Source organism: Zea mays, chromosome 4 (assembly GCF_902167145.1).
Source record: "Zea mays cultivar B73 chromosome 4, Zm-B73-REFERENCE-NAM-5.0, whole genome shotgun sequence".
Lineage (NCBI taxonomy): Eukaryota > Viridiplantae > Streptophyta > Magnoliopsida > Poales > Poaceae > Zea > Zea mays.
This window is the reverse complement of record NC_050099.1, coordinates 27,619,702-27,691,115: the sequence shown is the minus strand read 5'-3', so window position 1 is coordinate 27,691,115 and position 71,414 is coordinate 27,619,702. Positions and strand designations below refer to the sequence as shown.

Genomic DNA, 71,414 nt, shown 5'->3' with positions numbered 1-71,414 from the left:
GGACCCGCGAGGACCCTCAACCGACTAGTGAATTTGTCGCTGCGTGTCCCTGCACAGATGGGTTGATGCAAGATGGAACACAAGAGGGAGGATGAAGCTTATATTATCTTGCACCGGGGTACTCGTAGTAGGGGTTACAAGCGTCGCGGGAGAGAGAGAGAGGGTTTGGCCCTGAGGTGAGCTATATGAGTTAGCCTCCTCTGCGTTTTTTCCCACTCTGCCTGCCTCTGCTCCCCTTCTCCGCCCTCCTTTAGGAAGGCCCTGGACATCCCCTTTTATAGATACAAGGAGATGGCCCAACTGTACAATGAGGGTGTAGCTACATGCTAACGTGGCCAACGGAGAAGTGCCTGAGCCCTGTATATGTGATAGCGTGGCCGTCGGAGAAGTGCTTGAGCCCTGTAGAAGCGTAGCTGACAGTGCGGCTCGGGGTCCTGCTGACGTTTCTTTGCTTTCGTAGAGGGTTGAGAACAACCGACGTCATAGGCGCACGCGGGGAACCATCATTACCTGTTACCGGAGTAATCTAGATGGGACACCGGTCTTGTTCCTTCGTAGCCTGCGGCAGCTAGCTAGGGGGTAGGGTAATGATGTATCCCCTATGGCGTGGTCGGTCCGAGCCCGAGGTCGGGCGAGGCGGAGACTTCTCCTGAGGCCGAGGCCGAGGTCGGGCGAGGATGTGACTCCTCCCGAGGCCGAGGCTGAGGCCGAGGCCTGGGGTCGGGCGAGGCGGAGACCTTCTCCTGAGGCCGAGGCCTGAGGTCGGGCGAGGCGAAGCTCCCTGTTGCGCCCGAGGCTGAACTCAGGGCAGGTCGTGACTCAGTTTTATCCTGGTGGTTGGCACAGTAGTCGGAACGGGGTGAATAGTGTTGTTTTCCTGTCAGAACGATCAGAAAAGGGGCAAAGTGACTCCGGTCACTTCGACCTTGCCGACTGAGGCGCGTGTGTTAGGATAAGGTGTCAGGCGATCCCCGCATTAAATGCGCATGCGATACGGTCGGTTGGTAAGGCGATTTGGCCGAGGTTGCTGCACAACAAAGCTTGCCCGAGCTGGGCTTTGGGCGAGCCGAGGGTGCGCCCTCTGCCTGAAGATGCCCTCGGGCGAGGCATGAATTCGTCCGGGACTACTGTTCTTGCCCGAGGCTGGGCTCGGATGAGATCGCGTCCCTTGGTAGACGAGGCCTTGACTTGAACCGTGCTTATCAGTCTTTACGGTTTGTTCTGAAGATGTTTTCCAGCCAGGTTAAGGAGTATTGGGGGTACCCCTAATTACGGTCCCCGATAGTAGCCCCCGAGCCTCGAAGGGAGTGTAGGTACTCTCTTGGAGGTTCTACCGGATTTTTTGCAAGGGGACTAGCCCTTCTTGGTCATATTTTGTTCCGAGGGGTGCGCACGAGCGCACCCGTTGGGTGTAGCCCCCGAGGCCTCGGAGGAGTGGTTTGATTCCTCTAAGGTCTTAATCCTTTTTGTGATGCCTCAGTCGGCCTTGTTGTTCCCTCATGCGGCCTGGCCGTAGCCGAGGTGCATGGTCAGGCTCCATGTTTTTAAGCTGGTTTGTTGATGTGGTCAACAGTTTGGCCGTAGCCTGGTACGAGAGCAGCCCCCGAGCCTCTGCACGGAGCGAGAGGACGATCAAGGACCGTCTCAACTTTTATTGTACGCCCCTTCGTCGCCTTTCCGCAAGGAGGAAGGGGGGAAAGCACCATGTTACCCTCGGAGGGCACCAAACACGGTGTTTCTAGTGAGTTGCTAACGGGTGATCCGAGTGGACGCCCGAGCCCCGTTCGATAAGGGTCGGCTAGTGGCTCAGAGGCGCGCTCCAAAAGTACCTGCAGGTGATTTGCTGGACCCGGACCCATTTGATAGGGTCCGAGGGCTCGGTGCCCGGTGGGATTCCATTACAAATCGTTCCCGCTGGTCTCGAAAATGTCTTAGGGTACCTCGGGAGCATAGCCTGAGCCTCGGCCATGTAACGGATGTACCCAGGGTCATCCCTGACTCTGCGTGCTCTGGGCAGCTGTCGAACCCTTCCGAGGGGCCAGCCTTCGAACCCCTGATCAGTAAAGGGCTCGGAGTCCGAGTGCTCTAGGGCGGTTGCCGAACCCTGCAAGGCGCAACCTTCGAACCCCTGATCAGTAAGAGGGCTCGGGGCCCGTTTCCTTTGCTGAGAAGGATCCTTTTTCAAAATATCCCCTTTCCCGATCCCTGTGGCAAGAGAGAGAGAGGAAAAGAAAAAAGGATATGAATTTAAATAATGTGGCGCACCTTTTTTTGACGCGGTCATCATGACGGAGGTGAAACGACGCCCGCTTCGCCTGCCAGAGGTGTCGCTTGCCCTGCCAGGGAGTTAATACGACGGGACGGGCGATTCGCGGGGCGTCTGTTGCGCGTGCGCGAATCATTCGGTGAACAGAAAAACCATTTCACCTTCGAGTTTGAATTTCGCGACGGGTTCAGGCGAAGTTTTGGGTGGATCTCGCCCGGGCCTTTATATACCCGGAAGAGGGGTCGGTGGTGGTTCTTTACCCTGCCATTTGCGCTTGCCTTCTGCTTTTGCTTCCGCAACCTAAGAGAGTAGACAGAGAAAACCGCGCACCTCATCCCCTCCGCCTCCACCACCTTTGTTCGGTGATGGCTGACAAGGTGACCATCGTTCCGTCGCGCGACCCGTGGCCTTTCTCCACCGTTACTGTGGAGGATCTGGAGGCCCTTGTTACCGATGGTTTGCTCCGTCCTCTCTCCGGCGGGCCACAGCCGGAGTGGATGGCCCCCGGGAACGAGGCCGACCCGACTCCGCCGCCGGGGTACGTGGTCAGTTTCATCCCCTTCCATGAGCGGGGGTTTGGAGTGCCAGCGAGCCGCTTCATGCGGGCGCTCCTACACTACTACGGGGTGGAGCTGCATAACTTCAACCCCAACTCTATTGCGCAAGCGGCCATCTTCGCGGCAGTTTGCGAGGGTTTTTTGGGGATTGACCCTCACTGGGACCTATGAACCCATCTCTTATTCGTGGAGTTCTTCGCCGCGTCGACGGACGTGAAGAAGGTCCGTATGGCGGTGTGGCCCGGTGGCTGCACCCTCCAGCTGAAGTCGGGGCGCGCGTAGCAGTACATCCCTGCCTCTCTTGTGTCTTCGAACAAGGGGTGGCAGAACCGGTGGTTTTATCTCCGGAACGACGACGGGATGCTTCCGTCGTTTTCTCAACGAGTGGTGACTGCCGCCGGCAATAACTGGCGCTGGGGGGCCACGCGCGAGAACCAGGAGAAGCTCCAGCCTATTCTACATGCCTTGCAGAAGTTACGAGATGAGGGCCTTACCGCTGTGGGGGTCGTCGCCGCTATCCATCGCCGGAGGGTGCTCCCTTTGGTAGAGCGGTGGTTGCGGCTCTTGGAGATGAAGCCGGGGGTCGATTTAGAGGGCTCGCGGATGTCCTCGACCTCCCTTTCCGCCGACGACCTCCTCAAGCGGGTAGCGGGTACGGTAGGGAGGCTAGATGCTGGCGCCCTTAGCCAGCCCGCGATGCGTCCCGACCGTGGGTATGTGTCCCTGGTAAGTGTCCGATCCTCCTTCTATTTTGCACCGAGTTTTTTACGTCTTTGATTCCTATCGTTGGGATTTTTGTTCGTCCCTAGGGGTTGAGAGGTTTTAAACTCTCCCGGCCACTGGTCCTAGATGACGCGGTGGACCGAGCCACGCGGAGGCTCGCCGCGGAGAAGGAAAAAGAGAAGAAGGACGCGGAAAAGGGCCGAGCTCGCGAGAGGATGCGAGCTCGGGAATCCTTGGAGAAGCGTCGTCGGAGGCAGGCAAGGGATGGGCTCCCGTTGGAGCTGTCGCCGGTGACGCCTGACGACGACGACGACGACGACGATGATGATGATGATGATGATGATGATGATGATGATGATGATGATGATGATGATGATGATGACGAAGATGACGACATGGCGGCCCGACTTGGCCTCATTCTGGACCCGAGGCTAGGCCAGGGGTCGCCAAGCCTGCCTCCAGGTGGGCTGGTAGCATCAGAGCCTGGGGCCGGGACACCAAGGTCCTGGTCCGAGGAGCGGAGGCAGGCCGAGGGGGTACTTGACCCCTTGGCCGAGGTAATTGGGGTGACTCCGGGGAGTTAGGCCGATCCGCCTGTCCCCCAAGAGCAAGCGCCCGTGCCGGCTGTACAGGGGGTTGGTCCCCCGGCCGTCGTGACGACGCTTGGGTGGGCCGCCCCTTCGGCGCCTCGGGCGCCCGAGGCGGAAGCGGCACCGAAGCCGGCAGCGGGGCAACCCCCGGCAGCGCCTGCGGAGATCGGGGCCCGAGGGGCCTCCCCGCAGGCACGATTGGCCTTGCCCCGGAGCGGGTAAGTATCTGAGGATACCTTTGTTTTGGTTTTTTCACTGTGTGTCTTGAACTTGCTCTCTCTCTTTCTTTCAGCAAGCGGAGGTAGGGCTTGGCTGGTCTGGCCCCCACGAAGGCCCTTAAGACGGGGCCGGCCTCTGCCGCCGGTGCTACGACGCACCATGCCGGTTGGTTGGCCTCCGCACAAGGCGCCCTCCGGCAGGGGGCCCAGGCAGCGCGAGTTGCCATGGGGCAAGCTTCCTAGGCTGACCCCCTATCGGAGCGGCCATCATGCAGGGGGAGGCCGCTAACGCGGCAGCGGCCCCGAGCCCGCCTGACTTATTGCCGGCGCCGGCATTGACTCCTGCCGGGGCCGTCGCTGATTCGCCCGTGGAGCCGCCCGTGGTCATCCCTGACCTCCCCGTTCTCGGCCATGAGGAGAGGGCGGCCGTCGTTGCCGAGGTCGGTGATTGGAGGCCTGCCACCTTAGCCGAGGGGAGGCCCAGTACGTCAACTGCGGCGGTACCCGATGCATCGGCTGCAGGGGGACCCAACGCCTTGGTCGAGGGGCGCGTAGAACCGTGGCCCGTCTTGGGGAGCAGCGGCCTTATCCCCGTGCAGCTCAACCCCAATGAGTGGTGTGGGCAGCCGCTCTCGTTCTGGAGCCGCGATACCTTGGAGCCCCTCCTCTCTCTCAACGATGAGTTGGAGGAACAGTCTCGGAATAATTTTCGTGAATATTTCGAGGCGGCGATGAGGTCGCTACGGTCGACCATGGAAATCCTTTCCAGGGACGTCCCCAAAGTTTTCCAGGTAAGGATTTAGACGTACACCTCGCGTGACCAGGGCATTCTTTGTAATATCCTGTTTTCCTTCCTCAGGAACTTGCGGACGTGAGCACTGCCAAGTCGCTGTTCATCCGCCGCGAGAGCGACGTCTGGGATTCGCTACGGTCCCAGTGGGCCGCGCTCACCGAGGCCAATGAGCGCCTCGCCCAACGGAGCGCCGAGGTGGCGGGCCTTCGGCTGCTCTGTGATGAGCTGAAGTCGGAGGCAGCGGCGGCGCGGGCGGAGGCGGCGTCGACACGGATGGAGGCTTCGTTGGCCCGGGAGTAGGTGGCTTCCCAGGTCGAGGAGATGCAACAGCGGCAGCTGGAGCTTGGCCAGGTCATCGGCGAGCGGGACCAATCTCGGAGCCAAGCTGCCGAGGCCGTGAGCCGGGCTGAGGCCCTTAGGGGTCAGCTGGCTGAGGCTACGGAGCGGCTAGCCGAGGCGTCCGCTCGGGCCGGGACCCTTGCGGAGGGCCTGGCCGTGGTCGTCGGGTCTGCCCAGTCCGCCCAAGCCATGGTCTCACAGCAGCGTGCCCAGGCCGAAGGTATGTTTTGCCCGCTTTGTGACTTTGTTTTTGCCTCCATTCTTCTCCTTGTGTCTGAAGAATTTTGTTTGGCTGTCTGCAGGGTTCGAGACGGCTCTTAACGAGTCCGTCAAGAACTGCAAGGTGCTTGCCCAGGCGGCTGAGCAGAAGGAGGCCGACCGCATGGCCATGTCTGAGGCTATCTCGGCCTTTTGTCGAGCCTTTGGCCTCGACGACGTCCCCTCGGGTAGCTCCCCCCAGAGTCACCTGCGGGCCTTGGGCGGTCATGTGCGCAGCAGACTCCGTGGGGCGCTGCACCTCGGCGTTAGGCGGGCCTTCGCCGTTCTCGCTTCCCACTACGACGTGGATCTGGAGCGGATCAGTGAGGGGTACTGCTTACCCGACGAAGAGGAGGCCGCCTTAGCCGAGGTCCAGAGGCTTGACGCGGCTGTCGAGGGCCCAAGCGCGGTGCTGGCTTCCTCCTTTGAGGTGGAGATCCTTCCGCCCGTATCGTCGTCTGAGGCCGGGCCAGATTCTACCGAGGGTGGAAACGATGCCGAGGGTGCTGCTCCTCCCCCTGCCTGATGTCTGAGCCTGCAGGAACAGTTCGTTCTAAGTATGCGTATGTTTTTTGCGGCCGCTGAGGCTTAAACATTTTTATTGTCGGATTATAAAGCTGTATTTTCTTTCCTCTTGTTTCGTGTGTTAGGACTTGTTCAGTAGCAGAATCGCTTATCCGAGCGCGAGTTACTTTTCACGGAAGGTGATGAGTGAGGTATCCGTATCCCAGAGGCGTAGGAGTTCCTCGGCTCGGTCGGCCTTGCCGTTTAAGTGTTCCTCTCGTCGTTTTTAGGATTCCATTATCGATATAGTCAAAAAGCACGAAAGTCGTTTTGGCGGAAAACTTTTCTGAGGAAAATTTTGACGCAGAGGGGGTTCTCCCCTTCTAGCCCCCGAGGGAGGGTCGGGCTTTGCCGAGGCAAGGCTGATCCTTCCTTGATGGTTAGACTTTATTTATGCATGTAAAGAAAGCGAGATACATGAACGACTTGAAACATTTTAAGGGTAGAAGCGACGTAGCTGTTGGATGTTCCAAGCGTTGTTGTAGACCTCGCCTCGATTGTTGGCCAGCTTGTATGTCCCGGGCTTCAAAATCTTGGCGATGATGAACGGCCCTTCCCATGGACGAGTGAGCTTGTGGCGCCCTCGGGCGTCTTGTCGCAGTCGAAGTACCAAGTCTCCCACTTGGAAGCCTCGGGGCCGAACCCTTCGGGTGTGGTAGCGTCGCAGAGACTGCTGATACCGCGCCGAGTGTAGTAAGGCTACGTCTCGAGCCTCTTCCAGCTGGTCTAATGAATCTTCTCAGCTGGCCTGGTTGCTTCGGTCGTCGTATGCCTTTGTCCTCGGGGAACCGTATTCCAAGTCTGTGGGTAAGATGGCCTCGGCCCCATAGACTAGGAAAAACGGCGAGAAGCCCGTGGCCCGGCTCGGCGTCGTCCTCAGACTCCAAACCATCGAGGGTAGTTCTTTTATCCACCGCTTGCCAAACTTGTTGAGGTCGTTGTAGATCCTCGGTTTTAGTCCCTGCAAAATCATACCGTTGGCGCGCTCCACCTGCCCATTTGTCATGGGGTGAGCTACGACGGCCCAGTCCACACGGATGTGGTGGTCTTCGCAGAAGTCCAGGAACTTTTTCCCAGTGAACTGCGTGCCATTGTCGGTGATGATGGAGTTTGGGACCCCAAAGCGATGGATGATATTTGTGAAGAACGCCACCGCCTGCTCGGACCCGATGCTGGTTAAGGGTCGGACCTCGATCCACTTGGAGAATTTGTCGATGGCGACCAGCAGGTGCGTGAAGCCCCCGGGTGCCTTCTGCAAGGGACCGACGAGGTCTAGACCCCATACGGCAAACGACCAAGTGATAGGTATTGTTTGTAGGGTTTGAGCGGGCAGGTGCGTCTGTCTCGCGTAGAATTGACACCCTCGGTAGGAGCGTACAATCCTAGTGGCGTCGGCCACCGCGATCGGCCAGTAGAAACCTTGTCGGAAAGCGTTTCCCACGAGGGCCCGAGGTGCTGCATGGTGACCGCAAGCCCCCGAGTGTATTTCTTGTAACAGCTCTTGTCCTTGGGCGACGAATATGCATCGTTGGAGAATGCATTAGGGGCTGCGGTGGTACAACTCTTTTTCATCACCCAGTAAAACGAACGACTTGGCGCGCTGAGCCAGTCGCCGAGCTTCGGCCTTGTCGAGGGGCAGCTCTCCTCGGAGGAGATATTCCAGGTACGGGGTCTGCCAGTTCAGGTTTGGCGCAACCCCGTTCTGCTCTCCCTCGACGCGCAGGGCCTCACCCTCGGCGGCCGAGGGTACCTTGGGCTGGGCCGAGGTCTCCTCGATTCGGGCGTGTCGTCGATTTTGACGGATGGTTGATATATGTCCCTAGAGAAGACGTCCGGGGGAACCGTCGTTCGTCCCGAGGCTATTTTAGCCAGCTCATCCGCAGTCTCGTTGTATCGTCGAGCAACATGGTTGAGTTCCAGCCCGTAGAACTTATCTTCCAAGCGCCGAACTTCGTCGCAATAGGCCTCCATTTTTCGATCGCGGCAGTGGGAGTTCTTCATGACTTGGTCAATAACAAGCTGCGAGTCGCCACGAGCGTTGAGACGCCGAACCCCTAGCTCAGCGGCGATGCGCAACCCATTAACCAAAGCCTCGTACTCGGCCACGTCGTTTGACGCCGGAAAATGGAGGCGTATAACGTAGCGCACATGTTTTCCGAGGGGTGAAATGAAGAGCAAGCCAGCACCTGCTCAGGTTTTCATAAGCGACCCATTGAAGTACATGGTCCAAAGTTCGGCCTGGATTGGAGCTGTCGGCAATTGGGTGTCGACCCATTCAGCCAGGAAGTCTGCCAAGACTTGAGATTTTATGGCCTTCCGAGGGGCGAATGAAAGTGTTTCGCCCATGAGCTCCACTGCCCATTTTGCTATCCTACCCGAGGCCTCTCGGCACTGGATGATCTCTCCCAGGGGGAAGGATGACACCACAGTCACCGGATGAGACTCGAAGTAGTGTCGCAACTTCCGTCGTGTCAGAATCACTGCGTACAGTAGCTTCTGGATTTGTGGGTAGCGGATCTTGGTCTCGGATAGCACCTCGCTGATGAAGTAGACCGGCCTCTGGATGAGCAGTGCATGCCCCTCTTCTTAGGACTGGGCAAAAAAACCCGTTACCCGTTACCCGAACCCGAACCCGAAAAACATGAACCCGAACCCGTAATACCGGTACCCGAAATTTGTTCGGGAATTTCGGGTACTAATTTGTGAAACCCGAAATTATTCTGGGTAATTCGGGTAGCGCAAACCAGTACCCGAATAACCCATACCCGAAATTCCTACAGGCTACAGTCCAAGTCCACACCACGAGTCCGTGACACCGGCCGCCCGGTCGGCCCAGGCCCACCAGCGCACACCGCCACAAACCCTACGTCAGGCCGTCACACACAGACGCACACACGCAGACCCACACGCAGTCGCAGACGCCGCCTTCTTCCATCCAGCGGTACAGCCGGTCAGCCGTACAGGCGAGAGGCGATCCAGCCTTCCAGACTCCAGAGTCCAGACGCCGCCAGCGCCGCCGCCCACCAGCAGCAGGATCCAGCTCCACGTCCAGGTCTAGCCGCACTGCACTGCACCAGCACCAGCAGGCTCCACCGACCACCGCTCCATGTCCAGCCGCACCAGCAGCCAGCAGCCAGGGCTCCACGTCCAGCCGCAGCAGCCAGCACCAACAAGCTCCACGTCCAGCCACAGCCAGGGCTCGCCGGGGATCCTGGACGCCGAGTCGCCTACCACGCCGGTCAGCCACGCCATCCAGGACCAGGTTAGGGCCACTGCCTCATGACCTCACCCACCCTAATTGAATCCAGCAGGATCTCAACTGCTCGCTCCGTTAAAATTTTATTCCTAATCCGACCTCGCAGGCTCGTAGCAGGCAGCAGAGCAGAGCACGCAGACCTCATCGGTCGACACGACGACACCGATCGAGGAATCGAGCAACGTATGAATTTTTTAGCATCAGTAACTTAGTATAAGGTTTATTCGTTGTCTAATCATCACTAACTTAGTAAGTTAGTATAACTGTATAAGGTTTGAGGGTTTTGCAGATGCCTAATACCAATGATATAGTAGAAATGGAATTGGAAAGAGAATCTATGGGTACTGCTACTCAATTTGAGCAAGCAACTATGGAAACAACAGGTGATCAGTCACAAAATATAAGAGGTAAATCTAGTGGTACTGAAGGCCTTGAGAACGAAACAGAGAAAAAGGAGGCAAGGAAGGAGATTGTGCCAAGGTCAAGTATGTGGGATCATTTCATTAAGATCAAAGATGAGAAGGGTAGGCTAAAGTCTGCTAAGTGCAAATATTGTCAGCGTATCCTCAAGTATGTGGGATCCTTTGCGAGTTTCAATGGGCTTGAGAATGAAAGAGAAATATGACAAATATTGGGGAGTTTGGAATGAGCCAGAGAAGGATAGAGGGAAAGCAAAGGGTAAGGAAAAGGAGAACATTAATCTATTGATTTTTGTGGCTGCATTTCTTGATCCAAGATACAAGTTATCTTTGTACCATAAGATTACCATTGAAGAGATCTTTGGTGAGGACAGAGGACAACTAGTATGGTCTGCTATTAAGACATGTATCCGAGAACTGTTTAAAGAACATAGAAATATTTATGCACCAATTGAGGAATCAACAGATGAAACAGATTCAAATCAAGCAAAAGGTGGTCCAGGAGGGAAGCTTAAACAAGTTATTGCCAAGAAAATGAAGCTGACTAATAGTAGTAACAACACTACCAAATCAGAACTTGACAAATATCTATCTGAAGATTGTGAAGATACAGAAAAAAGATCGATATTCTCATTTGGTGGAAGGACAATGCACATAGATTGCCGGTTTTGGCTCACATGGCCCAAGATATCCTTGCTATACCAATATCAACAGTAGCTTCAGAGTCCGTTTTCAGCACAAGTGGGCGTATCTTGGATGATTTTCGTACTTCCCTTACTCCTTTCATGTTGGAGGCCCTTGTATGTACTCAAGATTGGCTAAGAAGGTCTACTCCCATTAACATACAAGAGAATATCGAGGAATTGACTATTATTGAAAAAAGGTATATTCCATCATTTTTTGTATGTATTTGATGTTTAACCATTTCTAATTGATAGCTACATGCTTCCACTCCTTTAATTGTAGAGGTAATTGAAGAATTTGGTAATGGTGGCAAAGGAAAAAGAACCGAGGTTACTTCCACCTCCAAGTCTCAAGCAACACAATAGTGAGCTGCTAATCTGCTATGAATTGTTTAGTGTTTAAATAACTTTATACTCTTTTTTCTAATGCTATGAAATGTTAATTTATATATATATTGAAGCTGAATGGTGAGCTGCTGCCCTCCTGGAGTGCAGTGGATACGTGGAGTGCAGTGCAGTGGAGAATGGAGATACTTGTGTTTGTGCTGCCGTGCTGTGCTCCCTGGCTGGTGCTGCCTGCTGTGCTGTGCTGCCTGGGCGGTGGCTACTTGTGCTTGTGCAGTGCAGTGGAGATTGGAGACATGGAGTGGTGGCTGGTGGAGTGGTGGGCGCTTGGGAGGGGGCACTAATAATCTATTGTGCTTGTGTGTTGTGTACTTGCGTCATTATGTATTTGTGTGTGCATTTATGCTTCCGTGTGAATCTGTGACTATGTCACTGTGTGAGACTGAGTTGTGATTTGTTTGTGACCGTATGTGACATGTCACTGTCTGGTGTAGTCTTTTTTTATTTTATTCATATCTTGACTCTTGAGTATTCTAAATACCAATTATTATTGTGGCTGTGTGCCTGTGTTTGCCGAGTGCTCTGGTGAGTAATCTGCTCTGAATACCAACTATTTTTAAAATTGGGTTACTTCGGGAGTACCCGAAACCCGAACCCGAAGTGTCGGGTACCCGAAGTGTCGGGTACTGTAATACCCGAAGCAATTTTGGGTAATACTTTCTGAAACCCAAAATTTTAATTACCCGGATTACCCGACCCGAAATATTCGGGTAACCCGAACGCCCAGGCCTACCTCTTCTCGTCTCTTGACTATGATCGCGGCGCTGACCACCTGAGTGGTTGCGGCTACGTAAATCAAGAGGGATTCTCCCTCAGCGGGCGGCACCAAGATGGGCGCATTAGTAAGGAGTGCTTTAAGGTTTCCGAGGGCTTCTTCGGCCTCGGGAGTCCAAGTGAAGCGCTCGGCCTTCCTTAAGAGGCGGTACAAGGGCAATCCTTTCTCACTGAGGCGTGAGATGAAGCGGCTCAGAGCCGCAAGGCATCCCATGACCCTTTGTACTCCTTTTAAATCTTTGATGGGTCCCATGTTGGTGATGGCCGCGATTTTCTCTGGGTTGGCCTCGATGCCTCGCTCGGAGACGATGAACCCTAGGAGCATGCCTCGGGGGACTCCGAAGACACACTTCTTGGGATTGAGTTTTACGCCCTTCGCTCTTAGACACCTGAATGTTATCTCAAGGTCAGAGAGGAGGTCGGAGGCTTTCCTTGTCTTGACAACGATGTCATCGACGTAAGCCTCGACTGTTATGCCGATGTGCTCTCCGAACACATGGTTCATGCACCTTTGGTAGGTTGCACCTGCATTCCTCAAGCCAAATGGCATAGTAGTATAATAATACATGCCAAAAGGTGTGATAAAAGAAGTCGCGAGCTGGTTGGACTCTTTCATCTTGATTTGGTGATAGCCTGAATAGGCGTCGAGGAATGACAGAGTTTCGCACCCAGCGGTGGAGTCCACAATTTGATCGATGCGAGGCAGAGGGTAGGGAACCTTTGGACATGCTTTATTCAACCCAGTGTAGTCTACGCACATCCTCCATTTCCCACCTTTCTTCTTTACAAGCACAGGGTTAGCTAACCATTCTGGATGGAATACCTCTTTGATGAACCCTACAGCCATTAGCTTGTGGACCTCCTCGCCTATGGCTCTACGCTTTTCTTCATCAAAACGACGCAGATGCTGCTTCACGGGTCGGGCACCGGCTCGGATGTCCAGTGAGTGCTCGGCGACATCCCTCGGTATGTCGGGCATGTCCGAGGGACTCCACGCAAAAATTTCGGCATTTGCGCGGAGAAAGTCGACGAGCACTGCTTCCTATTTGGGGTCAAGCTCGGAGCCGATCCTGACTTTCTTGCCGACGTCGTTGCTGGGGTCGATAAGGACGGACTTAACCGCCTTGGCCGGTTCGAAGTTGCCGGTGTGGCGCTTCGCATCTGGCGCCTCCTTGGAGAGGCAATCCAGGTCGGCGATGAGGGCCTTGGACTCGGCGATGGCCTCGGCGTACTCCATGCATTCCACGTTGCACTCGTAAGCGTGGCGGTACGTGGATCTGATGGTGATGGTTCCCTTGGGGCCTGGCATCTTGAGCTTGAGGTACGTGTAGTTTGGGACGACCATGAACTTGGCGTAGCACGGTCTTCCCAGCACCGCGTGATAGGTCCCTCGGAACCCAACCACCTCGAAAGTGAGGGTTTCCTTTAGGAAGTTGGAGGGAGTTCCGAAGCAGACGGGCAAATCAAGTTGCCCAAGGGGCAGGACGCGCTTACCGGGGACGATCCCATGAAAAGGTGCTGCACCGGCCCGGATCGTGGACAGATCGACCCCCAAGAGCCCTAGGGTCTCGGCGTAGATGATGTTGAGGCTGCTGCCTCCGTCCATGAGGACCTTGGTGAGCCTAGCGTTGCCGATGACAGGGTCGACGATGAGCGGGTACCTTCTCGGTACGCAGTCGGGGTGGTCGCCTTGGTCGAAGGTGATGGGCTTGGCGGACCAGTCTAGGTAGACCGGCGCCGCTACATTCACCGAGCAGACCTCCCGGCGCTCCTGCTTGAGGTGCCGAGCCGAGGCGTTCACCACTTGCCCATCGTAGATCATGAAGCAGTTGTGGACCTCCGGGAACTCCTCTTCCTTGTTGCCCCCTTCTTGTTGTTGCCTTGGTCTTTGCCACCTTCTACCGAGGGTCCGACCTTGTTAAAGTAACGCCCGAGCATGTCGCATTCTTCAAGGGTGTGCTTGACGGGACCCCTGTGATAGGGGCACGACTCCTTGAGCATCTTGTCGAACATGTTGGCCCCTCCGGGAGGCTTCCGAGGATTCCTATGCTCGGCAGCAGCGATGAGATCCACGTCAACTGCGTCGCATTTTGCTTGCGCCTTCTTCCTGGCCTTCTTCTTCGTGCCACGCTGGACGGACGCCTCGGGGGCGTCTTCCTTCTGTCTTCCCAGAGGCTGCTTGTCCTTCCGGAAGATGGCTTCGACCGCCTCCTGACTAGAGGCGAACTTGGTGGCTATGTCCATCAATTCGCTCGCCTTGGTGGGAGTCTTGCGTCCCAGTTTGCTTACCAGGTCCCAGCAAGTGGTGCCGGCGAGGAATGCCCCGATGACGTTCGAGTCGGTGATGTTGGGCAGCTCGGTGCGCTGCTTTGAAAACCGCCGGATGTACTCTCGCAGGGATTTCCGTGGCTGCTGGCGGCAGCTTCGGAGATCCCATGAGTTCCCGGGGTGTACGTATGTACCTTGGAAATTTCCAGCGAAGGCCTTGACTAGGTCGTCCCAGTCGGAGATCTGCGCAGGATGCAGATGCTCTAGCCAGGCCCGGGCAGCGTCGGAGAGGAAAAGGGGGAGGTTGCGGATGATGAGGTTGTCGTCGTCCGTCCCTCCCAACTGGCACGCCAGCCGGTAATCCGCAAGCCACAACTCTGGCCTTGTCTCCCCTGAGTACTTGGTGATGGTAGTCGGGGCTCGGAACTAGGCAGGGAACGACGCCCGTCGTATGGCCCGGCTGAAGACTCGCAGCCCTAGTGGTTCGGGCGAGGGGCTCCGATCCTCCTCACTATCGTAGCGTCCCCCGCGCCTGGGGTGGTAGCCTCGGTGCACCCTTTCCTCGAGGCAGGCTCGACGGTCGCGACGGTGTTGTTCGCTGCCGAGGCGGTCCGGGGCTGCAGGCGTCCCGTCCCGTGTGCGCTCGGTGCGGACCGAGGCCTCCCGCATGCGTCGGGAAGACGTTGCGCGATGCTCCGAGGGGCACCCTCGCTTTCGGGAGGCAGAGCTTTCGGCTCATCGGACTGCGACATCTTCCAGGAGATCCTTGAGTTCGCCCTGGATACGTCGCCCCTCGGTGGTGGATGGCTCCGGCACTGTTCGAAGTAGCATCGTCGTTGCAGCTAGGTTCTGGCTGGCCCCGCTGAAGGTCGGGGGCAGCCCTGCCCTGGCATCACCAATGATACGGCGTCGGACGTCCCGGGCCCGATGACGCGCTTTTCCGGCGAGTGCTCGGCCTGCCCACTCCTGCTCGATGTTTTGTCGGAGCTGCACAGGCCGCCCTGCTTCTTCATCGAGCTTGGCCTGCATCTCGCGGAGTTGCTCGAGCTGTGTGTCCTGACCCTCCGTAGGGACTCAGACCACAGCTAGCTCCCGCGGGATCTCAACATGAGACGCAGGCACAGGGGCGTCGTCATCTTCTGGCATGCCAAGGTGGTTGTCTTCATCGTGATCCCCCTGATTGATGTGGAAACACTCGCGACTTGGGCCATAACCCTCGTCGTCGAGGCTGTGGTCATCGGTGGAACAGCCAGAGAGGCAGTAGTCACATGCGGACATGAAGTCTCGCATGGCATTGGGATCACTGAGTCTGGAGAAATCCCAACCGAAGTCGGGGTCGTCCTCTTCCTTGGAACCCGCGGGTCCGTAGGTTGAGACAGCCGTTAGTCGGTCCCAGGTTGACCACATATGATACCCTGGAAGGTCAGGATATGCCCTTGCGAAAGCGCTCACCGAAGCAGGGTCGCTTGGTGGATCGAAGCTGAATCTAAAGGGAACAGGGTGGAAAACGGATGGTACCTCTTGGTTGATGGACGGTGGTGAAGTCGCATCGGGGACGGAATGCACCGTTATCTCAGGTACGAGGCTAACGCCCAACAAGTCCTTCGCGAGGATGCTGGCGTCATCGGTCCGCTTGGGGTTGGCACGTTGCTGGGAAGCGACACCCGTCGTTGTCTCAGGTGCGAGGACAACACCTGACATGTCCCCCGCAGGGGTGCCGGCGTCGTCGACTCGCTCTGGTCCAACAGCCGATGAGGTGCCGCCTCCTGCCTAGCCACGATTGCCCCGTCTCCTCCTCCTCCGGCAAGGAGGGTGGCGGGGCAGACCCGGATGTTCCTCTTCTGCCGCGGGGAGATGTTGTCGTCGAGTTTGCCGCCGCCGGGCGAGCCGACGACCGTCGTTGTTGTCATGCTGCAAGGGGAGGAGTACCATGTCGTAGCTGCCATCGCGGGACATGAACTCGAGACTCCTGAAGCGGAGCACCGTCCCAGGCTGAAGAGGCTGCCGAAGATTGTCCATCTGGAACTCAATGGGAAAGTATTTGTCAACACGCAGCAGTCCCCTACCTGGCGCGCCAACTGTCGGTGTTTTGGACCCGCGAGGACCATCGTTTTGAACTAAACGGGAAGATGTTTTCCAGCCAGGTTAAGGAGTATTGGGGGTACCCCTAATTACGGTCCCCGACAAAAATTAGACAATCTTTTAGGAGGGGCATTAAGCTTGACATTGTCTCTCTGTTGGAAGCCAATGCCATCCTTAATGCCAGGGCGTCTCCCACTATAAAGCATGCTTCTAGCAAATTTAAAAATTTCATTTTCTAAGTCATGCTCATTAATTTTGGCACTAAGTTGAGCTATGTGATCATTTTGTTTCTTAATTAAAGCTAAGTGATCATGAATAGCATCAACATTAATGTCTCTACATCTAGTGCAAATAGTGACATGCTCAACGGTAGATGTAGAGGGTTTGCAAGTATTTAATTCAACAATCTTAGCATGTAAAATAGCATTCTCATCTCTAAGATTGGAAATGGAAACATTGCAAACATTTAAGTCTTTAGCCTTAGCAATTAATTTTTCATTCTCAATTTTAAGGCTAGAGAGCGATGCATTCAAATTGTCAATCTTAGTAATCAAACTAGCATTATCATTTCTAAGACTAACAATTGAATCATCACAAATATCTAACTTCTCAACCTTAGCAATTAGTTTGGCATTTTCATTTCTAAGGTTGGAAATAACATCATGGCAAGTGCTTAGCTCACTAGACAAATTTTCACATTTTTCTACTTCCTGAGCATAAGCATTTTTAGTCTTAACATGCTTTTTGTTTTCCTTAATAAGGAAATCATCTTGGCTATCCAAGAGTTCATCCTTCTCATGAATAGCACTAATCAATTCATTTAATTTCTCCTTTTGTTGCATGTTAAGATTGGCAAAAAGAGTAAGCAAGTTATCCTCATCATCACTAGAATTATCCTCATCACTAGAAGTTGCATACTTAGTGGAGGATCTTGATTTTACCTTCTTCTTCTTGTCGTCCTTTGCCATGAGGCACTTGTGGCCGACGTTGGGGAAGAGAAGGCCTTTGGTGACGGCGATGTTTGCGGCGTCCTCGTCGGAGGAGGAGTCGGTGGAGCTTTCGTCGGAGTCCCACTCCCGGCAAACATGGGCATCGTCGCCCTTCTTCTTGTAGTACCTCTTCTTCTCTCTTCTCTTTCCCTTCTTGTCGTCGCCCCTGTCACTATCACTAGACAAAGGACATTTAGCAATAAAATGATCAGGCTTACCACATTTGTAGCAAACCTTCTTGGAGCGGGGTTTGTAATCCTTCCCCCTCCTTTGCTTGAGGATTTGGCGGAAGCTCTTGATGATGAGCGCCATTTCCTCGTTGTCGAGCTTGGAGGCGTCGATGGGAATCCTACTTGGTGTAGAATCCTTCTTTTCTTCTTCCGTCGCCTTGAATGCTACGGGTTGCACCTTGGGTGTTGAGGTGGCGCCTTGCTCGATGATTTTCTTGGAGCCTTTGATCATCAATTCAAAGCTCACAAATTTTTCTATCACTTCCTCGAGAGACATTAGTTTATACCTTGGATCACCACGAATTAATTGAACTTGTGTAGGGTTAAGAAAAATGAGTGATCTAAGAATAACCTTGACCATTTCATGGTCATCCCACTTGGAGCTCCCGAGGTTGCGCACTTGGTTCACCAAGGTTTTTAGCCGGTTGTACATGGCTTGCGGGTCTTCTTCTTGGTTGAGCATAAAGCGACCGAGCTCCCCCTCGATCGTTTCCCGCTTGGTGATTTTGGTCACCTCATCTCCTTCGTGCGCGGTCTTGAGTACGTCCCAAATCTCTTTGGCGCTCTTCAACCCTTGCATCTTATTATACTCCTCTCGACTTAGAGAGGTGAGGAGTATAGTAGTTGCTTGAGAGTTGAAGTGCTCGATTTGGGCCACCTCGTCCTCATCATAATCTTCATCCCCTACGGATGGTACCTGTACTCCAAACTCAACAACATCCCATATGCTTTTGTGGAGTGAGGTTAGGTGATATCTCATCATATCACTCCACCTAGAATAATCTTCACCGTCAAATGTCGGTGGTTTGCCTAATGGGACCGAAAGTAATGGAGTATGTCTAGGAATGCGGGGGTAGCGTAGGGGGATCTTACTATACTTCTTACGCTCTTGGTGCTTAGAAGTGACGGACACGGCGTCGGATCCCGATGTAGATGGCGATGAAGAGTCGGTCTCGTAGTAGACAACTTTCTTCATTTTCTTCTTCTTTTCGCCATCCTTGTGCGTCCTAATGCGCGAGGGGGATCTTTCCTTCTTTTTGTTGTCGAACTCCTTTGATGGAGCCTTCCCGTGGCTTGTAGCCTTGGCGGGGCTTGTAGGCTTGTTCCCGCCGATCACCATCTCCTTCTTGGCGTGATCTCCCGACATCACTTCGAGCGGTTAGGCTCTAATGAAGCACCGGTCTCTGATACCAATTGAAAGTCGCATAGAGGGGGATGAATAGGCAAATCTAAAATTTACAAACTTAAGCACACACTGCAAGCCAGGGTTAGCATTAGAAATATAAACGAGTCCGAAAGAGAGGGCGAAAAACAAATCACAAGTGAATAAGAGCGGATGACACAGTGATTTGTTTTACCGAGGTTCGGTTCTTGCAAACCTACTCCCCGTTGAGGTGGTCACAAAGATCGGGTCTCTTTCAACCCTTTCCCTCTCTCAAACGGTCACTTAGACCGAGTGAGCTTTTCTCTTCAATAAAATGGGACACTAAGTCCACTACAAGGACCACCACAACTTGGTGTCTCTTGTTTTGATTACAAGTGAGTTGAACACAAGAAAGAAGGAAGAAGAAAAGCAATCCAAGCGCAAGAGCTCAAATGAACACAAATGTCTCTCTCTCTAGTCACTAATTTGGTTGGAGTGATTCCGGACTTGGGAGAGGATTTGATCTCTTTGATTGTGTCTTTGAATGAAGTCTAGAGCTCTTGTATGTGGTTTGATGGCTGAAAACTTGGATGCAATGAATGGTGGGTGGTTGGGGGTATTTATAGCCCCAACCACCAAAGTGACCGTTGGTGAGGGCTTCTGTCGCATGGCGCACCGGATAGTCCGGTGCGCCAGCCACATCACCCGGCCGTTGGGTTCTGACCGTTGGAGCTTCTGACAGGTGGGCCACCGGACAGTCCGGTGGTGCACCGGACAGTCACTATTCACTATCCGGTGCGCCTTCTGGCGCTGCTCTGACTTCTGCGCGCGCAGGCGCGCACTGTTCACTTTTACTGTTCCGTTGCAGACGAGCGTTCGCGCTGTGTAGCCGTTACTCCGCTGGCACACCAGACAGTCCGGTGAATTATAGCGGAGCGGCTCCCAGAATTCCCGAAGGTGGCAAGTTTGGAGTTGGGTTCCCTGGTGCACCAGACAGTCCGGTGCGCCAGACCAGGGCTGCCTTTGGGTTGTCTTTTGCTCTCTTTATTTGAACCCTTTCTTGGTCTTTTTATTGGTTTGTTGTGAACCTTTGGTACCTGTAAAACTTATAATCTAGAGCAAACTAGTTAGTCCAATTATTTGTGTTGGACAATTCAACCACCAAAATCAATTAGGAAAAGGTGTAAGCCTATTTCCCTTTCACACATGATCTCGGACCGTTCGACCCTTCATCAAACCGTCCAACACCCTATGTCGGACAGTCTAGAGTCACATAGAGCCTATCACAAGGGTCACATAGTACCAGACGGTCCGGTCCACTCGCAGACTGTACAACTGCACAGGTCGAACCGTCTGGAGCACCAGAAGTCACCTATGATCCGCCTAGTGCGGTAGGCCGACGTAAAGATAATCGGCCACCCAAGCCTCAAGAGCCGAAAATGTCACCCGTCACTGAGTTTGTTTGGCCCGCTAAGGCTAAATCTTTTGTTCGCTCTCACCCGCACTCGACACAAAAGGAGAAAGTTAAGTTCACATTTAATGTTGCTAAATGTGATAAAATATTTGATGAGTTACTTAAGCATGGTAATATTAAATTGTCATATATAATTCCTCCAGTTGAATAATTAAGAGGACGTGTATATTGTAAATGGCATGGCTCCTTTCTTCATAACACCAATGATTGTGTTGTATTCCGTCGACAAATACAATCAACTATAAACTAAGGTCGGTTGAGATTTCAAAAAGAGGTGAAGATTGATAGGCCACTTATCCCTGTCACCACATTAGATCCAACGAGCAAAAAAGTCTTAGTTCAACCATGTGCGATCGATAAAAGCAAAGATAAAAGTATCGTCGTTGGTGATCCTCACACGCCAAAATATGTCACGTAGAGTGGTTACTCGGAAGTCTCCAGACAAAAGGAAGACCGGAGGCACTGGGGCAAGCACGATCGAACACCCGATCACGGTCACCTGTCCTACGTATGCCAAACGATCCGGGTACTAAGGTCGGACAGTCCGAGACAGGCGCGGACAGTCTGGCTATGAAGGCCGAACAGTCCTCAGACGACCAGAAGAAGCAACCTCAGACCGTCGGACCACAACATTTCAAAACAAGTATTGGGAAGCAAAACACTTCCAAGACGTCTGGCCGACTTAGCAGAGTCGGTCCTACTTTTGATCAGCTGCTTGCTAAATAAATGAAGAAGGTCATTCCACGCAACCGACCAATAAAACAAATGAAGTCAAAAAGACGATCCGTGCGAAATCAAAAGCCAACTAAACCGGCCCAAAAGGTAGCACAACCAAAATCACCTAGTCATCCTCCTCCAGGGATGGCATGGTGCTTCCCAGTCTATCCATCGCCGATGTGTTGTCCTACTCAAGTGTGGGGTGGTATGACGACGAATCCGTATTGCTGGCTCAATCCGTTTGCTTATTCAGGCTAGGGGCACCACAAGTTTTTGCCTATTGACATGTTGATCAAGCAGACATGGCCGAAGACAATGCAATATGAAACGACCTTTGTACATCAAAGTTCAATCAAATATTTATATTATCTGATCACAAGAGCTGATGGCTTGCATCGAGTTGAGTCCTTACTTCGGGAACAAAATAAATCATGAAGTCAATTGTTTCTGAAGTTTTCGCTGGTGCTTTTGGTTCGCCAAGCTCCACCAAAAGGTAGGGGGCATGTGTAGACCACCAAAAGTGACGAATGGTCCAGCCCTAGGGTCCGGACGATTCGTGGCCCCGTGATCAGATTAACTCGGACGATTATCCTTATCTCATGCGTGTTTGTCCATCTAATCATGTGGGGTTTGTTAGCTATCGCCTAGGAATGGGTCCAGACCTCCCCTATATATATATGAAGGGGTACAACCGATTGAGAACCCCCGATCACATTCCAATCGAACCAATTACTTTATTTATCATTCCTTTATCATTTCTGCCCTAGGAGTAGATGTAGCCTAGCCTTAGTTGTAGCTTTCCGCATATCCACCTACACCTCTATTTGACTCTACGTCGTCTAGATCCGTCTTGTGTGGCATGCCAACCCCAAGACGAACCTAGGATCTTACCCTCCCCGGGGGCAAGATCTAGTTGTCCATTAAAAATACTATGTCTCGGCTGCCTATTAATTTCTAGGCGACTCCACATTATCTGGGGACGCCCTGGGTGATCTATCGACCTGGAGCGCCCTAAGATCTCTCTTATTCTATCCCCTATTTATAGACCTTACTTCGGGTACCCGTTCCTAGGTATCCGATAATGTCCTTCAATATCGACATTCGAACGGAGCATTAGACTATCCCTAACAACTCCTTTATTCTATCCCCTATTTTAAATTTCACTTTACAAATAATATGTATAGTGCAAATTCATATTTTCCAGGATCCACCGGAGATAACTTTATAATATGTGTAGAAAGTGCATGAAAATGAGTAGTATAATGCACAGTCACTTCTATAAAAGAGATATTACTCGGAAAATAAAATTAAGGGCTAATTTGGAAACTACATGTTTTCAATTTTTTTATTTTTTCGAGAAATTAGTTTAATTTTTCTTAAAAATATAAATCTCTCGGAAAAAACGGAGTTAAAAAAATAGCCTAAAAAAATTTAACGGGAGAACATGCAGCAGGTGGCCAGGTGCGGCGCCAGCTTGGCTGGCCTACCACCGTACCGTGCCCCCCCGTCTCACTCACAATCCAGATCCCGAGATCCATCGTCTCATCATCTCCATCCCCAAATCCGCAATTCGTCGTTCTCTCTATCTCCTCCTTCCGAACCCTCGCCCTCCCAGCCCCCAAACCCCAATCTGTCTCTTCCGCTAGGTTTAGCGTAATTCCATGGCCGGCGCCGGTATCCACCCGTTCCAGCAGTGGCCACCCACGGCGGCCGCGCCGCCCCCGCCGGGGGCCGCGGCCTCGGTCGCCGTCCCTCCTCCACCCCCCGTCCCCGGCGCGCCTGGCACCGTTGGCCCGGACGAGGTCCGCACTATCTTCATCACGGGGCTCCCTGCAGACGTCAAGGAAAGGGAGCTGCACAACCTGCTGCGCTGGCTCCCGGGATTCGAGGCGTCCCAGATCAACTTCAAGGGCGACCAGCCCATGGGCTTCGCGCTCTTCTCCACCGCGCACCAGGCCATCGCCGCAAAGACTGCGCTCCAGGTTTGTTTCGGTTCTTGATGGTGGGCGAGGGTTTGGACTTCGCAGGGATGAGATGTGACCCCGGGCACCCGTCATCTGCAGGATATGGTGTTCGATGCTGAGACCAAGGTGGCGCTGCACACCGAGATGGCCAAGAAGAACCTCTTCGTTAAGAGATGTGAGATTTTGTCCACTTAACATTCACATGTTCTCTCTGCTGTCGCTCTAGTAGCATACAATATTAATTAATGGAATCTCCAACCGCATAGATAGAGTTTATTGATGCATTAATACAATGTTGTTGGGATAATCTTCATTCCATGTGCTGTCATGGCTCTTCTGTTTGGTTCAAATTCAAAAGGAGCAACCTGTGATGCTGGATACATTGAGTTCACAACATCTACTGAACATAGTTTGTGGTTTTTGAGACAAGGCCTATGATATCTAGTCCCTAGCCTTTTCTTTGAAATTTAATAGAATTCCCTTAATTACACAACAAATTTAAAGCAATAAACCTTATAAAAATCAGTAACCGGAAGGCAGGCCCATGCACTGGCTTCTTTATTGGAAGAAGGTATTGTCATCGTTTGTAACCTGGAGGTTGTTTTGATCAATGTCAAATATATGATCTTGAAGTACAAAACTGTTTTGATCAGGTTGTTTTGATCATGCAATACTAGTGTTTTGCCAGTTTTACTGCTTCGCACAAAACGGTCCAGCTTGATCTTAGATTGCCCCTTCAATAGCTGTTTGCTTCCAGTATAATGAATGGTTTGGTTACTATGATGTTTTGCATATCTATTATGTCTTGAATGATTAAAACCATTTTAGGTGTGGGAATTGATGCAAATGCTGTGGATCAAAGTAAACGGTTGCGAACAGGTGGAGATTATACTCATTCTCCTTATGCTCCTCCATTTCATCCACCTCCACCAGCTGTTTCCATGTGGGGAACCCCAGGGTAAGTGTTTATTCTTTTTTCCCATGCAGTAATTAATCATTCATCAAGGGCTTATCATTTCTCTTTCTTGGATATGATTCAGTTATATCACAGCGCCACCTCCTTACAATCCATATGCTGCGTATCCAGTCCCCCCTGTAGCGATGACTTCACCTGCTCCTGTTACAGGACCAACTGCCTATGCTCCTGTGCAGGTAATTTTAGAGTAAATATTGCCTGATTCATTAATAAAAGATTGCGTTATTTATTTTTTGATGGTCATGATTTTGTATTGAACCAGTCTTGACAGGTCTAGCAGTGTAAAGTGTGAGACAACCATTTTTTCTGTATTAAGTTTTTTCTCTGCTGCATGACAATAACTTGCATGATTCATGTTTCATCTACAAATATTTGAGGCCAGGGCTTGTGTTATAACAATATCAAACTGTGACTCCTTCACCCTGTTTCTCTTGCTATGTCTGCTTGGATATCATTAGTTATGTGAACTTCTGATAAATACTGATAGTTTGCTGAAGCCTATGTCACTGCAATTCTCTATCTACTATATAAAGCACCAGTTTCAATGGTCATCCCACGTCACCCTTCCTGCTTAATGCAAAAATAAAGTAAAATTGTGCACAAATGGAGGTTTGAACCTTGGTTGTTGGCTCCACATTCACACCCACATAACCAATAGAACACACATATTTTTGTGTCTTATTAAAACAAACTCTACTCATATGATATATAGAAACCGTGGCAATGCACGTGCAACTGACTAGTTTCATGATATGTATCTGTATCATTGGTTGGGACTCGAGAAAACTTGAGAACGAAGAATTGGATTGACAATTACTGTTGGACTCTTGGTATAAATTGCCTTAAGAAATTGTTCTTTCAGATATGTCAATCAAGAATATTTATTGTTTAGTCATTCTACGAAATTCCTTTCCAACTTATTCAATTTGCTGTCAACATTGTTTTATACCTTTATTGAACTGACTCATTGGTGTATCTCTCATGGTCAAGTTTCCTTTATGTGTATATGGAAGCATAAAGCTTGATTGTCACAAAATCTTTACATTTGGATGAAATTAGATGATCAGTTAATTGCTAGAATATTTTATTACCCTTTGAATAATTTCAGTACATGAAATACTATATAGAAGGCAAATCAGCAAATGTTTGCAGCATTATTTTGTAATGTAGTTGAAGTTTGTCTTGGGTCTATGGTGACAACTGACAACTCATTCTAAGTTGTTCATATTGAAGATTCTAAAGGTTATAATTTATTATGAAAAATTAAAATTTACTATCGCAGAACACAAAGGATAATCCTCCCTGCAATACCCTTTTCATTGGTAATCTCGGTGATACTGTAGTCGAAGAGGAATTGCGAAGTCTCTTCAGTGTGTAAGTCCTTGCACTTCTAACAGCAACATTCTACCTCTGGATTCCATTTTGCCTACTGGGTTTATGGCTGCTGAATGTTTTGGTTCTGGTTGGTGCAACTTTTTCTCAATTTCTTGCAGGCAACCTGGATTCAAGCAAATGAAAGTGTTACGTCAAGATAGGAACACTGTTTGCTTTATTGAATTTGAGGTAAGTAGTTATGGGTTTTCAGTTAATATAGTGAGACACTACCTTCGTTTCCCAATCACATGTTTTAAAGCTTTTCTTTTTCTCAGGATGTGAATGCTGCTACATCTGTGCACCAAACTCTGCAGGGTGCTGTTATTCCTAGTTCTGGTCGTGGTGGAATGCGAATTCAATATCCTTTATTTATTCGAAAAAAATGGATTCTTACATTGCATCAGACCTATATCTCAATTTTCAATTTAATACTCTCTTCATAATAACAACACACCCATATACCTATTACATGCCTACATGTTTTTATATCTTAGATACACACTTCCATCTTGATTCTAATTTGGTTTGTATCAAATTTTGGCACTCCTTAACATCCTGCACATTTTCAAAGAATCCCTTTGGGCGAAGGAAGGATTCAGCTGCTGGCCTTGCGAGCGTTCTAAATGGGGCTCCTGCAAATTGATTGCAGCCTGAGGGGATGTATCTTGAACTTTAGCATGCCATCATGGATTTCATACTACCACATCTTATTTATGATCTGCATACTTCTGCTGAATGCACGCTCTCTCACGTGGCATCATCATCTTCATTTGGTGGAGTATCTGGGACATGATCATCATCTATCATCTTTATTAGGTGGAGTTTCAGGGGCATGATCATCATCTGGCTGACATTGCATTGTCACCAAAACATGCTGGTGTTACTTTTTTTTACATTATCTTTGTAGCTTGTGAAGGCCATCCTAGTCTTCTAGATGTGCATTTGGCGTTTGTCATGAACATTACACTTTGTAGTATTCGTATTATGTATTTCCCTTTGTGCAGTTGCAACGTTGTGTTTTCATTATAATAGTTGATGTGGTTTCGCTGGTTTACTAACAATTCTGAAATCTTGGATGATTCATTCCATCATGTCATGGCATTTTGACGAGGAAATTTTGTAGACATGGCATGGCAATATGGCATACTTCATTCCATGCATGCTGGAGCATTGCCATCATCCCCACGAAGCATGTAATCACAACGTTGATTGGTTTGTTCTTAAATGTTTTCATCCAGGCTGAGAGGCTAACAGGGATAGTAAAATTGCAAAAAAGTCGCAAGCTGTTTCATTCTTTTACTACAGTGGTGGAACACCGAAGCGTTGCTACGGTCCCTTTTGGAAAGCCTTCTTGTTCTTTTCTTACAGTGGAACGCCTTGGTTCTTTTGCTGCAGTGGAACACCTTCATTCTTTTGCTGCAGGTGAATGCCAAGGCGTGGCTATGTACTTTTTGGTTAGAGAACCTTAGTGATGCTAAAATATAAGCTAACTGAAGCTTAGTGATGTTGATGAGATGTAAGGAACTTATGGATCTGCTGAGGTGGTTTCTAGCTTGACTAGGCAACCCTTTCGGTTTTTATCCTGCCTTGTAATACCAAGGCATGGTTGTGGCCCTTTTGTTTAGAGAACCTTAGTGATGCTGGTATGTAAGCCAACTTAATCTTAGTGATGTTGATGAGATAAACAATGGATCCGATGAGGTGGTTTATAGCTTGACGAGTTCTTTGATTAGATGATGAGAGCTGAGAAGTTTCATTGACTTATGCATCAGATGATTGTTTCATTTTTTTCAACTTTTAATGTGGAATTAACTTTTCCGTTTACGGGGTGTTTGGATCCCTTCATTTTAGATGAATTGTAATTCACTCAATAAAGTAACTTATTTAATTTAAAATTTGATATTCTACCACTTTCCAAAGTTCACAAATAAGCCGATCTTAAATTTATATGGTGGAGGATGGGAAATGATTTTATGCATTATTAAAATTTGTTTCTAACCTGTAACTTAGATGACACTATTTGTCTCGCTCTTCTATAATAAAATTATAGCACATAATTATCTCTCACATCTTGCTAATAATAGTATACAAATATATTTTACATAAAATCGAAATAGAATGGAATTCATTTCCAATGATCCAAACGAGACGTTAGATCAATATATTTGTGTGCATGCGGTGGTATACTAGCTTCTTATTTTAGTGAAAGTGACTACAGAAAATTTGGACAAACTTTCTAACAACTCTAAAGAATTGTAGTTGTTTTGTTATTATTTCAGTTGAAACGAAATTGATTTTATAGTCCGAAGAAACTCACTTTTTGCGTAGGCTCACTTTCTGCACTGGCAATTGATGGGAAGGGAAATGACAGGCAATTGATGGATGGAGGGAAACTTTATGCACAGAAAGGAAACAGACTTGTTTGAGTGAAAGAAATTGATGAGGAAGAAGGGAATTGTGTGCTTTCGTTTACGAGTTGTATAGATCGCACATGGAGGATGAAGGGGGGTGGGCTTGCATTTTGACTTGGACAACCTGTTGTGTAGTAGGAAATTTGTGAATTTTGGTAGGTTTTCCAGCTTTTGCTTGATACAAACAATTGCTACCATTTCATGTTGAATGATGAAAGACACCCCTTAGACGTTTGTAGCGTGTTACGACCCGTTGGTGATTACCAAGTAGCCATTAGATACTTAACTGCACTGGAAAGAGATCAGTGCACTTTAAATATGATAATCACCGTTGCATCTGAAGCCTTCGTTCATGCTAGCAGATGCTAAAGACACATGTTAAATCTGATAACCAGTGTTGGGCCGGAAGCCTTCGTCCATATTGGCAGAGGAGAGGCTAATTAATAGTAGTGAGAAGCCTTTGTCCATGTCCATGTTGGTAGAGGCTAATAGATAGTGTGGGGTGACCTACTGATATGGTAGTGATAATGGTATAATATTGCCGATTTATAATAACTAAACAATGGGCTTCGCGCTCTTCTCCACCGCGCTAAGAATAATGGTATAATATTGTCAATTATTCTTTAACAATCGACAATATTATACCATTATTCTTTTATAACGAAATATCTTTAAAAAATAACTAAATAGAATACGCCGAGCTAAGATAATTTTCTATAAGCTCAGTTGACTGGGAGACGATGGTAGATCTCTCCAAACTCAACTTTATAATCCTTCTTTGACGGTACCTGCTCTTGACCTAGGTTCCATACAAGTGTGGGGAAAAATGTTGTGTAAGGCTTACCAAGGATATGGCTGAGGCTGAGCATAGCTTTTAATTTTGTTGGTCAAAATTTTTATTAGCAATTACTAAGTATAAACGTATACCAACCCAATTAAGTAATAGATCAAAAATGCAAATCACACAATGCAATGTATTTCAAGTTAAGTTTAGTTCCACCATTTACTCGTGTGAGGGTCCGACCCACTTTTGACCGTGAGCACGACTGATATATCAATTTTACACTCTTCAGAGGTGGCACATCTTTAACCACAAGTTGTATAAAAGTTCAGAGAACTTTGCACCCAACCATGCATGTGCTGATCAGGAACAATACCACATGACCGAGGTGTGATTGCATAGGGATACTATGAGGCCTTTATAAAGTTCCACTAGAATGAGACTACGGTTTCAGGCACATGGGGTATAAGAATCCCTCGTCCGAAAAGCTATCACAGACAAATCAACTTGAGAAAATCCCTATAGTTACGCAACTCCTCCCCGCCTGCCCCTTTCGGATAATGCCTTACACTAGCTTCTCTAATAATTAGCCAAGACCAGAGCTATAATAGTTCTTGTGGTTGCACTGTTTTCCCGAATGATTCTCCAAGTTCTAATTAAACAAAATATGATCTTATCATGCATAATAATAAAGCCAACAATAATAGAAATGCATGATCATGATTCATATGCATCACTAATCCCAAAACCAAGTAGAGCAATAGCAAGACTACCCAAAATTAATAATTCATTTATAAGCAAGGTATAGGGTAAACAAGACTAGGTAACCTATTAGGTTCCATCAATTTAACCTAACAGTGCATGCAAGGTAAGAACATTAATATTATTAGGTCAAGAATGTGATCAAGGACACACTTGTCTTTTTGATGCAACTACAGGTACTTCTCCAAGTTTGGCTTCAGGTTTCTCGTAACCTCGCTTTTCTATCACAACAATACATACAAATAGACAAAGAATAAATAAAATAATATTACACTAAACATGGAAACAAACAACATAGTAATATTCTACGCAACGACACGAAGCCATAGGTTCGAGAATCACTAAAAACAGAGTTAAAACCAAGAAAGTTATGAATTATCTAATTTTCTAGGTTTATTTTTATAAAAGAAATCATTTCCTTGGAATTTAATTTTATATTTAAAAAAACATGAACTGTGGGTTCCATTTAATAAGAGTTAGAGGGATAATATGAAAAAATCAGGACTCCCGCGTAAGACTCTTTATAATATAATGGACGGTGGTTTAGTTCCTTAAAACTCAAAGGGGTTTTATGCAAAAGGCACGACGACTTAAGTCCATGCATCTATCGGTAGTTCGATTCAAGATCGACAGCCAGGATTTCGATCCCCTTCTTCACGAACCGGTACGTCACCCCACGCGTCGGATCCATGATCGACGAAGCAGAACACACCACTGAACCGATATAAATTATATATAATCTAAGCCATCTCCGTGGAGATCAACGGCGCATGATGCTCCTTCCTCCTTTGGTAGCTAGGCGCGGCGGCGATCTCCGGCGAGTCCTTGCCCAACGTCCTGGTGCCACATCACCCGAACATCTAGGTGATAAACGACGTGCAAAGTGCAACGAATCAATAGAGATAAATCTCACCAGTGATTATGTAGCATAGACCTCCGCCCACGGTAGCACACAAATCCGAGGCGGTGAATTGCTCCGACAAGCAATCCTAGCTTCACCGGCCGTGACTCCTCCTTGGAACGACCAAGAGAACTAACATGGGGATGCCATGAAGCTCCCAGGCTAGTCCTCATGCCCTGAACGGTTACGCAGGCAAAGTTCCACGGTGGTGGCTTCTCCTCTCTCTACTCACATGACGGCATTCTCTGCATGATTCTTGGGGACAACTTCTTCGACGTGGCTCACAGGATACCAATGAGATGGATGAGGAGTTATGGGGCTTGAATTTTATAGGGGAAAGCCCAGGCGAACATCGGCAGCTAAATCGTAACATAATTCAGTTATGACTAGAGTTCGTTGCGCTACGCGGTGTTTTTGGAAGGAAGAGGTTTCTAGAATGCGGGGCTCACTCGCCAGTGACTATGCCTATGCCAGTGGGGATCGCCGGTGAGTCAGCCAGCATGCGAAAGGAAAACAAAAGAGGGGAAGGAGTGGGTCGGCCAGAAGGAAAGAGAGAGTGGGTTGGATGAATAGGCCGAATAGGCCGGTTCCTGTTTTTTTCTTTTGTGTTTTCTTTCCTATTTTAAATTTCAAATCCAAAACTTGTTTAAAATTTCAAACTTAAAGTTAAACGCACAAATAAAAAGACAGCATGAGATGCAAAGTTTAAATGTTACTTTAATTATTTATTGTTTATTTAAATAAATGCTTCTTAGATACTTATCCCATAAAAGAACAGTTCCTTCCAAAAAAAATATTTGAGGATCTTTCTAAATGTTTTCTATTTTATTTTTGTTTCAAAATTCCAGCTTCAAAGTTTTAAATCCAAATTTTGAATAACAAAAATTTACTATTACTATTTATTTCTTTCAGAAAATATTCAAAGGTAAGAAAATCCTTATTAAAAGACATTTTAATCTAAATCTTTTTGAAGGGTTTTCCCAAATCCCAAAATATAATTTTGGGGGTGTTACAAATTCTACCACCTTAAAAAAATCTTGTCGTCGAGATTAGGACAGAGTGGGAAAGAGATATGGAAAACTTTGTTTTGTTGCTTAGCTTCTATTTTCCAATTGGGTCAAAAATCTAAAGTTTTTTAAGTCTTTAATACTAATTAGCAGGTGATTAGGGAAACATGGGTATATTTTATGTCTAGCCACTTAATAGGTCGATGAGACACGATTAGAGCAATGATATGTCAGTGTAAGAAAGATTAGGGCAAGGAAAATTTCTATCCGGATGAGGGACTACCGGACTACAACTCATCGAGGTCTTGGGTAAGTTTGTTCCTTCCTTGACGAGGCTGCACCGATTGATTTCTTCTTCTCTGGTCTTTTGGTGTTACCATCCGAGTTAGGGACATATAGTGAAGATGGCTTGAAGATGGGTATGGGTAGGATAAACTACATGTGGTAGGTCAAAATCTTGTTTGCTGTTAGGATGGAATAGATAGATTATGCAGCCTATCATGAACATATAGGTCAAATTGTTGTTTATGACCAAGTTGGTCTAGAGTACCAATATAGGGTTGAGTGAATCAGGTGGGATTTTTTTTCTAGGAGTACAGTCCAAATTGACTAACTAATCTTTTTTTACCAGTATTAATTAATCCAAGCTAAATATTTATAACCTTCAGTTAGGTGCAAGAAGATAAATCAGATGAGATAAGAGATTTATGTTAGACTGATGCCATCTTGTGTCGAATGATGAATGAAATCCTTTGACGCGTGTAGCGTGTTACGACCTATTGGTGATTGCCAAGTACCCATTAGATACTTAACTGCACTAGAAAGAGATAAGTGTACATCAAGTCTAATAATCATAGTTGCGTCCGAATCCTTCGTTCATGCTGGTAGATGCTAAAGATACGAATGCTAAATCTGTAACCGATGTTAGCCTGAAAGCCTTTGTCCATATTGGCAGAGGAGAGGCTAATCGATAGTGGTGAGCAGCCTTCGACCATGTTCATGTTGGTAGAGGCTAATAGGCAGTGTGGGGTGACATACCAATATGGTAGTGATAATGGTATAATACTGCCAGTTTATAGTAATAACTACTCGCAGTATACTTAGTTTCTTACCATCAGGTAATTATAGTACTACAACAAACAATTACAATAAACTAGATATAACACATTAGATAATTAAAATACACCACATACATCCACCTAAGATATACACATAATGATATTAAGTTACACAAAGTAGGACAAACATCCATAATGCATATAGACGTAAATTGTCTGTAATAACAATTGAAAGCACTACAAATTAGTTCCTGTCTCTTTATGAAATGTAAAACTCAGATCAACCTTCAGATACCTTGTCCATTTAAAACTTATAAGATTGTTCTTACATTTAAGAGATTTCGGACTATAGTAGCTAATGGTTGTATTTGCTATGCTCTTCTCCCTATTATCCTTCTTCCTGTCATTAAATAAAAAAAGGTATTATGCGTTACTAAAAATAATAGCATGTGAATAAAAATAAAATTGAAGACATGGATCACACATGTTTGGTTTTGGTTAATTTGTTCTTTAATGTTTTTCATCCAGGATAAGAGGCTAACAATGATTGTAAAATTGCAAAATGCCGCAAGATGTTTCATTTTTTGATGCAGTGGTGGAACACTAAGGATGCGTTTGGTTATGGGACAAATGAGGATGGAATAGAATGGCCCCTGGGTTGAGGGATGGAATGATTCATCATATTGTTTGGTCGGAAGGATGAAATGATCCTTGTTTTTTGTTTGGTTAGAGGTATAACTGGGGATGGATTGGTCATGTCCTTTGTTTGGTTCGAGAACAGAGCACAAAAAAAATGTTTGCAGCCATTACACCATCTCATGATATGTTACAACTAATATTAAGTCCACAAAACACACATATTATTAATTCCACACAATACATAATAATATGCACTAGCATTACACATAATATCAAGTTTAAGGCTTCCACAAAATCTGCATGTTCAAGCAAAATCCGCTGACATACTTAGACCACATTTCATTGTTTGATGTGGTTCAAGCAAAAGAACTGTCCAAGCCTATCTACTAACTGCCCTCACACTCCTGGGTACACATAAATCACAATTCATTGTTCGATGTGGATCAAGCAAAAGAACCCTCAGCCTACCTACCAACTGCCCTCACACTCCTGGGAACTTTTCACTGACGAAATTGCGAGCCCAAATTAACTTGTGGTCGAATGGCAATTTGTTGAAGGCTCTAGCAATGTGAGGGTGCACCACTAGATAATTGAAATAAAGAGATATGTGGGTCTGCTCAAAACCTGCAAAGTTTAGCAAATTGTCAAAAAAATATGTTACAATCGTTTTCAGGTTTTAGGTTACAATAGTTTTATTGGACAAACAGATCAATAGAAAACAGGTTACAACATCTGAAGTTTAGAACAAAGCACACACACCTGGAAGGTTTATCAAACTGTCAAAAAGATCATCTGGCACATCAGTGTCCCCTGTGGCAACCTTCTCAATAGCACTGGATAAGGTATCCCCGACACTTTTGAATGCAGCAATCAACCCCTCCTCTTCACTATCACGTTTTTTTGCCTTCTTCCTGATCTTGCTTGTAGAAGATGTTGTGCCATTATCATCACAAGTGGACATCCTTTTAGTGAAAGCATGTGCCATCACCTCTTCATTATCAACATCATCATCTTCGCCTAAAGCTGCATTAGAATCCTTTGCAAACTTACCTGTGGCCATGGTGTTTCCAAATATTGTTTGCATCTCAGCAAAGTGTTCAAGAGGCTTATTTAAACAATCAGCATCATTCTTGTGATCCTACATTTGGACAAACAGATCAATAGAAATCTGCATATATTGCAATTTGAACACATATTGTAGAAAACTAAATATTGTTTGCATCTCAGCAAAGTGTTCAAGAGGCTTATTACCAACTACTACAAGCATCAGATTATAGAAACTAAATAGCAGATTATACACATATTGCAGATTGAACACATATTGTAAGTAGAAGAATTAATACCTTAACATAGCCATTATAGTGCTCTTCATCCATAGTAATAGTAAAACTATCTTCATCCCAGCCTGTACCACTCACTTTTCTTATCCTATTTATCTTGGCAAACCTTCTGGACCAAGTTTTCAGATGATTTTTAATCTGCTCGCCATTGAGGGCGATTTGGAACTTTTCATTGATAGCTTTTGCACAACTATTGTAGTGAACTTTCTTGAAACCAGACGATGTCCTTTCGCCACTTGACACCACATTGGACAGGTAGGACAACATGAAAGAGGACATTGCTGATGTCCAGGTAGCATGCCCATTAGTGAAGCCTTGTCCTTCAGCTTCCATTTCTTCCCTACAAGTATCAAGATTAAAAATTAGCAACATTAAAAATCAGCAAACAATACTTCCTTACAATGACATAGCAACATTAAAAATTAGCAAACAATACTTCCTTACAATGACATAGCAACATTAAAATCAGCAATCAATATGCCCTTACAATAACATAGCATCCTTACAAATAGTTCTTACAGATAAAAGACAGTAGCCAATACATCCTTGCAATAACATAGCATCCTTACAAATAGTTCTTACAAATATTACAAGATACTAGTTTTCATTGTAGTTCTGATGGTCTGTCCACATCTAGTCTGCAATTCCTTGCCTCAAAGCAACCATAACAGCATGCTCACTTGCTTGGCCAACTAAAGATGTAGCATGGCTATGACTAGGCCAATTAGAATCTTGTATAATAAAATCATCACTCCCATCTTGTATGACCCAATTATGAATGATACAACAAGCAACAACAATATCGACTTGTGTTGGAAAAGGGAAGAAAGGAGATGCATCATCTAAAATCTTGAATCTTCTCTTCAATGACCCGAATGCACGCTCAACTGTGACACGAAGAGATGAGTGTCTTAGATTAAACAACTCTTTCTCATTTTGTACGGGATTATTGCCCCATTCATTTAAATGGTATCTCACACCATGGAAAGGAGGCAAGAATCCTGGTTTTGCTCCATATCCCGCATCAACAAGGTAGAATTTACCTATAATATAATAATAATATATATATTATGGTCATAATTCCATAAACATTGTCATTTATAAGCACATAAGTGAAACTATTACCTTGTGGAACGTGAAGGCCATTCACACGTTCTAAAGCATCTCGTAATACATTAGCATCATGAGCTATTCCCTCCCAACCAGCCAACACATAAGTGAAGCGTAGATCAAAATCTACAGCCGCCATTACATTTTGAGTCGCATAGGACTTCCTACCACGAAAGGCATGCTCCATATCTCTAGGAACAGTGGCTCTTACATGTGTACCATCAATAGCTCCAATACAGTCCTAGTTTAAGGGCCATACAAGCATGAAACATTAGGGGCCGTATGTGCAACATGAATATAGACCTAAAAACAAAATAGTGATGAGTTTCACACCTTAAAGTACGGATCCCATCTGTAGTTCCCTGATATTTTGGTTGGAGTGTCCAATGAAGGTGGCCTAATTAGTTCCCCTCATAGCTCACCAATTGCACGAAGAACTTTATTGAAACAACGACTAACTGTTTCCCCAGTTCTACCAAAATTCGTGCCAATCAACCTATTTTTAAGGTTATGCCCAATTGTATTTAGAAACATGGCCACTTGTTGTTCAACACACATATGGATAGTGTCCTGAAGTAAACCACGCTCTCTAAAATGTTTAGTTAGGTGAAAGAAACAACCCCTTTTCATTCTAATCATGTTTATACATGTTGTGTCATCCCTCCAAATCTTTGTGTTGAGATATTCAATTCTAATTCTATCCCTTTCATGCATTGGTGCATAGGTAATCCCTGTCCTCCTTGCATTTCGTTTTCTTTTTCTAGAATGAATAATCATAGCCATCATTGACAGTAACTTATGTGCAGCAGCAACACAAACTATAACCTTGGTCTTCTTATCCATCTACATGTAAGCATCAAATCCAAAAAAACAACAATCATGTAGAATTGATATATAGGTGTACAATCAAGTGTTCATGCAAACTGTCCATAATAACAAAATATAAAATAGTTCTATGCCTTTCGTGGTAGAAAGCTATTTTGGCTCAATATAAAATAGCTCCAATATCAGTTAATATCTCCAATACAGTCAATATAAAATAGCTCCAATATCAGTTAATAGCTCCAATATCAGTTGATATTTTATAAGAACAGTTCTATGCCTTTCGTGGTTAACACATCAGATTTTCGAAAATCTGAATACAGTCAAAATAGCTCCAATATCAGTTAATATAAAATAGCTCCAATATCAGTTAATAGCTCCAATACAGTCAATGCAGATTTTCGAGTTTGTCATCCAAAAGTTCTATGCCTTGAGAAAACCAAAGACTAATATTCAGATTCTACAGCAGAGTGTTCTTCTTAAATACAAGTACACCATTTTTTCTTGTCAAATACCTATTTTGGCTTGTAGCCTTGTACTGTTGTTTCTAATTTCAGTACCTGTCTCGCTCAACATGTATCTATGTAAAGTTCTGTGAACTAAATAATGGTTTCGACATTATAATTTATACCACTGCTGCTTCTGAACCGGCGCATCCTCGTCATTATGAAGAAGGCTTGGATGAAAGGGTAGGCTGCAGGGCAATGGGCAACAACATAAATCTTGTCAGGGTATTGGTAGGGTATTGGAGCTATTTTATATTGTGTGTTAACTGATATTGGAGCTATTTTGACTGTATTGGAACTGTTCAAGCATCAATAGTTTCCAGAAAAAATAGAAAGCTAGCTAATATTAACTGATGTGTTAACCAGATTACTATTGCCTGCAATCAACTTAAATACTAAATATATTAATTCAGATAGGTGAAGGCTGGTAGCACCGATTGAACCATAAAAGAGTAGACAACTAAAATACTCAAACCATACAACACTGTCTCTGAATCCTAAATATATTAGCTTTAAAGACAACTGAAGAGACAGATATTAATTGGGTTAAATACACAATTAATATAGTCTTTTATGCCTGAAAATTGACTGCATATTGGAGCTATTAACTGATATTGGAGCTATTTTATATTAACTGATATTGGAGCTATTTTGACTGTATTCAGATTTTCGAAAATCTGATGTGTTAACCACGAAAGGCATAGAACTGTTCTTATAAAATATCAACTGATATTGGAGCTATTAACTGATATTGGAGCTATTTTATATTGACTGTATTGGAGCTATTAACTGATATTGGAGCTATTTTATATTGAGCCAAAATAGCTTTCTACCACGAAAGGCATAGAACTATTTTATATTTTGTTATTATGGACAGTTTGCATGAACACTTGATTGTACACCTATATATCAATTCTACATGATTGTTGTTTTTTTGGATTTGATGCTTACATGTAGATGGATAAGAAGACCAAGGTTATAGTTTGTGTTGCTGCTGCACATAAGTTACTGTCAATGATGGCTATGATTATTCATTCTAGAAAAAGAAAACGAAATGCAAGGAGGACAGGGATTACCTATGCACCAATGCATGAAAGGGATAGAATTAGAATTGAATATCTCAACACAAAGATTTGGAGGGATGACACAACATGTATAAACATGATTAGAATGAAAAGGGGTTGTTTCTTTCACCTAACTAAACATTTTAGAGAGCGTGGTTTACTTCAGGACACTATCCATATGTGTGTTGAACAACAAGTGGCCATGTTTCTAAATACAATTGGGCATAACCTTAGAATAGGTTGATTGACACGAATTTTGGTAGATCTAGGGAAACAGTTAGTCGTTGTTTCAATAAAGTTCTTCGTGCAATTGGTGAGCTACGAGGGGAACTAATTAGGCCACCTTCATTGGACACTCCAACCAAAATATCAGGGAACTACAGATGGGATCCGTACTTTAAGGTGTGAAACTCATCACTATTTTGTTTTTAGGTCTATATTCATGTTGCACATACGGCCCCTAATGTTTCATGCTTGTATGGCCCTTAAACTAGGACTGTATTGGAGCTATTGATGGTACACATGTAAGAGCCACTGTTCCTAGAGATATGGAGCATGCCTTTCGTGGTAGGAAGTCCTATGCGACTCAAAATGTAATGGCGGCTGTAGATTTTGATCTACGCTTCACTTATGTGTTGGCTGGTTGGGAGGGAACAACTCATGATGCTAATGTATTACGAGATGCTTTAGAACGTGTGAATGGCCTTCGCGTTCCACAAGGTAATAGTTTCACTTATGTGCTTATAAATGACAATGTTTATGGAATTATGACCATAATATATATATTATTATTATATTATAGGTAAATTCTACCTTGTTAATGCGGGATATGGAGCAAAACCAGGATTCTTGCCTCCTTTCCGTGGTGTGAGATACCATTTAAACGAATGGGGCAATAATCCCGTACAAAATGAGAAAGAGTTGTTTAATCTAAGACACTCATCTCTTCGTGTCACAGTTGAGCGTGCATTCGGGTCATTGAAGAGAAGATTCAAGATTTTAGATGATGCATCTCCTTTCTTCCCTTTTCCAACACAAGTCGATATTGTTGTTGCTTGTTGTATCATTCATAATTGGGTCATACAAGATGAGAGTGGTGATTTTATTATACAAGATTCTAATTGGCCTAGCCATAGCCATGCTATATCTTTAGTTGGCCAAGCAAGTGAGCATGCTGCTATGGTTGCTTTGAGGCAAGGAATTGCAGACCAGATGTGGACAGACCATCAGAACTACAATGAAAACTAGTATCTTGTAATATTTGTAAGAACTATTTGTAAGGATGCTATGTTATTGCAAGGATGTATTGGCTACTGTCTTTTATCTGTAAGAACTATTTGTAAGGATGCTATGTTATTGTAAGGGCATATTGATTGCTGATTTTAATGTTGCTATGTCATTGTAAGGAAGTATTGTTTGCTAATTTTTAATGTTGCTATGTCATTGTAAGGAAGTATTGTTTGCTGATTTTTAATGTTGCTAATTTTTAATCTTGATACTTGTAGGGAAGAAATGGAAGCTGAAGGACAAGGCTTCACTAATGGGCATGCTACCTGGACATCAGCAATGTCCTCTTTCATGTTGTCCTACCTGTCCAATGTGGTGTCAAGTGGCGAAAGGACATCGTCTGGTTTCAAGAAAGTTCACTACAATAGTTGTGCAAAAGCTATCAATGAAAAGTTCCAAATCGCCCTCAATGGCGAGCAGATTAAAAATCATCTGAAAACTTGGTCCAGAAGGTTTGCCAAGATAAATAGGATAAGAAAAGTGAGTGGTACAGGCTGGGATGAAGATAGTTTTACTATTACTATGGATGAAGAGCACTACAATGGCTATGTTAAGGTATTAATTCTTCTACTTACAATATGTGTTCAATCTGCAATATGTGTATAATCTGCTATTTAGTTTCTATAATCTGATGCTTGTAGTAGTTGGTAATAAGCCTCTTGAACACTTTGCTGAGATGCAAACAATATTTAGTTTTCTACAATATGTGTTCAAATTGCAATATATGCAGATTTCTATTGATCTGTTTGTCCAAATGTAGGATCACAAGAATGATGCTGATTGTTTAAATAAGCCTCTTGAACACTTTGCTGAGATGCAAACAATATTTGGAAACACCATGGCCACAGGTAAGTTTGCAAAGGATTCTAATGCAGCTTTAGGCGAAGATGATGATGTTGATAATGAAGAGGTGATGGCACATGCTTTCACTAAAAGGATGTCCACTTGTGATGATAATGGCACAACATCTTCTACAAGCAAGATCAGGAAGAAGGCAAAAAAACGTGATAGTGAAGAGGAGGGGTTGATTGCTGCATTCAAAAGTGTCGGGGATACCTTATCCAGTGCTATTGAGAAGGTTGCCACAGGGGACACTGATGTGCCAGATGATCTTTTTGACAGTTTGATAAACCTTCCAGGTGTGTGTGCTTTGTTCTAAACTTCAGATGTTGTAACCTGTTTTCTATTGATCTGTTTGTCCAATAAAACTATTGTAACCTAAAACCTGAAAACGATTGTAACATATTTTTTGACAATTTGCTAAACTTTGCAGGTTTTGAGTAGACCCACATATCTCTTTATTTCAATTATCTGGTGGCGCACCCTCATATTGCTAGAGCCTTCAACAAATTGCCATTCGACCACAAGTTAATTTGGGCTCGCAATTTCGTCAGTGAAAAATTCCCAGGAGTGTGAGGGCAGTTGGTAGGTAGGCTGAGGGTTCTTTTGCTTGATCCACATCGAACAATGAATTGTGATTTATGTGTACCCAGGAGTGTGAGGGCAGTTAGTAGATAGGCTTGGACAGTTCTTTTGCTTGAACCACATCAAACAATGAAATGTGGTCTAAGTATGTCAGCGGATTTTGCTTGAACATACAGATTTTGTGGAAGCCTTAAACTTGATATTATGTGTAATGCTAGGACATATTATTATGTATTGTGTGGAATTAATAATATGTGTGTTTTATGGACTTAATATTAGTTGTAACATATCATGAGATGGTGTAATGGCTGCAAACATTTTTTTTGTGCTCTGTTCTCGAACCAAACAAAGAACATGACCAATCCATCCCCAGTTATACCTCTAACCAAACAAAAAACAAGGATCATCTCATCCTTCCGACCAAACAATATGATGAATCATTCCATCCCTCAACCCAGGGGCCATTCTATTCCATCCTCATTTGTCCCATAACCAAACGCATCCTTAGAGGGATAAAATGGGACAGGATTCTAGTGATAGTATTTTTCTAGGGATGGTCCCGTCTGATCCTTGACTCCCAACCAAACAGCCTAATGTGTGGGATCGTCCTGTCCCATCCCGTCTTGACTCACAACCAAACACACCCTAAAGCGTTGCTGCGGTACATTTTGGAAGCCTTGTCGTCCCTTTACTGTAGTGGAACTCCTTGGTTCTTTTTCTACGCTGGAGCCCCTTCATTCTTTTCCTGCAGTGTAATGCCAAGGCATGTTGTGGTCCTTTTGATTACAGAAGCTTAGTGATGCTGATATGTAAGCCAAAACCTTATTGATGTGGATGAGATATAAGCACTGGATCTACTGAGGTGGTTTCTAGCTTGACTAGTTCTTTGTTTAGATGGTGAGAGCTGGGAAGTTTCATGACCAGACTTAAATTTGTCTTCTGTCCAAAGTTCTTTTACATCAACTGATTATTTCATTTTCTTTAACTTTTAATGTGGAATCAACTTTTCTGTGTAGATCAATAGAATTGTGTCCATATGTCGGTATACTAGTTTCTTATATTAGTGAAACTGATTTTTTAGAAAATTTTGACAAACTTTCTAATAACTCAAAACTACTGCAATTTTTTTTTATTTCAGCTGAAACAGAATTGATTTCACAGTCCGCAAAAACTTATTTTTTGCACATGCAATTGATGGGAAGAGAAATAGGCAATTGATGAAGGGACAGAAACATTGTGCACAGGCAATTGCCGGAGGAAGAAGGTAAACATGCAATTGATGGAAGGGAAGGAAACAGACTTTTGAGTGAAAGCAATTGATGAGGAAGTAGGAAACTGTGTGCTTTCATTTATGAGTTGTATAGATCACACAACATGTTGTGTAGTAGAAACTATGAGCAAGTTTTGGTAGGTCTTCTTTCAGCTTCTGCTTGATCCAAAACATTGACACCATCTCATGTTGAATGATGAAGGATATCCATTTGACGCGTGTAGCGTGTTACTGCCCATTGGTGATTGTCAAGTAACAATTAGATACTTAACTGCACTGGAAAGTTATTGATATACATCAAATTTTGGCACTCCTTAACATCCTGCACATTTTCAAAGAATCCCTTTGGGCGAAGGAAGGATTCAGCGGGTGGCCTTGCGAGCGTTCTAAATGGAGCTCCTGCAAATTGATTGCAGCCTGAGGGGATGTATCTTGAACTTTAGCTTGCCATCATGGATTTCATACTACCACATCTTATTTATGCTGGTGTTACTTTTTTTTAACATTATCTTTGTAGCGTTTTTCATGGACATTACACTTTGCATTGTTCTTATTATGTATTTCCCTTTGTGCAGTTGCAACATTGTGTTTTCATTATAATAGTTGATGTGGTTTCTCTGGTTTGCTAATATTTCTGAGATCTTGGATGATTCATTCCATCATGTCATGGCATTTCGACGAGGAAAGTTTGTAGACATGGCATGGCAATATGGTGCATGCTGGAGCATTGCCATCATCCCCACGAAGCATGTAATCATCGATTGATTAACCACGTTAATTCATTTGTTCTTTAATGTTTTCATCCAGACTGAGACGCTAACAGGGATAGTAAAATTGCAAAAATGCCGCAACTTGTTTCATTCTTTTTTTACTGCAGCGGTGGAACACCGAAGCGTGCGGTCCTTTTGGAAAGCCTTCTTGTTCTTTTCCTGCTTGTGGAACACCTTGGTTCTTTTGCTGCAATGGAACACCTTCATTCTTTTGCTGTAGGGAAATGCTAAGGCGTGGCTATGGTCAATGTTTTCGAGTCGATAAGTCGAGTCGACAAGGTACCGACTTGGTGACTAGTCGATAAATCAGTCGACTAGTCGTCGACTTGCCAATATAGTGGCTATTTTGCCTATATAATGGCTTCATATAGACAATATATCATTTATATATGAAGAAAATGCATTTTTACCTCATTTGAAGCCTAAAATTGAACGAAACTGAAATAAACAGCAATGCTTACCTCATTTGAAGCCTCAAACCGAACCAAATCAGCCACATAAATGATAAGTCATAAACTCATAAGTCATAACAACCATATATAGACATATAGTTCAAATTGGAAATCAAATAGCAACAAAATATAGTTCAAACTTGAAAGGAAATAAGCTCCATTAGATAGCTAAGCTGCTGCTGCAGCTAGATAGATACTAGATACCCTAAATATCTCCTAAATCAAGATCATCCATTGCATTTTCTTCACCACCAGCTTGAGTTGGACTGCTATGTGGGGATTCACCAAAGTCATCCACTTCTTCATCATTATTCGGCATGTACTCTTCATCATCTTGTTCATTGCCCTCGTTGTCTTGCTCTTCCTATTCCATAACTCTCTCCTGTGTAGCAGCAGCTTGACAACGCCTTGAATAAACAGACTCATATCGGGCTCTTCTTGGGAAGTTGCGACCTTGAAGTGAACTAGAAGCACCGATTGCATCATCCACATGAGCCCATGCAAGATCATCCCCTTCTCTAACTGTTTCATTTTGATTGTCCACCCACTCATTGTCCTATTGGAAATCCTCTAAAATTAAAGGGTTACCAATATTTCCCTCCTCACACAATCTTTGGAACCTAGCTGCCATCTTTCTATTGTATTGGATATAAACCAAATTGTTTAACCTTTGGTGCTCCAATCTGTTCCTTTTTTTGGTATGAATCTATGTGTTAAATAATGAATCAGTGGTGCTGACTTGTGAGGACATGCAGAGGGGCGGCGTAGGACTCACTAGAGCTTGTAGAGGAGGGGTGGCGGCCAGAGATGGGCGGTGGCCAGAGGAGGGGCTGGAGGCGGCTGTTGGAGGTAGGGTTTATGTTGTGTAATGGGCCTTTGGGCTGCTTGGGCCGAACTGAGACAAGTTGGCCGACTTACTAGACCAAGTCGACGACTAGTCGACTGAGATATCTCAGTCGTTGACAAGACTTGGGGGCCGGCTCGACTTTTCTGGCAAGTCGGGCGACTTACTAGACCAAGTCGACGACTAGTCGACTGAGATATTTCAGTCGTTGACAAGTTGCCCAACTTACCAGAAAAGTCGAGCCCCCCAAGTCGAGCTCCCAGGACTAACTGGACGACTAGTCGATGACTTAAAAACAGGAGCTAGGTCTTTTTAGTTAGAGAAGCTTAGTGATGCTAAAATATGAGGTAACTAAAGCTTAGTGTATTTATCACCTGCTAGTTCATTTTTGAACAAAAATACGATAAATAAAAAGGAACGGAGAGAGCACATGCGGGCACAGCCACATGCCCATACTGGGAATACCCCACCCCTTCTCTCTCTCTTCTTTTTTTTCTCTGTAGCAATTGCTTATCTTGCTAACTGAACAATTGGCGATACCATGTATTGAATTGATATCGTATGCTGCAATGATAACTGTCACACTAAAAAAATCATGGCTAAGCAGTTACATAGAAGTTTTGCACTCTATGGATAACCATAGGATTTTCTAATACTACATGAGAACACCAATTAATTCCTTAGTGATCTTGGAGGCGTGGTGTCTTTGGAAGCATCAGAATGATTGTGTTTTCAATGGGATGAGTCCAAATCTTTCTGCTGCCTTAGCCATGGTTGGGCATGATATTATGCTTTGGAAGCTGGCTGGTGCCAATGGTCTGTCGCTGCCAGATGTTGCTACCTAAGTGATATTGTGCTTCTGATATGATTGTGTGTTTGGGGCTGTTATGTTTGTCTTTGTTTCTCTCCTCCTGTTATCCCCTGTAATTCTTGTGTGGCCTCTTGGCTATAACTTTTATGTTTTTGCTTCTTCTATTAATATAAAAATACGCAATTCTCTTGCGTATTCGAGAAAAAAAGAACACCAATTGAATGCTTTAGCTGCCATGACGCGAATTCTCCGGGCATTTTGCATGCTAAAACCAAACTTTACATTCAGAACATGTGACGTGAACAGATAGTAATAACCTTACCAGAGATAGAGAGCATTGTTTTCATGCGACATCTAATTTACTTGTCATCTCATGGCCCAGAGTTATTCTTACGGTCAAAACTCATTGCCCTTCTCAAATAAATTACTAGCAGATAATTCAAGATGCCAATTGCATCCAATGTATTAGGCACAAAAAAATATGACCAATATACAAGACAAACAGTTCATGATAAAGGAAACAAAACTTCAAACTATCACTCCTCTCAATAACGAAAGATCGTCCACCACGGAAACAGAATTCGCAATGCTATCTGACCTTCTTCAAGAACTGCACCTTCTCAAACTCTGGGCTCGCGTAGCTCTTCTCCACCTCCCACGCATGATGAGACATCATGTTGAACGACGATTTCACCCCCTTCTCGTCGGAGACCTCCCTAGGAAAAGGGACCCGAACAGCCAAAACGCCTTCCGCAGAATGAGCGTGGAGATCGAAACCTAGCCTGTCAACCCATATCATCTTCACGTCTGCCACCTATCACCACAGGACAACATGAATTCCTGAGAAGCAAATCTGAAGTACAGACACCTGCTCTGTTTGGAAGAAGGGCTGCTCTAGGCATTTTTTTTTGGAACTTCGAACGAATTTAACCAAATGTCAAGGATTTGGATCCTGATCGTCTCTATCCAAAACCTGCCCTAAAAATAAAACTCTCACAAGAGAGCATCAGGGATTATTTTGAGTTGTTCATAATAGCGTAAGATTCTACAGAACATGAAACAAACACTTCCATTCCTTGACATCTATTCTAAGGAAGGGGGAAAACTACACCAAATTGTCTATTGTCAACCCACTATTGGAATATTTTACTCAAAAAGAGATGTAATTTGATTATACTCCATGTTATACTTGACTATATATATGTAAACCACCTCCCTAATTGGGTGTGAGGTGTTCCCTAATTCTACATGGTATTAAACGCTACGTTCCCCTCTCGGCCTCTGCCTAGATCTTTCCCCATGCCACTAAACCCGCGTCCACCCCATCGCGCACTGGCCGCTTGCTCGCAACCTCCTCTTGTGCGCGCTCCTCTGCCCGGCTAAAAGCTCCATATATGGTCTTGATAACTGAGACAAGTAATGTACTAATATCTACTCTGAGTGTTGCGAATAAGATATGTTTAAGTCCAATATCCAAAGGTTGAGCAAGATGGAGAACTATGAGGAGGATGGTGATGACCCCAAAGACGAACAAATGCTCAACATGGAAAGAGAAAGGAGAAGAAAAATGCAATGGTTCAAGAACAAGACAAAGATATAAGCTAACGATTTTGTTTTATCGATCAAGACGCAATAGAGTTCGTAATCAGATTTAAGATAAGTAGTCGTACTGTAAAGAGAGGGACTCAAGGTTCAAGAAGCTTACTTAAGTGCCACTAGATGAAATAAGCTTATGCATATGCATTAGAACTGGTGAAGTGGTGAAGTTCCACCTTAGACAGAACTGACTAAAGGCTAACTCAAACAATAATGTTTGAGACACATGCAAAGACTAACAAGAACGTCCTTCATTGTTTTACCATAAGATATAAGACATCTATGAAGATTAGAAGCAGAGAACTTTCACAATAGGTGTCTTGCAAGAAATAAAGCAGTAGGGAAATTAATGAGATCAGTACCTGTAAATCTGATTCGACATATATGTTGTATATCCTACGGACGTCTTCAGCATTTTTGTTGTTAAATTCCTCCACGATGTTTTCAGCAAAATTGCGTAGAGGATCAGGTTCTGCACTGGTGTAGTCTGATGGAACTACCCACATGCCATCCTGAATGGACAGAATAAATCAGCTGGCAGCAGAACTGCATAGTTTAGTGAATCATTAGTGCCAAACAATCCTAAGTGTACAAGGATAGACGGCAAAGTTTGGAACCATTTTATTGAAGCGCATTGGAGAGAAAATAATAAGCGCCAGACACTTTCACTTGCATAATCACCAAGGGTAAAGAGAACATTTGAGTAATCCATACTACTTATAAAGCTTCGATTTGCAAATTAGGAAGATCATGACCATCCATTTTTGCCGCTTGTTCTACAAATATAACATACCTATGCTTCTAATTCTAATCCCTATTTTAATGTTTTAGTATAGTAGTGCCAAAGTAATATGGGCTTACCATTAGTAATCCAGACATAATTACCAGATAGTTATATGTTGACTGAAAATATTTTTCAGAAATTGTTGTAAACAATAAATGGTGACAAATTGGGGCCGAAAAGCCCATTGGGTGCTAGGTGGGCTTAGGGCCTTCTGGTGGCTAACCAGGCAGCAACAATTGAACTCAGTCCACACTCCACAGATAACTCTGTGCAATTTCTACCTTCTCACTATGTCTACGACTGTTGGGAAATGAGAGTACATATAACAGTTGGAAATAAAAAAAATAGTTTTTTTGTTCAGGAAAAAATGGAAACCATGTGATTTCATAGTCAAATGATGAACAATCTACTCTAGGAGAAGTACTAGAAGAAGAGCTCTGAATTTCACTTACTTATTGATAGAAAAAGAAACTAACAAACTAAAAAGACTACAAAACTGAATAAAGTTACATGTCCTGCCTCATTGAAATCTTCCATGTGCAAGATCCGGTCAACAGATATTAAATACAAAAGATCTTGATCAATCTCTTCCCCAAATTTCTTTTGCCACCTAGTAGAAAGCTTCTGCACAATTTAACAAGGCACAACACAAAGCATTGGTCCAACCATGAGAGCTTTGGTTAAAAAAACAAAAACAAAACTACAGTCAAGCATGGAAAGCAATGGTGGCTCAGAGCCTCAGAATGAGACAGAGAAAAAAATATTATGAAATGGTGGAAAAGTGTAATTATTTACATTATTGTATACAAGAATATGCCCAGGGTGGACACACTGCCATTATAGCCACTGGCTAATTCCCTACAGAATTCATGTCTTTAGCAAAATGCAACACGTCAATAATTTTTTTACCTTCAACACAGATTCATCACTAGGCTTAGTTAAGGCACCAAGCATAGTGCACTGTGGTGTCCTAGCCCCACTCTGTCGAAACTGCAGACATCAAAAGGTGAAAAAGAATGGTAAGCATATAAATAAAAGAACCACACTGCTACCAGTGAAGACACTTATTTCATACAAAAACAATAAGCATGAGAATTCAAATATGTTTCACAAAGTCAAACAATAAATAATGAGTAAAATACATTTATGGTCCTTAAACTTGTCTCCCTGTGTCACCCCGGTCCACAAACTTTTAAAGTGTGTTAGCCCGATCCTTAATCGTTGTTCGGGTCTCAGTTTGATCCCAATGAACTGTGGTTTCACCATAGAGCCTAAGACTGACATATGGACCCCATATGTCAACTTCTACGAAGCGCTCCCCTTCGCCTTCCTCAGGCCGAAGCTAGCCTTGGCCATGTCAAAGCTAAGTCTGGTCGAGTGTAGAAGCTGATCCGGGACTCGCCTGCCTGCACACTCTCGCGTGGAGCAACGACGGCGGCAGCGGGACCCGACCCGCACCCGTGCTTGCCTGCAGTGGTGGCAGTGCAGCCTGCGCGCTCGCCTCCAGGCAGATGCGGGGCTCGCACCCACACACCTGCTCATGGCGGCAGCCCGCGGCGGCAGCACGGCCTTACCGCTCGCCCTCGAGGCCTCGGCGGCTCGGCGCAGTGCCCCCGTGTTTGTCCATGGCGACATCGGCAGCTCAGCCTATAGGTGTACATTTGGGGCGGGCCGGATGGGCCGGTCTGAAGCACGGAAAAAAAAGCACAGCTCAGGCACGGCACGACCTGAAATATTTTAGTGTCGGGCCGGCACGACCCGATATACCGGGTCGGGTTTGGGCCGAGATCGCGGCCTATGGGCAGGCACGAGCACAGCCCGTTTAAGGCAGGCACGAAATGACTCATATAGAGGCACGAAATGGCTCATATAGAGGCACGAAAAGACCCATATATTTATTAAAATCACACTTCATTCCACACTTTCATGTACTTGATAAAAACACAAAGCTAAAGATAATGCTAGTTAGATGTTTTTTGTAGCTTTGAATTAGAGTATGTGATGTAATTTTACTTTTGTTATGAACATAAGATAATGAACCGAACTTACGAACTTTGTATAGAGCTGATTATACTCTTTTTTCTTCTAACAAAATGATTTGTAAACGAGGTAGTCATTGCATAGCTTTGGTAACTTAATACAAATATTAAGTTTTCTTTTGGTAAAATTTATTTGTCTTATCTTTTATTTGTTTTATTAAATTTGTTTTGAATTTAGGGTTCTGATGTGAATTCCGGGCCCTGATGTGAATTTCAGGCCCTAATGTGGACTTCGGGCAAAAAAATGAATTTCGGGCTTTTATAATTTCGGGCCGCCCGAAATGAGCCCGACACGTTTAAGCAATTACGTGACGGGTCGTGTGCTAGGCCTGTAAGCCAGCCCGGCACAACCCGAAATTCAAACGGGTCAGGCCGGGCCGGCTCGAAATTCAAACAATACGGGCTTGAGCCGGGCCGGGCCAGGCGGCCCGAATGTACACCTATAGCTCAGCCAGCACGCCCGCTTGTGCACGACCGCGGTGCGGCGGTGGCTGCGTGTCTTCGAAGTCACGGGCAGGAGGAAGGCGAAGGGGGCGCTTTGTCACACTGACATATGGTACATATGTCAGTCTTAGGCTCTACGGTGAAACCACGGTCCATTTGGATCTAACTTAGACCCAAACAACGATTAAGGATACAAACTTTAAAAGTTTGTGGATCGACAGGTAGGCAAGTTTAAGGACCGGAAATGTATTATACTCGTAAATAATAATTCCATGCTTTTCCTAACACCCTTACTATGTAATTTCCCAGAACATAAAAAATTACAAAAACAGTCAAGAACTTAAATCGAATTCCCAATCCCACATCACATAGTTAGGCAAGCTTCTATCGATGTGGATTGCATACCGAAATGCAAGCTATTTCATCCAATTCTAGAATCCGTGAGCAATTCACATCGTCAGCACAATACGGAACGCCAGATCAGAAGATGAAAAGGAAAACTGAATCTTTCCCGGGCTTGACACTGCCTTAGCACAGGATTGTATCCCCCTAAAAACGCAACCTTTAGCATACCGAAATGCAAGCTATTTCATCCAATTCTAGAATCCGTGAGCAATTCACATCGTCAGCACAATACGGAACGCCAGATCAGAAGATGAAAAGGAAAACTGAATCTTTCCCGGGCTTGACACTGCCTTAGCACAGGATTGTATCCCCCTAAAAACGCAACCTTTATGAGGAGCCGGTCAGCGTCCCCTCACCTCGACGTGGAAGCTGGCCGGCGCATCGGGCGCGGCGACCCGAGCGGCAGACAGGCAGAGCGCGGGTGCACCGGCAGAATCCGCGACGAAGTGCGCGCCGACGCCGAGAGGCCAGCCGTCTGGGCCCACCATGGAGAGAGTCCCGGACGCGGCAAGCTCCACGACAGTCCGCGCTACCTCCGCCGCCGACGGTCGCACCCGCGCCGCGGACACTGGTGACGCTGCGGCCGCTGACGCCGCGGCTACCACCACCCGAACCCCGTGTCTCGCTGTCGCAGAGGAAATGGAGCGCAGGGAAGCCGGCTTCTTTGTGAAGAGGATGGCTGGGGAGAGTAGCCGCGATGAGAGGAGGGAAGGCGAAGACGACGACATGGCCAAAATAAAATTGGAGGTTCAGATTTGGTGGGGGATTTTGAGGGATGAGATTGAGTGGATGGACGTCCAAAAATCTCTATCTCTACTACAACACTAATAGGTTACCAGTATATTGCGACGGCTCACAACAATACACATATAAATTATCCACCAAAAAGATCTCAAGATTTTTTATTGATTGTCTCCCCTCTTCATATAATATTTTTTATGAACGCACGGGTACCATAGGCAGCAAATCAGAGACTCTCATCTCTCGCCTTCCCCACTTCCAAGGTTTCGTAGAGTAGGAGGGGAAAGGAAGAGACGAGCATACATGTCCGTTGCTGGAGAAGGACACGACGAAGACCTGAGCATCTGGAGGCGACATAGGTAGTATACCGCTAGATATATAGGGAGAAAGCACGCAAGCGGAGAAAGAAGCCCAGCCGGAGCAGCTCCAAACCGAGAGGCACCCGCACCAGACGTCAGTCCGAGAAGGACGAGAGAATGCGAGTGTCTTCCCAGCCCTGGACCCCCGAAGCGACACAACACCACCACCAACTCCGTAGCATATGTCGACTGCTGCCACGCTACGGGCCTTGGTTGTCCAATATCTCAGACCTTTACTCATCATCGCCAAGATAACCTAAGCGTGGCAGGCGCCACCATGTCCTCCTCGACGGCACACACAGAGAAAGGCCAGGAGCATGACCGACTCGCCCTGTACTCGCTTCGACGAGCATCGGTCGGCTCGCGGCTGCGACCGTGGGCGGGGGTAGCAAGTTGGGGAGGAAGAACAGGGCGAAGACTGGGAAGACGAATGGGACGTCCGACGACGGCGAAAACGATGGTGCGTGCATGATGTGAAACGTTGTCGTGGACGTGCAATAGCCACTGCGCGAGTCGGTGTCGAACGAATACGGGGAGGAGGCGCCTGCTCCTACTCACTCTATCGAGAATAGGGCGACGCGAAGGTGGAGGCATGAGGGGAGATAGAAAAAAAGTAGAATGGCGAACGAGGTGGTGGCAACTGAGGCGAGGACCATCGTTATCGTGCGGAGGTATAGATGGCCAATTGGGTCGTGTATGGTGAGCCGGCCCTAGGCACGACCCATTTAATAGTGCCTGAACCAACCCGGCACGAGCGCCCTGCGGTGCTTGGGTCGTAGCTGAGAGTACCTAGAGGGGGTGAATAGGTGATCCTGTAAAATCAAACACTAAATAGCCACAAACTTGATTATATAAAAGTTAGTGCAAGTTAATCAAGTTGTTATTAAGCGATCTCTTGCGACTAAAACAATCACAGAAGAGCAACACAAGAGACACGCGATTTTTATCTCGTGGTTCGGCCAAGTAACACTTGCCTACTTCCACGTTGTGGCGTCCCAATGGACGAGGGTTGCACTCAACCCCTTTCAAGTGATCTGATGATCGACTTGAATACCACGGTCTGTTCCTTTTGAGGTCTTTTCCCGTTTGCGAGGAATCTCCACAAGTTGGAGCCTCTCGCCCTTACAAAGTTTTGATCACAAGAAGCACAAGAGTAAGGGAGGAAAAGCAACGCACACAAGACTCGAATCCGCACACACACGCACACTTAGCCAAGACTTGAGCTCGAAACACAACACATGGAGTCCTCAACTTGAACGGAGCTCAAATCGCTAACACAACGAATCAAATGCGTGGAGGCGGAGTCTGGGAGTCTTAGGCTGTTTCGTGAATGCTTGGGTGGTCTGCTCCATGCGCCTAGGGGTCTCTTTTATAGCCCCAAGACAGCTAGGAGCCGTTGGAGATCAACATGGGAGATTGTTCTTGCCTTCTGTCGAGTGGTGCATCGGACAGTCCGGTGCACCACCGGACAGCAACTGTAGCAGTCCGGTGCACGATCTCCTTCCATATCGGGCGCGGCCGACCGTTGGGCGTCGGGATCGCTTGGCGCACCGGACACAGTCCGGTGCACACCTGACAGTCCGGTGTGCCCAACCGACTGTTGGAGCGGGCCACGCGTCGCCCGCTGATTGCGCTGGCGACCGTTGGCTCGGGCGGCTCTGACTCACCGGACAGTCCGGTGATTTTTAGCCACGGCGCTTTCTTTGTTTCCCGAGAGCGACAAGTTCGTCACCGATGTGCTTGGGCGCTGGCTAGGGGTGAAAACGGTCGGTAAACGCTTAAACCGTTTTCGTTCCCATATTTTTTCTCGGAAACAAAATCGGAAACGGTAACTCCGGAAACGGAAACGATATCGGTATTTCGAAAACAACGAAAACGAAAGTTCGGCTCTAAAAATACACCAATAACGGTCGAAATTTAAAATAAAATTGGTAAATACACCAATATGAAAATACGACAATTATCACAAGTTGACTATATGACAAGTTCACATAAACAAATTTCATAAGATGACAAGTTCACAATTTGTATAGTTGTTTTCTTTACGGTACGATAGATAATTTTTGTGTGACTAATTCAGAACTAATTCTATGTCATGCCATAGGTGCATAGATAAAGGTCTTGCCTTTTTACTACATCGAAGAACTATTTACACTATCATCAACACTATATTCCTATTTTTAGCTATCGGTGGATGATACTTGTCGGACTCAGCAGCCGGAGTACTGTCAACTCTGTTCGACGTGCGTGGCATTATTGGTGGCATCCTCGCCGGCCGCATCTCCGACCACCTGGATGCCCACACACTAACAGCCGCGAGCTTCACCTTCTCAGCGATACCGGCACTCTTCTTCTACAAAATCTACAGGAACGTCTCGCTGGCGTGGAGCATCGCCCTCATGTTCAGCATCGGGAGGCTGGTGAACGGTCCCTACGTGCAGATCACGACAGTTGCGTTCACTGTGCTGCGACACTGGCGTTCCAGGCTTTCCAGCTGCAGCCGCCGGCCGCCGGACATGAACCCTAGCCACCATGCTGTACTACTGTGCCTGCGCGGGGCATCAAAAGATCAGGGCCGTTCCTGACTTTTTAGGGGTCCGGTGCGAAATCCGAAATGGAGGCCACATCCACACACAATATATATAATATTCAACGTATACAAATTATAATGCACTATTTTCAAGTTTATAAGATGACAAATATAAAATATAGCAAAAACACATACTTGTTATCCGATGTCATTAAAAATATCTTCTAACATTTTGTGATACAAATCATCGCTTATACCATTAAGATCAATCTCATCCAACAACTTCTTTTAGATACATATAATCACCAAACCATTTAACCTATCTTAAGTCATTGTTGACCTTAAATAGTTCAAAAAATATTTCAAGTTTAAAAATCTTCTCTCCGTCGATGCAACCATCATGTGTATAGTAAATAATACTCTCTCTGTATCAAAATAGAATTTATTTTGCTTCTCTAGTTGATTCCTCATCATCTAGTTGAATATAGACATAAAAATCAAGAGTTAAAACAAATACTATTTTAGAACGAAGTAAATATTAGATAAGTAATTGAGTCATTAGTTTAACAATCTAAACGAAACTGATCGATAGTGCATCGCTCTTGCGTATTTATGTCTAGGGTAGATATGCTTAGCGGAAAAAAAGTGATAACATCCACTGGTCAGAGGGCCCCTCTGTTTTTGGGGGCCCGGTGCGGCCGCACCCGCCGCATCCCCTCAGGGCCGGCCGTGCAAAAGATTGGGCCCAAGGAGCCTCGAAAGCTGTCACTCGGCCAGTAAGCCTCACAGGCTCAAGGAATGAAGGGCATCGGCGTACCGCCCATGGACCATGGGCTCCCTGATAAGTCACGGCTGGGCTACTGTATGTAGGGCTAGACAAAAAACTCGTGGCTCGTTAACTCGCTCGACTCGACTCATTAATGACTCGACTCGACTCAGTTCGTTTAAAATGAGTCACGAGCTGATCTAACAATTTAACTCGGTTCTTAACGAGCCAAACTCGAGCTGGCTCGTGAGTTACTCGCGAGCCAAACGAGTTGTACATCACTGCTAATATGCAATGGCCCAGCCCAGTCCCATATGGAGCAGCCGAGCAGCCCAGCCACACGGCCCGCACAAGACACGCAATGACGCAAACGCAACACACTCACTAAGTCAGCCTCTCGGTGGCTTGGCCGCTTGGGCTGGGCCGTTCCGCGTTGGGCGATTGCGCAGGTCAGCAGGTGCGCGTGCACCGTGCCGTGCGCTTGGCTTCTGGCTTCTCCCTCCCTCACCCTCTCGGTCTCTCGCCCTCTCTCCCCAAAACCTAAACCCTAGAGCCGCCGACCGCCATGGTCCGTGGAGCAGAGCAGGCTGCAGCGCCGCCGCGCCGGTGTGCGGCGTGTGCCCTCCGCCGTCTGCCCGTCTGCCCATCTGTTCAGCAGTCCAGGCCTTCGCCGTCTGTTCAGCAGTCTGTTCTTCGCCGTCTGCTCGTCTTCCCCGACGGCGCCCTCGCCCTGTTCGGCTGTCCGGCGCCCACTTGCCCATCGCCGGTCAGCGGCTCGTTATGTCTGGTTGTTGGCTTTATGGCTTATGGCAACTTTGATAACGAGCTGGCTCACGAGTTAATCGAGTCAGACCGAGTTACCAAACGAGCCGAGCCGAGCAGCTTCTCCAGCTCGTTATCATAACGAGTCGAGTCGAGCTAACTCGTTATCATAACGAGCCAACTCGAATCGAACCGAGCCGAGTCGAGCCAGCTCGATATTCAGCCCTAACTGTATGTGGGCTTGGGATTTGAATGTGTGTAAGTTATTTTTGGAAATTCCGAGACTTGAATCCGGTAAATTTCGATTAAAATCGGTAACCGATGGAAACGGTCGGTAAAACATCGTACCGATTCCGATACCGATTCTGAACGAAAATTCCGACGAGCGATACCGTTTCCGAAAAATACCGATACCGATGAATCCGATTGGAAAAAATCGAAAACAGTTTCCGAAATTCCGAAAAATTCCGAAACCGTTTTCATCCCTAGCGCTGGCGCTGACATCTCACCGGACAGTCCGGTGACCGGACAGTCCGGTGAATTTTAGCCACGTCGCCCCGCCGATTCCCGAGAGTGGCCTGTTCACCGCCGAGCCAGCCTGGGGCACCGGACACTGTCCGGTGCACCACCGAACAGTCCGGTGTGATAGGCTGGAGCTGGTTTTTGGCTTACTTAGCCATTCCTTTTTCAGTTCTTTTCCTCTTTTCTTGGCTATGTCTCAAGCACTTAGATTAACATGTTAGTACCCAAAAACAATTTACTAAGTCCTAAGACATACCTTATTCCTTGATTTGCACCTTGACACATATAAACTTAGAACCATGTGTTGGACATCTAACCACCAAAACAATTCTAGAAATGTCCCAAGGGCATATTTCCCTTTCAGTAGACTTGGCCCGTAGTGCTGGCCCGGCCCGGTACTATTATTTTTTATTTTACGAAAAATCGTATATATATGTACAATTTATATTCAATATTATAAAATCTGTACATGTTGTTCTACTGGTTAGGTAGCTTTACCTAGTGTCTCTTCCATCAGGGTGTGGGTTCAAATCCCACCTCCTGCACTGTTTTTCATATTTAACGCTGAGTTGATTTGGAAGAAATGTAGAGACTTTTTTTGTAAAAAAGTGACATAGGACGACCGTTGAAACTGGTGCTTTAAGTATAGTATATAGTAGAGATAAGAGTGTATTGTGGGCGTCCACAGTTACACTGTGCCCCTATCTCCATGATTCGCGTCCTGATAGCCAGCCCGCAATCCGCCGAGCCCTCGCCTCCTCACCCCCTCCATCCACGCGCTCCGTGATTCGCGTGACCGGCGACCGTCACTCATGCTCCTCGTGAAACAGCCCTTGCACTTTCTGGAATCGCCTGGGGAATTTGCACCGCCAAAGTGCCAAACACACTGCTCTGCTCGGCCGCCCGCTTTGTTTCGCCTAATGTTGAGGTCTCCCTGCGGCGGTGGTCACAATTGTGGTCTGCGACCTATACCGCGACGACTGGCATGGGGCGACGGAGTGCGGGGACCTGGAGATCGCCGGCCTCGCGCTCAGCTCCGGCAATGCTCTCTCCAATCTTTTATCAAACCAAAGTACGAGAGTGTGAAGACCTATGCTGTGTGAAGATTTATGCATCACCGGCTTTGCCCTCTGCTCCGATGCAAAACTGTCTCTGATTCCGTTAGGGACCAAGGTACGCCCAGTTGAATGTTGTTGCAATGCATGCTACTGCAACGTTCATTGGCTTGGGCCACTTTACTGCTGCTAAAGGATATTTCCCCCTCCAAAACATTTGCTTCTGTGTACTATAATAGAGATTAGTCATTTGGCCACCATCGTAGCAAGCAGATACGTACGAAAGTAACAGTGGCCTTTGCATGTTGCTGGCTCATGGTTGCATCCACAAAAATATATAGGGCAATTCATAAACAATACTACCTGATGTGCAATTTTTGAGCTAAGGACAAATCTCAAATCTTACGACACAATTAGCATAGGTTCATAAAGCCTCCAGGAATCCAATAAATCAATATTGTTGCCCATTTCATGTTTTACCACAAAAGCACTCTCATCAGGACTGCAAAAATGAAAGAATCAGAGGAAAACCTAGAATCCATCAATCCTTAGTGAGCTAACCAAGAGTTCTAAAACTTTATGATCCATTAACTGGGTCTCCATTAGTTTGTAGTCAAACACATGTCGATAGCATTGTGCCTTCGGAGATCTCAAGCCATTCTTAGTAACATCATATCCTTCTTTGGGAGTTCTCAAGTCCATAACACCAGGTTCTACTTTTGGGGTTTTCAACCCCTTCTTTATAACATCAAATTCTACTTTGAGTTATCACGCCCTTCTTCATCATATCGGATTCTAATTTGGGAGCTTTCAAGCCTTTCTTCATTATACCAAACCTACACATTTAGAGTTCTCAAATCTGTATTCATCACATCATATTCTACCTTTGGAGTTTTCACACCCTTCTTCATAACAACTAATTCTAAGTTTTGAGTTTTGTGGTTCTTCATGCAACCTTTGGACAAACCTCCCCCTTATATGCATGTTGTATATTTAGGCTCAGCATCCCCACTACTATCACCACCTTTCAGAAGTGTCCTTCTAACTCTCCTTAGTCCTTCCTCTCAGGCCAAAAGAAAAATCTATACTACCTATTAAGGCTCTAAGGGGTAGGCTGCCTCTGCTTGGTTCTGCCTTCCGACGATCTCAACCGTCCAATACACTTTAGAGTCTCTAAGCCGTCCGATGCGCAGCCGTCCGATGCGCACGCTCTCACCCCGCACGCATCGCCCCGCCCCCAGATCCCGCATCCCCCACAATCCCGCAGCCGCGCCGCAGCCGCTCCCTCCCGTGCTCCCTTCGCGCCCGCCCATGGATCTCCAACAGCGAGTGCTGCCGCCGCCGCCTCGCCTCGGCAAACCCGGCTCCAGGGCGACAGCTCCCACCGGTGGGACCTCGTGTTCAGCGTCGTGAAGCCGTCTGTGATCCAGCTGCGGGGGCCCACCAAGGTCAGCGTCTTCATCGCCAGCAACGACGGCAGCGCTCGCTCCCTCCGTACCATCCAATGGCCCGCGTTCGTCCCCTGCCCCGGCAACCCAGCTTAACCCTAGCTCGCTCCCTCCGTAGCCGCCTCTTCCTGCTTCGCTCCTCTCGTGTAGCAACCACTCCCTCCACTCCCGAGATCGTGGCCCGACGCCGTGCCGCTCCCGAGACCGCGCCACAAAGCCGCGGAACGTCCTCACCGATGCACCGACGCGCCCCCGAGCCCGCTTCCCGACGCATGCTCAAGGCGTGGTGTGGCAGAGGCTCTGCGTTTGCTGATGGCAATGGGCCTGACTTGCCATTGTCCCCTGCTCATGTGGTAGTAAGTATTTCCAGCTTATCTAAAGATTATAAAAGATCTTACATTTCCAGTTAAAAATTAAAGATGGCTAGAGCTCTTGGAACCCTGAGTTATACCTGCTATTAGTTCATATCTTCTGGTAAGTAGAATCTATTTCACTTCAGTAGAAGTACAGATCGTCTGTTGTTTTCTATCAGCAGTGATCAGAAAATCTTGGCATGCATTACTTTGTTTCGGTCCCTTCGCATTTCTTGTCAATGGCAGATTTCTCCTAGAAGAAAATCTGTGTGTGAAATTTGCTAATATGAAATAGTACAGTATGCCCACCAGTACTTGACTTTACTGACTCAATGGGCCAGGCAGAAGGAAATTCCAATTGGTTGTTTTCTTTGAGTTGAATCATTATAACAAACTTAGCCCTCATTATGATGTATCTGCAGTTTTTGAATTCAATTGAAGTAAAAGGAAATATCATAGTTTGGTCCTTTCGTGAAATTTTTTTGTCCAATTTTTTGTCCTTGTAGGTTTTTACGTTGCATTAGAAAACATTGTAGGCAACTGATTTTCTAACATGTCCCTATCAGAACTTCCTCCGAGACCATTTCTTGAGATCTTGGCACGAGAACTACGACGACTGGTAATGTGATTCTTGCGCCTTCGTTTTTCCCCTGTTTAGACTTTAGAGTGAATTAGTCTCATTTTGCTTTTTCCTTTCACCTGATTGGCAGGGTCTTAGATTATTCAACATTGATATGATTAGGGAGCACCCCCCCTTGTCAAGCAACTCACACCATTTCAAGATCTACACGACATGGCATCTGCATCGCCAAGGCCTCGCTCAACTCAGCGCGGTGAGTAGCACATGAACAAAAGTGCCCTTTTAACAGTTTTTTATCAGGGTGCAATTCTGGAAGCTCATTGTTTCTATAAAGAATTCAAGCTCACTGCAGTTTACTTTGTGTAACAGGAAAGGTGCATCGATGACAACCCGGTTCTATTGTAACAAGATCAGTGTGGTCCTGGTTGCTTGATGCTTGTTTGATTTAATTGTATAGCACAATTAGGTGTTGACTGCCGATACCTGGAGATGTGACACCGCCAGATGTGTCGCTCAGGCCAATCACACTGCTCTGCTGTTTTTCAAAGAACAACCTCTTGCTACGTCATCAAGGGGTAGACCAGTCTCTAATGATTCGTGTACGAATCCTTGGGAGAAAGCAAGTGGTCCTGGAAATGTTACCAGGACATCTCTGGCCCCACAAGGGCTGCAAGCACAAGTAGGTATTTACGTGTTTCACTTACTACTACCACCCTCTCTTCCAAATTGCAAGTTGTTAAATATATAAGATTGTACATGTGTTTCACTTACTACTACCATGTCGAGCGACCCATCAGTCAAGGTTCTCACTGTCTACAAAAGTAATGCTGATAACCAAATGTTTAGAGATTTAGTAAAAGCGACAGGCAGGTAGCTGATAACAAAATGATAATACCAGAGATGGCACAAGTGCACAACTAATGCCAATTAGTTCAATAACAAGTTTAACAACTAATGCCAATTAGTTCACTGTCTACAAGTGCACAACTAAGTGCCTAAATAGGTCTGTCGAACTGTCTGAATGTAGGATCATTAGAATCTGGGCTTAGGAGGAGCTGGTTCTCCAATTCACAAGTTTGAGGGGCACAAAGCTTCAGTTCTTTGTGTTCAGGCACTAGGCATGCAGAGATATTTTTTTGCTGTTATTTTCTCTTTATGTGGATGTGGTTGCTTCATATGATGCTTTTGGATACCTTTTTCTATAATTCTCTCTTTTGGCTTTCAATGGTCACCTGCAAAGCATCTATTTTGGTCATTTCTATATGAGATGGTTTCTTAAAGGTGTGGGTCGTGAAAAGGTAATCACTCATATACACCGAACTATTGTGTCTTTTCTTGAATGTGTTGGATTTCTTTTTTGTCTACACAGAATGAACTAATAAAGATTATTACCTTGGCTAGCCGCAGTGCAATATCATTTGTGTATTGCATTGTATTGTCGGGAACACTACAAGGGGACACCATGACAGACCATGCTCTCGACACTCAACAACGGCGATGCCAACAGCGGGAAACCGTCTGTGTCGGCAGATGGCGGAGCAAAACCCGTCATCGAGTTCAATTGTTTTAACTGTCATATATTTAAGACTCTATTAACTGTTATCATTTTAATATTTAGTGTGCCTTCTATACTATAGTTGCGTGGTTTATACAATGGGTTTATGATTTTGGTTCACTAAAGTTTATACATGGGCATTACATTTTTATAGTTTTTAAGCTCTGATGTTATGAATTTTAGGTTCTTCTACATGCCACCATTCAATGGCAGATGTTCAGGTGAGATGACCATCAGGGTGACGATGTACATGAATTCTTCATTTTTCTCTTACATATTATTGAATTATACTTGAGTCTTGACAGTGAGAATGCATCAGTTACATGGTAATTTGGTTTTCTTCTTGGTTTATGTATCCTTAACTTTTCTTCTTATATTGTGTCTCTAAATCTATTTTAGATTTTAGAAATGAATGTACGCATATCTTAATGAGTGAAGTGGTACTATCATGGCTTGTTGTAATTATAACGATGATTTTAGTTGAACCTCTACACTTTGGATAAACATTAGATCTTCAGGGTAACTGTGATTGCAGTCAGAGGTTTAAAATGGATCAATAGTATATTTGTGTAAACAAAAAACGGATACTGTTCATGGGGTTATTTCATTAGACACTAAACCAAAACCATTTTGTCTTGTGAATTGTACTTCTGTAGGGGGCACGTTCATGGACATTAGAGTTAACTGATGTCTGGTCTGGTATCAAGGAAGAGATGTTTTTAACTGTGTTTACGCTAATCAAGTTAATGAATTTGGTACATGTCATAACATCTAAGCCTTTGTAAGTTTGAATATTCACTTGTGACTTAATCAGCTACTTATAGCTTTTATTAGGCTGTATATTGATCAGTCCTGTAAGTTTGGTGTTACACATTGCACATTTGCTTTATTAGGCTGTATATCACTTGTGACTGTGAAATGCGAACGGACGCTCGTGCTTTGCTTGGGTGACTTGCGCAGAGCGCGGTGTCCGGGTTGAACCGTGGCCTGGCAGCGAGCCAGGAGGACCTGAACCACACGGACGCGGCGGCGGGGTGCCCCGTTGACACGAGCACAGTCAACATGCTCATTAGGGGCTACAGGCAGTCTCTGCATCTCAACGACGCGCTACGCCTGTTCCACCAGATGCGACCACTGTACTGGTTCGAGCCGGATGCATTCACGTACAGCTACCTCGTGCACGGGCTGAGCGCGCAGGGCCGCACCAGGAACGCATGGGAGCTGTTCGATGAAATGTGCGGGAGTGGTCTCCTGGGAAGCCATACCAGGTACTTGCAGATCCTGTCAGATCCCACTAAATCATATCTAAAGAGAGGTGCTGGATGTGGTGTAGGTCCTGTCAGATACCGTGGTGCAGTTCAAGATGATCTAATCCCCATATCCCTATCCTCTGTGTGAAATGTTGCTTAGTTACCATGGTGGTTCCAATCCAATACAGTAAAGAGGCTCCACTATACTGCACTCACTGAGGTATGGTCAAATCGACATTTATCCATTATTCTCTAGATTAATAATTCAAAACCAGGTGTATGTGAAAAGATAAATATGAAAAAAATATGACACCGATGATTCTTCTATATTGAGACAATTGGGATGACAAATGGTCACATCTTGTCTACACATACAACAACAACAACAACAACAACAAAGCCTTTTGTCCCAAGCACGTTGGGGTAGGCTAGAGATGAAACCCCGTATGAAAACCTCAGAGCTCAACCCCCAAAGAAAACAGGGGAAACAAAGGCAAAGGAGAACCGAAAACGACGAAACGGGGGAACACATAAAAGAGATAAAACCCACAAGAACCAGCAAGGTCTAAATGGGCACAAGAAAAGGTCAAACGATTAAGGAGGAAAAGCGGAACTATAAATCAAGGTTCTGGCACGTGAATTGCACATACCATTTGTTATTTGTTTAGTTACAATCGTTCCTCATTCACCTTATCTTCTTTTTCTACTTTCTATCAGACAGTTAAAAAATTGCCATCTCCGTCTTTTTTTTCGCTGCCCTTTTTTCTTGGGATGCATTCTGATTGTGCTCTTATCATATTTGCAATTGTTAGCTTGCATGAGTTTCGGTGTGCAACTGCATATTTAGCTCACAGTGCATCACCATGATGGAGGCAGTGAATGATGGAGGTGACCTTCACATCTCTGTGACCATGCCTTCCATTGAGGTACTATGATTTTTTGTTCTCTGTGTAAGGCTATAGGCTTATAGTTAGTACTATAAAGTTTTGTTGGAATTATAAAATCAACAACCCATTATCCTTCCAGATTATTTACTTATCCCTCGTGCTTTTCATTTCTGTCATTTGATTGAATGTCGTATTTTGTGTGAATAATTTGTCCCAGTAATCTGTCCATTCTCAGGTAGGCACTATTGGGGTGGCACTTGTCTTGCTTCACAGGGCGCATGTCTGAACCTGCTCGGTGTCAGGGGCCCGAACCGTGACTCACCTGGGGCAAATGCTAGGGACGCCGGGGTGGTGCACATCCTCGGGAACACGGTCATCAGGGCTCGCAGAGATTCAGGGTTCATCAAGAAGATTGCTATCAATTACTTGTATGCTTTCCTTAGGAAGATCTGCAGGGAGAACAACACCATCTTCAATGTTCCCCATGAGAGCCTACTGAATGTTGGGCAGGTGTTCTATGTGTAAGCATCGAAACCAAATACATGTAGTAGTTGAGAGTTTAGCTTTGGAACCATTGGAGATAAGCTAGCTGTGTTTTGTTCGTAGCCTCGTAGGTAATAGGAGTATAATAGTTCAAAGAATTGTATAGCAAAACAACATATTTAATGTGACCATTTGGAGCCTGATCGGTAGTGGTTGTGTTCATCATGTAACTTGTATTGTATGCACATCTGAAATAGCTGGTTATTAAATCCAGAGTGATTTTGGCGCTTCCTTGGCCATTGTTCCCTGTAAGAGCTAACAGCACATACCGCATCGAGTTGAACCGTGACTCACCTGGACTAACGATATGTTTTTGCATGCCCTTTGTACTCGATCTGTTTTCATGCTAGTAGCTAATATATGTAGGAAACATAGCAGCCGTCAGGTTTGTTTCCTCTCTTGATCTCCTTCCCTTGCACGTGAATTACTCCCATCTTCCCCATATTTGTTTTCCCAATAGACAGACTCGTTTCTTACTAGCAGCATCGATCTCTTTCCCTGACGCCCTCACCTCTCTCTGCTCTATAAATTGCAGGTTCACGACCTTCTTCCTCCACCACAACAGAGCCACATTTCCTGCTCGCTTCTCCTTTTGCATCTCTTGTCGTCGCCACCCATGCCACGCGCCTGGTTCTGCGTAATAATCGAAAAAAGTATAGTTGCGTATATTGGGTTATTATATCACGAGTTGTGATTAATCTGTTAAGTTATAAGAATAATTCATGTCGATATGTCATCCCTGCAAACATATAACAGAGACTTATCAATATCGCTAAAAAAGATTTCTGTCATTAAAAATTATATATTGACTCTTTAGAAATAATCTATACGATATTGATAATGTTTGTCACTCGTATTTTGCACATCATAGTAATGTTTGTCGTTCCTTATCTAAATTTTATAAAAACAAAAATTACTTCCGTCGCAACGCACGGGCACATAACTATATATATTGAATTGTTCATCAAAATTGGTATATTAAATTATTTTAACTACCACATTGGTTGTGCACGTGGCATATGATTTATATTGATTTAGCATTTCTATGACTATATGTCGTCGCAACGTATGAGTATTATATTAATATTAATAATTTGTGAGCCGTTGCAACGCACGGGCACCTAACTATATATTATATTATAATACATATCAATTATCACGGTTGGTAAACATAGAATAGAAAATAAAAGGCCTTCAACGGACCACCCTCAAGTATGGACGTGAGAGCCTTCTCTGGTATCATTTACAATGTTAAGACTTAAGATAAGACTTCCATCTTCTCAAGAGAGCAGACAGATCAGCAAGCTTTTGTTGAGGTAAAGATACTATCACAGAACCCCCAACTGAGTGCATATTGTGGTATACTGGAACCATGGGAGAGAACGAACAGTCAAAAGAGGCCATTTTTTTCCTCTCAAAAGACTGTGCTTTAACTGATAAGCTAGAATCAACTACAAGTAATTTTCATTCATGCAAGATGTACCGGTTATCAAATTTCAAGTGTTAAGTTGACAAAATATTGCACTTATATTAAGTTGTTAACCAGGCTTATACTCCATAGTTATTAAACCGCTATTGGATTTAGGCACATTTTGTTGAACTTTGTCCACTTAAATCGTGTAAGTTAATGGAAACAATAGGGAAATAAGACCAAACATAACTAAGTAGATAATAAGCACAGCTAAGGAACAAGGAAAAATGAAACAGCCAAGTGCAGGCCCACCCCCGCGCGCAGCGTCGCACAGACAGGCCCACCCCGCGCGCAGCGTCTCCTCCGCTCCACTCCCGCGCGCCGTCATCGCCAGCGCCACGACCTCCACAGCTGCACCAGCTCTCCCTGCAATCCCCCACGATCTCCCTCCAAACTGCTCCACTCCCTCCACTTCGATGATGAGGATAAACGTGGGCGCGACGTATACAGAGCAGGTTGAGCAGACACCAAGAGCTCGCGTTCGTGGAAAAAGAGAGAGGGAACGAGGTCGGCGCCGCCACCGAGCTTGTGGAAGGTATGCTCCTCTACTCGTGGTGAAGATAGACCAATCCTCTAGCCACCCCCAGCGCATTAGCGTGGATACTTCCATTTAGGGTAGAGTTTTTGTCGGTCCTTGGGTTTGGATCGGAGCCGAGCAGCTATATTGGCTAAATTAGCGTGGATACTTCCATTTGGGGTAGAGCTTTTGTTGGTCCTTGGGTTTGGGCACGGTAATTGGTGTTCGCCTGGTCTCGGGGAAGCTACCTCCACTGCCAATTTGATGAACAACCGGTGGAAACTCGGGCAATCGCTCACCGGACCTAGGTACCTGCGTTCTGTCGTGGGCAGGCCCCTGCGCGCTAGCATACCAGGTAAGGGTGCCTCCCACCACTTGGTATTTCTCCCTGTTACATGTAGCAGCTTTCAGATTATAGCATTGTGCGCTGGGTTGTTGGCGAGACGATCCGGTAATGGGTGATGATGAATGCGTGTGTCCAACTGAATGAGTGTTGGAGTCTGAAATTAAAATGGGCATCCAGCTCGTCTGAAATGTTCCATTTTTTTGTGTTCTGTGTTTCTGATACAGGAAGTACTGTTTCTGAGTCAATTAAAATCTTATAAGTATTCAACTTTAAGTTCATAGGAATTGAAATGGTTGCAATGGAATTCCTCGGTTACCAACGGTTCTTTGCACTGGGGTGATTTGGTACTAAAATTACTGGTGCCGTCTTAAGACATTGAAGTTTATGCCCTCAACAATCTGAACTGCTCCAGCTAAATATGTTCAGAATGAGATAAGCATGGTTGGGTCATAGGACATGACGATAGGAGACATTTTTCTTGAAAATACCGTGCAAATGCCAGGGTAAGGCGTTGTTGGGTCTATGCTTCGTCGCCGAAGGTCTTCAAGGGAGAAGCGGCTTTCGGCTGAAGCTGTTTGCATGAGATGGCCGAAGGTTTCTTTCCATGAAGCTTCGGCATTATAAACCGACTTAAAGATAGAATGACCTTTTAGTCCATAAATGTCTGAGTCAATGTTGAAAGTTTTTATAAGGGGCATACTTGTAATTTCTCACAGGCTGTGTCCTGTGCCTATAAATAGTGAACAGTATTCCGTTACTGTTCAGGCATTCTGATATTTGTAATCGCATCTCTCGGAATACAACCTTTGTCAAGGCATAGGTATCATTGTATTTAATGATTCAATATATTAAGTGAATATAATATAATGCATCTGTGATTCATTCATCCATTTTATGCCTTTTTATTTTACATTATCTTACAATGTTTATTGAAAGTTTATTACGAAGGTCCAACTTCGTAATAATACTATCATCGACCTTCGTCCAAAACCCATTATCCTCAAAGGAATAATGTTTCACGGACGAAGGACAGTATCATTTAACATTTTATGTTGCCTTGTTCTTAATTTATAGCATTTGAGAACAAGTCCCCAACATTGGCGCCCACCTCCGGTGAACTCACTTCCACTTTTTGAGCTGATGGCTTCGTTCAACGACCAAGCTAGAGCTGCTTCGGACCCGAAGCTGGTGCTCCCGATCACAGGTGGCTCATCCTCAGAGCCAGCTAACAAGAAACAGAAGAAGGAAGCACAGAGAAGGGTACATCATGTTGGGGTGCAAGGACCCTTCATCAAATCAAGATGGTCTCATATTCCTATTACCTTCTCCCAAGAGGACCTTCAGCTCAAAGATTACCCACACAACGATGCCATGGTTATCTCTTGTGTTATCAAAGGATTTCTGGTCCATAATGTCTTGGTTGACACAGGCAGTGCAGCTGACATCATATTTGCTAAGGCCTTCAGACAAATGCAAGAGCCAGAAGATAAGATTCATGATGCTACACATCCTCTTTGTGGCTTCGGAGGAAGACAGATTGTAGCACTGGGCAAGATCACCATGTCAGTGACCTTCGGATTCATCAACAACACTAGAACTGAGCAAGTTGTGTTTGACATTGTTGACATGGAATACCCTTACAATGCAATTATTGGTCGTGGTACTCTTAATGCCTTCGAAGCAATCCTTCACCCTGCTTATCTTTGCATGAAGATACCTTCGGATCAGGGACCCATTGCTATCCATGGAAGTCAGGAAGCTGCAAGAAGGGCCGAAGGTAATTGGACTGACTCAAAAGCAATCCATAATATAGATGGAGCTGAAGCTTGTGAACAGTACAAATTCAGAAGGGAGAAAGCAGCTTCAGCAGATCAGCCGAAGCCTATGCTCTTATGTGAGGACATAGCAGAGCAGAAGGTGCTGCTAGGCTCTCAACTATCCGAAGAGCAGGAAAAAACCTTGATAAGGTTTTTGTTCAATAACAAAGATGTTTTTGCATGGTCAGCCAATGATCTATGCGGAGTTAATAGGGATGTTATCGAGCACTCGCTCAATGTCGATCCATCCTTCAGACCCAGAAAGCAAAGGCTTCGGAAAATGTCAGATGATAAGGCCGAAGGTGCTCGCAACGAAGTCAAAAGACTCTTCAGTGCAGGAGTTATCAGAGAAGTGAAGTACCCAGAATGGCTGGCTAACACTGTTATGGTAAAAAAGGCCAATGGCAAGTGGCGAATGTGCATCGATTTTACAGATCTTAACAAGGCTTGTCCGAAGGATGAATTCCCACTACCAAGGATAGACTCTTTAGTTGATGCAGCAGCTTCTTCAGAGCTCATGAGTCTGTTAGACTGCTATTCAGGCTATCACCAAATTTGGATGAAGAAGGAAGATGAGCCGAAGACTAGTTTCATAACTCCAAGTGGCACATATTGCTATCTTCGGATGCCTGAGGGGCTCAAAAACGCTGGAGGAAGCTTCAGCCGAATGACTGCGAAGGTTCTCCAATCTCAAATAGGCAGAAACGTGTTAACTTATGTTGATGACATCATTGTCAAAAGCACGAAGCAGGAGAATCATATTGCTGATCTGCAGGAGACCTTCGCCAGTTTCAGGCAAGCTGGCTTAAAGTTAAACCCAGAAAAATGCGTCTTCGGAGTGAAGGGGAAATTTCTTGGATGCTTGGTTTCAACAAAGGGAATTGAAGCTAATCCAAGTAAAATAGAAGCTATACTTCGGATGGAGCCACCAACTACAAAGAAGGGGGCTCAAAGATTGACAGGAAGATTGGCATCTCTCAATAGATTCATATCCAGATCAGCAGAGAGAAACTTACCATTCTTCGAAGTGCTGAAATCAGCCGAAGTTTTTCAATGGGGACCACTCCAGCAGAGGGCCTTCGAAGAGCTGAAACAGTATTTAATAGATCTAACAACATTAACTCCACCAATGCCAGGGGCTCCTTTATTATTATATGTGGCAGCTTCGCACTCAGCGGTAAGTGCAGCGCTTGTCCAGGAGAAGCTTGATGGTCAAGTCAAAAGGCAGGCCCCAATATATTTTGTTTCTGAGGTTCTTAGTTTATCAAAGAAAAATTATACAGAGTTGGAGAAGGTACTGTATGCTGTCTTGATGGCCTCCAGGAAGCTTCGGCACTATTTCCAAGCTTACAACATAATTGTTCCTTCATCACAACCTCTGAAGGATATTATGAGAAACCGAGAAGCTACTGGAAGGATTGGAAAATGGGCTGCAGAGCTCAATGAATTTTGTATTGAATATGTTCATAGATCTTTGATTCAGTCACAGGCACTTGCAGACTTTATTGCTGATTGGACGCCAGGGGCTCAGGAGGAGGAAACGAATAAAGACAACGAAGCCTGGACAGTGTTTTGTGATGGATCTTGGGGAACCTTCGGAGCAGGAGCGGCTGCTGTGTTAGTTTCACCTTCCAAAGTCAAAACTTGTTATGCGGCAAAGCTTGATTTTAATTGCACAAATAACATTGCTGAGTACGAAGCATTGATTCTAGGCCTTCGGAAGTTAAAAGCAATGGGAATCAGAAGGGCCATACTTAAAACTGATTCCCAGGTTGTTTCGGGTCATATTGACAAGAGTTGCAAGGCTAAGGATCCGAAGCTTGAAAAATATCTAGATATGGTTCGAAGAGTTGAAGCTTCCTTCGAAGGGTTTTCTGTCAAAAATATCCCTCGAGGGCAAAATGAGCATGCTGATTTGCTAGCTAAGTCAGCAGCACAGGGGCTGCCTTTACCTTCGGATGTATTCTTCGAAACAATAAAAGCACCTTCGGTGGAACTTCTTGAAAGAGCAGTCCTTAACATATCTCCTGTTTTTAGCGAAGATTGGAGAACCGAGATCATCTCTTACCTTCAGGGTAAATTCCTTTCAGATGACGAAGCTTATAACAAGAGGATAGAGGCAAGAGCTCGTCCATATGTCATGATAGAGGGGGAGTTGTACAAACATGGAGTTTGTGCTCCGCTGCTCAAATGTTTATCCAGAACCGAAGGTATAGAGTTAATGAAAGAAATACATGCAGGCCTGTGTGGATCTCACATCGGATCTAGGCCGTTACTTGGAAAAGTTTTCCGTCAAGGGTTTTACTGGCCGAAGGCAGCTTCGGATGCAGCAGAATTGGTTCAAAAGTGCGAAGGTTGTCAGAAATGTGCAAGAGATCAAAAACAACCTTCGTCCTTAACACAGCTCATACAACCCACTTGGCCATTGCAAAGGTGGGGCCTTGACTTGTTAGGTCCGTTACCACCGGCCCAAGGGAACCTGAGGTACGTTATAGTAGCTGTGGAATATTTTTCTAAATGGATTGAGGCGAAGCCTTTAGCCACAATAACTTCGGCTACCGTCCAAAAGTTTTTCTGGCAAAATATTGTCTGTCGTTTCGGGGTGCCAAAGGCTATCACTGTGGACAATGGAACACAGTTTGACTCCGAAGCTTTCAGGGATTTCTGTGACCAAATTGGTACGAAGATCCATTTTGCATCAGTTAGGCACCCGGAGTCAAATGGACTCGTTGAAAGAGCCAACGGCATTATAATGACAGGAATAATGAAGTTAATCTTCAATCAACCCAGAGGAAAATGGCCAGATCAATTAATCAAAGTGGTGTGGAGCCACAACACGACAACATCAAGGTCTACAGGCTTCACTCCATTCAAGTTGTTATTCGGTGACGAAGCAATAACTCTAGAGGAAGCTAAAACCGGATCAATAAGGATAGTAGCTTCGGCAGAATCAGATTCCGAAGCTGCTTATTCTATAGAAAAAGATGCTTTAGAAGGGATCAGACTGCAAGCCGTGGAGAATATCAATAAATATCAAGCTGAAACAGTCAAATGGCGAGATAGAAAGGTTCGACTAAAAAATATTGAGCCAGGGCACTTGGTGCTTCGGAGGGTGGCCAACCCGGAAACAGTGGGCAAATTGCAGTTGAAATGGGACGGGCCTTTCTTAGTAGCATCTTCGTCAAGACCCGGTTCATACAGATTGAAAGATATGGACGGCAATGACATTCCTAGATCTTGGAATGCGGACGAGCTTCGGCGATATTATGTATAATTCGATGTAATTTTTCATATTTTTTATTTTTTCTTTCATGGCACCCTTTTCCTTTCCAAAGGGGGAGAAAGGTTTTTAATGGGGCCAGCATATGTAATTTCCTTTTTTAGTATTATAAGAGCAAAATCCCCCAAAGAATGTAAATGTAAAAGCTGAGAGTGCACCATCGAGTGCCCAAAAGTAAAAACGAAGAAGCTCCAAAGACGTTCCTAAGGGAATGCAGAGCTTACAGCGAAAAGTCAACGCTGATTCCGCCAAAAGTAAAGGCGAAGAAGCTCCAAAGACGTTCCTAAGGGAATGCAGAGCTTACAGCGAAAAGTCAACGCTGATTCCGCCAAAAGTAAAGGCGAAGAAGCTCCAAAGACGTTCCTAAGGGAATGCAGAGCTGAGGTGTGATTGTTTTTAAGAAAATAATGGCTATGAATATAGCTTCGGATACGTGTTTGGCCATTCATTTGCACATCACATTACATCATAGCATTTGCATTCATAAACATTCATCTAGGCATATGTAGGATAATCATCTTCATCGCATAAAATGGTTGCTTCGGCAAGAAGAGAAAAAAGAAAGGGAAATGTTGTTTTCTATGCTTCGTTGCGTACGAAAAGAAGGGAAGGTGTTTTTTCGCCTTCGGCTCAAAAAAGGAAATTTCGTCCACATCAAAGCATTTCTCATACATCAGTGAAAGGTTAATGATATATTACAAGGTATGAACAGCATACATTAAAAACAAGTTTTGTTTACATTTACAAAAGTTATCTCAAAAGTTTTTCAAGTATTGTTTGCAGTCTACTATCTAAATCTTCAAGGAGCTTCGGCTTCGGCGTCATTTTTGATCATCAGCTCCGGCTTCGTCATCCTACATGAATAAGGTCGTTGGAAGTCAGAATCAAGTCTACAGGAAAAGGTAAACACAAAGTATGATTTCTTACTGGTTCAAGGTGGCTACGAGCTTCGTCTCCTGCCTTTTCTCGCCCACCTTTTGTCCATATCATTTTTATAAATCTATTCGAGATGCTTCGGGCAAGATCAGGAATGTCGTCCAG

General features: G+C 45.5%; 3 protein-coding genes and 2 long non-coding RNA genes across 6 annotated transcripts; 3 read left to right on the top strand and 2 right to left on the bottom strand.

Moving 5' to 3' along the window:
* The first annotated feature begins 22,260 nt into the window (after nt 1-22,260).
* On the top strand, nt 22,261-26,834 carry LOC100283020 (uncharacterized). Its single transcript, NM_001155922.2, has 8 exons — nt 22,261-22,731; nt 22,813-22,888; nt 23,542-23,671; nt 23,754-23,865; nt 24,972-25,063; nt 25,183-25,252; nt 25,339-25,421; nt 25,625-26,834. Exons 1-8 carry the CDS (start codon nt 22,411-22,413, stop codon nt 25,704-25,706), a joined length of 966 nt encoding a protein of 321 aa, NP_001149394.1. The 5' UTR covers nt 22,261-22,410; the 3' UTR covers nt 25,707-26,834.
* Nucleotides 26,835-29,507: 2,673 nt separating this feature from the next.
* Nucleotides 29,508-30,240, bottom strand: LOC100277275 (uncharacterized). The gene is made up of 2 exons (XR_565177.3): nt 29,931-30,240; nt 29,508-29,854 (listed from the first exon to the last, which is right to left on the bottom strand). It is a non-coding gene; the product is annotated as an uncharacterized lncRNA (long non-coding RNA).
* A 7,603-nt stretch (nt 30,241-37,843) lies between these two features.
* Nucleotides 37,844-38,842, top strand: LOC103652980 (protein ALP1-like). Its single transcript, XM_020552488.1, has 2 exons — nt 37,844-38,184; nt 38,267-38,842. Exons 1-2 carry the CDS (start codon nt 38,013-38,015, stop codon nt 38,710-38,712), a joined length of 618 nt encoding a protein of 205 aa, XP_020408077.1. The 5' UTR covers nt 37,844-38,012; the 3' UTR covers nt 38,713-38,842.
* A 5,868-nt stretch (nt 38,843-44,710) lies between these two features.
* On the bottom strand, nt 44,711-50,388 carry LOC100278396 (uncharacterized). 2 transcript variants are annotated; one of them, XM_008678819.4, is made up of 5 exons: nt 49,948-50,388; nt 47,613-47,693; nt 47,214-47,327; nt 46,282-46,431; nt 44,711-45,137 (listed from the first exon to the last, which is right to left on the bottom strand). In XM_008678819.4, the coding sequence occupies exons 1-5, from the start codon at nt 50,317-50,319 to the stop codon at nt 44,913-44,915; spliced, it is 942 nt and encodes a 313-aa protein (XP_008677041.1). In that variant the 5' UTR covers nt 50,320-50,388; the 3' UTR covers nt 44,711-44,912.
* Nucleotides 50,389-60,879: 10,491 nt separating this feature from the next.
* LOC103652978 (uncharacterized) lies at nt 60,880-63,177 on the top strand. The gene is made up of 3 exons (XR_565175.3): nt 60,880-61,732; nt 62,325-62,438; nt 62,635-63,177. It is a non-coding gene; the product is annotated as an uncharacterized lncRNA (long non-coding RNA).
* The last annotated feature ends 8,237 nt before the right edge of the window (nt 63,178-71,414 follow it).

Excerpts from the sequence above, each read along its gene's own strand:
- LOC100283020 (NM_001155922.2), top strand. The coding sequence starts at position 22,411 with ATGGCCGGCGCCGGTATCCACCCGTTCCAGCAGTGGCCACCCACGGCG. Across the intron at positions 22,732-22,812 it reads CCGCAAAGACTGCGCTCCAG|GATATGGTGTTCGATGCTGA; the intron begins GTTTGTTTCGGT and ends CGTCATCTGCAG. Across the intron at positions 25,064-25,182 it reads TTGCGAAGTCTCTTCAGTGT|GCAACCTGGATTCAAGCAAA; the intron begins GTAAGTCCTTGC and ends AATTTCTTGCAG.
- LOC100278396 (XM_008678819.4), bottom strand. The coding sequence starts at position 50,319 with ATGTCGTCGTCTTCGCCTTCCCTCCTCTCATCGCGGCTACTCTCCCCA. Across the intron at positions 46,432-47,213 it reads ATTTCAATGAGGCAGGACAT|GATGGCATGTGGGTAGTTCC; the intron begins GTAACTTTATTC and ends CTGTCCATTCAG. Across the intron at positions 45,138-46,281 it reads ATGTCGAATCAGATTTACAG|GTGGCAGACGTGAAGATGAT; the intron begins GTACTGATCTCA and ends CTGTGGTGATAG.
- LOC103652980 (XM_020552488.1), top strand. The coding sequence starts at position 38,013 with ATGGAGCATGCCTTTCGTGGTAGGAAGTCCTATGCGACTCAAAATGTA. Across the intron at positions 38,185-38,266 it reads TGGCCTTCGCGTTCCACAAG|GTAAATTCTACCTTGTTAAT; the intron begins GTAATAGTTTCA and ends ATTATATTATAG.